The 60948-nt window shown below is 46.1% G+C and overlaps 1 pseudogene; it reads right to left on the reverse strand.

Moving 5' to 3' along the window:
• Window positions 1–45370: 45370 nt before the first annotated feature.
• Window positions 45371–47307, reverse strand: LOC148535463 (uncharacterized; annotated as a pseudogene).
• Between the last annotated feature and the right edge of the window lie 13641 nt (window positions 47308–60948).

Below are 60948 nucleotides of genomic sequence, written 5' to 3' on the forward strand. Positions count from 1 at the left end.
TCAGTCATCCAGTACCATCAACAGGTCATGTTTTGTGGATTTCTTTAATCATGCACAGGTGAGTTAATAGAGTTTGCCGGATCAGTAATTATCCATCCTGCTTCCAAAGACAGAAATCCTCAAAACATGACCTTTTGGGAAAATTTGATGGTTGAGGTTGAGAACCCCTGCTGTACACATTACAAAGTTGTCTCCTGCAAGTACTATTCTTGCTAAGTTGTCTCCTGCAAGTACTATTCTTGCTAAGTTGTCTCCTGCAAGTACTTTTCTTGCTAAGTTGTCTCCTGCAAGTACTATTCTTGCAAAAAGTTAGTTTTTAAAAAGTAAACATTTTGGCAATAGTTATGGGAAAACAATAAATAACATTGTCAGCTTCTATTTCCTCTTGCTGAGCCACATCAGCATTGCCTGCTGTGAATTTCAGTCAATTTGGATTAACTGTATGAAGAGTTCCTCATAAAGAAGTGTGTTTGATGTCATAGGCTTCCTGTATCAGTTTCATTATTATGTGCCGCTGCTGTAAACATGATTATCAACAGATAGGTTATAGGTTGACCTCACCACCGTAGAGAGCTGTGTTGGGCCCTGTTACTTTCAGGGGGGGAGGGCATAGCCCCTCTATCAAGCTTGGACCCTGGTAATTAGTACCCCCCTTTCCTCAGCATCCCTGGTTATAACCCTACCTTCTTCAAAATGTGAGTTGGGCAAGATACAGTCAAGCAAACATATAGGGCTCTATTCATGATGTTAATTATCAGGTTGTTAATTTGCAGCCTGGACCTCCTTCCTATAGGGAAAGAGCGGGTTGCGATACACAAGCGGGAGCAATCGCCATCTGAAAATATTGTTTTTTCGGAGCTTGATGAATACTGTCCCCATACTAGTGTATGGGAACAGCAGGCCATTCCGCCAGAGGAAGGTAAGCAGGAGATATCTGTGATACTAGTGTATGGGGACAGCAGGCCATTCCGCCAGAGGAAGGTAAGTAGGAGATATCTGTGATACTAGTGTATGGGGACAGCGGGCCATTCCGCCAGAGGAAGGTAAGCAGGAGATATCTGTGATACTTGTGTATGGGGACAGAGGGCCATTCCGCCAGAGGAAGGTAAGTAGGAGATATCTGTGATACTAGTGTATGGGGAAAGCATGCCATTCCGCCAGGGGAAGGTAAGCAGGAGATATCTGTGATATTAGTGTATGAGGACAGCGGGCCATTCCGCCAGGGGAAGGTAAGCAGGAGAGATCTGTGATATTAGTGTATAGGGACAGCGGACCATTCCGCCAGACGAACGTAAGTAGGAGATATCTTTGATATCTCCTGCTTTGCCTTCTTGATGAATGGCCCGAAAACTTAATTTTTACAATTTTTTAACAATTAAGTGATGATGAATAGGCCCCTAAGAATTAATATATGCATGTAAATTGCAATGAAAGAAACATGGGGTTGCCTATTCTGGAAGTCCCAATAAGCCCCCTCTCTGGCAAAAATGGTTGTTTTGCTATTTATCAAAGGCTGTAGCCAAGTATCACCAGTGCAAAGTGCAGCGATAAATGCCTCATTATCCTTTGCATGGGGGAGCTAGTTATCATCTATGTAACAATGATAGCGTGGGACAGTAAAAGAAAATGACTAAAGTAACACATTTTCTCTCTTTTTAGGTAGATCTTTATTATTTTTTTATTCTTAACTGAAATGGCCACTTGATGTCCAAGCTGAGTCACACATGGGGCACCTGGAAATGTACCACTTTGCAGGTTATTGGTAAATTTCTTGCTGATGCCAGCGAGTGTCATTCAGCTGTCCTGGCACAGTATAAAGGCCAAAAATAGTTTTCTATCTATGTGAAACTGTCCTATAACAGTAGGGGAAATGTTGGTCGATGTTGGGTCGATTTTGTGTTTCAGGGTCTAAATCACTTTACTAACAGATGATTTTTTTTAAACAATGCCAAAAAATCATCTCTAAGTGAAAGTGTGATTTAGACCCTGAAACAAAAAATTTACCAAAAATTTACCCAAATTGATTTTCAGTAAATATACCCCTAAATCATGCAAAAAATATGGTGGTTGCTCATATCAGCTTAATGACATAGCACAGGTGCTTGTAAAGGGCGGGGTTTACACTGAACACAGAAAAAAGGGATTTGCCCTCCAGCACACTGTAGCAAAATCAACAAAAAATACTTAAATCCTACATGATAATAGAGATTCAGAGGTATTAGTTACACACATTTGCAAATATATGAATAAGCACCAGGCCAATTGTCCAGGGTCCTCTATACTGGCATCCCTAACATTAAGGGGTTCACGTCCAAGAAGCAAGGTACCCCCAAAAAACTCCAGCCAAGGACCATCCCCAGGGCATCACACGAAAAGGGGAAAAAAGGTGATAGTGAAGTGTAAAGGATAGATGTGTAAGGATAAATCAATAAGTGTTAATGAAATGTGAAAAAATTAAAACATAAATAATAAACAATTAAAAAGTGATAAAAATATTCTATGTGAATTAAGTGGTGATGCCCTGAAAAAGGTCCAGGCAGAACAACTCCGGGGGCCCCACTCCCAAACGCTCACCCAAAATAAATATTGCTACATAATAGTAGCACCCACTCTGGGTCATATAATTACAAATTGGTGTACTGCACGATAACAGCACATGTATAAGCTGAGAGCTAACTCACCTTGGAGGTACCCCAAAAATCTCCACATGGCACTATAAGGATCAGCACCTCCTCCTAATGCTGGCTCCCTTCATGCCTCTCAAGACTGCAAAAAATATGGTGGTTGCTCATATCAGCTTAATGACATAGCACAGGTACTTGTAAAGGGCGGGGTTTACACTGAACACAGAAAAAAGGGATTTGCCCTCCAGCACACTGTAGCAAAATCAACAAAAAATACTTAAATCCGAACATGATAATAGAGATTCAGAGGTATTAGTTACATACATTTGCAAATCTATGAATAAGCGCCAGGCCAATCATCAAGGCTCCTCTATACTGGCGTCCCTAACATTAAGGGGTACCAGAGCTTTTCTGATCCATACACATCAATTTGCCAGGTTTCTATTTTTGAATTTATTCTTCATAATTGTATTCCCCTGATGAAGTCCTAATGGACGAGACGCGTTGGGTTATGAAGTAAATTCATCAGTCAGAGAGAAAAAATCTGAGTTTTGGATTCTTGTCCTATAAAGGGAATAACAGGATTATGCCTGTCAAAATTGATTATGTAAGCATTTTTAGGTAATAATTTTACATGTTGGATTGACAGAGAAATTTTAATAATAAAAAAGCATTTGTTTAAACATTTCTAATGGTTGGCCATTGTGCCATGTTTTGGGTGTTCTCTGGTGAGCGGGTCTTTTTCAGATAAATTGTTTCGGACCATAAGGAATCTACTATCAACATCTTTTGGATTTTTTGAATCTTGGTATTAAACAGGAATAGACTGAACAGGATTGACTGTAAAAAGAATCTCCACTTTGATGACAATTTAATTGACTCTGAATCTCGAATATAAAAGAACTTTTGTTTAGCATGTAATGAAAGACATTTGATATTTTTGCGCCCTCTAGATTCTTGTTTTTGTCTCTATATTATATATATATATATATATATAATTTTAGAGATGAGCGGGTCTGGTTCTCGGGTTTTTTCCCGCCTGACTCGGATCTCAAAACGAGGCAAAACATCATCCTCTTGCTGTCGGATTCTCATGGGTTTAGGATTATATAAAGGTCCCCGCGATCGGCGCCATTTTCACTCCGGCTGTGGAGAGAGAGGCTAGCAGACGTGTAGTCACTGTCAGTCACTCAGTGTGTGTGTGTCCAGTCCGGGTCTTGGACTGAATGCTGCTCTTGTGTTGTCCATAAAGGGCCTTAGGCTGCAGTATATAAACGGGGGCTTCCTTCTGTGGGTGCTGCAGCTGCTGTGTCACTTGTCCTGTCAATTAACTGTGGCTGCTGCTGTGTTGTTGTCCTGTCGATCAGGCTAGGGCTGTAGTCCATAAAGGGGTGCTGTGTTCTCCAGGGGGGATTCTCTGTTAATTAGGGGTGCTCTTCCCCAGTGTAAATTAGGTGCTTTTTTTTTCTTGCTTTTTTTTGTGTATGTGCGTTAGCTGCGCTATTATTGTCCAGTGACACTTCCACAGTTTATCATCCACGTATTTTGTGGCTCTGCAGGTGGTCTGTCTGCACTCAGCAGGGGTGCTTTGTTGTCCATAAAGGAGTGGTGCTCTCTGTGAAATAAAATTAATATTATCAATCCACAAAAAATTTAACAAAAGAGGATTTTTTTGTGTGTGTGCGCTTTAGAACTTGATCCTAGATTGATATTTCCGAATATTTTTTTTTAGAATCAAAATATTAAAATAAATAAATTAAAAACTAATCAATCCTTCCGTCCTTTCCCTGTCTTCACTCCATACACATATTCCAACTCCGTTGGGCCTCTGACCTAGTTAAGGAAAACATTCTTGGTTTTTAAACTTCAAAGGGGTCGTATAGTATATATTAAACTGCCATGCTGTCTACCACTGCAATGCCACTCTGTGCCATGTTGTAAGCTGAACTGCCACATGTTAGTGCTACCCACTGCTGTCGCTTAGCTTAGTCAGCCAGCTAGCTGGATGCAACCTTTTGGCCCTAATCTAAATTAAATAAATATTGTGAGCTGGGAGGTGGTCAAAATTGCCTGGAAATAACTGGAAATAAAGGTTACTGAGGTTAATAATACTGTAGGAACAAAAATAGTCCCAAATTATGTGATTTTTGCTGTTTTTATGATTCTTTTGAGAAAAAATACAGATCCCAAACCAAAACATGCAAAGGGGTGGTTTTGGTAAAACCAAATCCAAAACACGGGGGTCTGCGCACATCCCTAATATATATAACTCGACAATGGCGGCACTCACGATTTTGATAAATGAGGACAACAGTCCAATCTTGGTATTCAACGTTTCGGTATAATTTCAACCTTCGTCAGGAATACAAAATGTAACAATGCCTTACCTTAAATAGAACACTAATCACCACGTACATGCATGCTGAAACCGGGACAGGAATGAGGTCAGCAACCCGCACATCATAGCGGAAGTGACGCTGACCTGTTTTCTGTAATTTTCTTTAACTTGTTGATCCTAGTGCATATTTGTATTTTAGGCACGGTGTTTTATCATGTTTCTACGATTTTTGCAATTTAATGACAAACCTTGTATTTTGTTATATTTGATGATGTTATAATGCTGTTATTCTGGGTTGGATCATCTCCAAGCATCTGATATATATGTTTATATGTTATGTATACCCGAAGCTGTTTTTAACTGGTGATGTTTTTTTGTTGTCTTGTCACTATAGTTACCAGACTGAGGACGTTGGCGTCACTTCCGCTGTGATGTGCGGGTTGCTGACGTCATTCCTGTCCCGATTTCAGCATGCACGTACGTGGTGATTAGTGTTCTATTTAAGGTAAGACATTGTTACATTTTGTATTCCTGACGAAGGTTGAAATTATACCGAAACGTTCAATACCTAGATTGGACTGTTGTCCTCATTTATCAAAACCGTGAGTGCCGCCATTGTTGAGTTATACATTGCACTATTTGTGGAAGGCACCCGGTAAGCTTGAAACATTTTGTGGCGAGTGCAAATCACTGGATTTGTATAATATATATATATATATATATATATATATACATATATATACACACATACAGGCATACATACTGTATAATATATAAATATTTATTAGAGATGGGTGAGTTTGGTTCTATTGTGTTCTTATTCTTATTGGCTATCCAAAACATGTGACAGCTGGGTAGCCAATATGATGTCGTTTTTGAGATCCGAACATATCTGAGTAAAACCAAACAGCGCATCTCTAATATAATATGATAGAGATAGATAAGATAAGATATATATATATATATATATATATATCTTATCTATATATATATATATATATCCCCACTCTAAATCATGTGTTTTCCCCTGGCAGTGGCCGTTTTAAATTGCCTCTGGGCCCCCACAAGCCTTAATCTGGCCCTGCCGAGGTCACAGAGCAGGAGCCCAGCGATCAGATAACCAGAGTTACAGAGGAGCTCACCGGATCACCTGAACATATGTAAGTGTAAGCTGGGCGAAGGGAGAGGGAGAGCCGGTGACACGTACACAGACACAGTCTCACTGTATTTTTTGCAATAAAAATACCCAAGAAGTGCAGGGAGTGAATTCCCAGGGGAAGAGCTTTCTCGTGAGCTCTATCCCTGTGTGCACATTTTAATACAGGTATGTGATATTTCCTAAATTTGCAATGTGAATGTAGGGGAAAATATCACAATACAACCACATTTTAAATGTGAATTGTGGCAAATAGGCCCCTTAGTGGAAAAATGAAACTAAAGGTTGCAAATTTGTACCTGAATAATTCAAGTTGAGAGCAATTTATTTGCATGCAGATAATATACTGGCGCTTGTACATGTAGCACACAAATAGCGGGCAGCTTTATTTTGACATTACAAGTCAGCGCTGCAGTGCTGTTATCACACATGGGGTATGAACAAAGTGGACAGCAATCTGGCTATGAATAGTCACAGTAAGCATCCACAGATATATTCCCATCAGACAATGCACAACGAATGAATGTCCAAAGGGCTCTATGCATAAAGCTATAAACTCTAAAAGGTAACATGTTTCTTGTAGAATGATTTCTTAACGTTCCGTGTGATGTGATTGGTCTGATTCTACAGCTGGTGTTAATTATTAGCTGCAGATTCAGAAAATCAATACCAGTTTGCAATAACAACTTCCTGAAATTCAGCTGAAATTCACCAGAATTAATTTCCCCATCTTCAGCTAGTACAGCCGTGGCCAAAAGTTTTGATAATGACACAAGTATTGGTTATCACAAAGTTTGCTGCTTCAGTGTTTTTAGACCTTTTTGTCAGAGGTTACTATGGTATACTGAAGTAAAATTACAGGTATTTCATAAGTGTCAAAGGCTTTTATTGACAATTACATAAAATTTATGCAAAAAGTCAATATTTGCAGTGTTGACCCTTCTTTTTAAAGACCTCTGCAATTCGCCCTGGCATGCTGTCAATCAACTTCTGGGCCACATACTGACTGATGGCCGCCCATTCTTGCCTAATCAATGCTTGGAGTTTATCAGAATTTGTGGGTTTTTGTTTGTCCACCCTCCTCTTGAGGATTGACCACAAGTTCTCAATGGGATTAAGGTCTGGGGAGTTTCCTGGCCATGGACCAAAAATGTCAATGTTTTGTTCCCCGCGCCACTTAGTTACTTTTGACTTATGGCAAGGTGCTCCATCATGCTGGAAAAGGCAATGTTCATCACCAAACTGTTCTTGGATGGTTGGGAGAAGTTGCTTTTGGAGAATGTTTTGGTACCATTCTTTATTCATGGCTGCGTTCTTAGGCAAAATTGTGAGTGAGCCCACTCCCTTGGGTGAGAAGCAACCCCACACATGAATGGTCTCAGGATGCTTTACTGTTGGCATGACCGTATAAAATAGCACACACTAAATAGCGTGTTCTGCGTGTCTCCTGACGCGCGTTTTGCATCTAGTGCTTACTCACAGGATCCTATGAGTAAGCACTAGATGCGAAACACGCCTCAAGAGACACACGCACTTAGCGTGCGCTATTTTTATATTTATGTGTTGAAACAACTGTGACTTTGTAAAATATTATTATTATTATTATCATCGTTTATTTATATGGTGCCACAAGTGTTCCCCAGCGCCTTACAAAGTACATAACCAAAAAGTGACTTACAGTAAAATACAATACAATGAAGGACAAGGACATGGATAATATACATTGATACATAGGTGGCCATAACACCCACATAAGCAGCAAAGCATAGGCACCAAGTGTTAGGTATCCACGTGGTGAGTAAGAAGTAGATGAACATAAAGTAAGGAGAAGCACAAGAGGGTAGAGGGCCCTGCTCGCAAGAGCTTACATTCTCAAGGGGAGGGGCAGACAGATGGGCATGATACAGATGGGGAAGACAGGGAGGAGGGAGCATGTAGTAGCAAGTTAGGATGAGAGCTGGAAAGCATTGATGAAGTAGTGGGTCTTGAGAGCCCGTTTGAAGGATTGTAGAGAGGTGGAGAGTCTGATGGGGAGAGGGAGAGAGTTCCAGAGGTGGGGAGCGGCACGGGCAAAGTCTTGGAGGCGGGAGTGGGAGGAAGTAATCAGTTGGCATGAGAGGCGGTGTGCATTTGTTGAACGAAGAGGGCGGACAGGAAAGTGAAGGGAGATGAGGTCAAAGTTGTAAATGGGAGAGGAGTGTGTGAGGGCTTTGTAAGCGAGTGTGAGAACCTTGAATTGGGCTCTGAAGGGGAAGGGGAGCCAGTGGAGGGCTTGTAGGAGAGGGGAGGCAGATGTAGAGCATTTGGAGAGGAAGATAAGCCGTGCAGCAGCATTAAGGACAGACTGGAGAGGAGCGAGATGGGATTTGGGGAGGCCAGATAGGAGGTTACAGTAATCCAATCTTGAGATGACCAGTGAGTGTATTAAGGTCTTAGTAGCATCCTGGGTGAGAAAGGGTCTGATCCTGGAAATATTTTTAAGATGGAAATGACAGGACTGTGAGAGGTTCTGGATATGTGGTTTAAAGGAGAGGGAGGAGTCCAGGATAACTCCAAGACAGCGCACTTTGGGGCTAGAGGAGATAGTTGTGCCATCAATTGATAAAGAAATAGTGGGAGGTAAGGTTATGTGGGAGGGTGGGAAGATGATCATCTCAGTCTTAGACATATTAAGTTTAAGAAATTGCTGGGACATCCAGTAAGATATAGCAGAAAGACAGTTGGAGATACGAGTGAGGAGAGGGGAGAGATGTCAGGGGAGGAAAGGTAGATCTGAGTGTCGTCAGCATAGAGATGATAATGGAGGTCAAAAGAGCTGATGAACTCACCTAGAGAAGATGTATAGAGGGAGAAAAGGAGTGGTCCAAGAACAGAACCTTGGGGAACACCTACTGTTAGAGGATGTGGGGGGGAAGATAGGCAATGAGAGGAGACCGAGAAGGATCGATCAGAGAGGTAGGAGGATAGCCAGGAGAGGGCAGTGTCACGTAGACCAAGGGAGTGAAGGATTTGCAGCAGGAGAGGGTGGTCCACAGTGTCAAAAGCAGCAGAAAGGTCAAGGAGAAGGAGTAGAGAGTAGTGGCCTTTGGATTTGGCAGCAAGGAGGTCGTTGTTGACTTTAGTGAGGGCAGTTTATGTGGAGTGGAGAGAACGGAAGCCAGACTGAAAAAGGTCAAGGAGGGAGTGGGAGGAAAGAAAGCTGGTAAGGCGGTTGTAAACAATACGCTCAAGGAGTTAGGATGCAAAAGGGAGTTGGCGAGAGTGCTAGGATCAAGAGTAGGTTTTTAAGAATGGGGGAGACAAGGGCATGTTTGATTGAAGAAGGGACAGTGCCAGATGAGAGGGAGAGATTGAGGTGGCCAAGATGGAAACAGGCACAGGGAGAGAGGTAGCGGAGGAGACGTGAAGGAATAGAGTCAAGGGGGGAGGTGGAAGGGGGGAGGACTGGATAAGGGCCATGACTTCCTCTCCAGATACAGGGGAGAAGGATGTTAGTGTAAGTAAAATGGAAGGGGAGGGATGACCCGGGAAAGGAGGTGTAGTGCTGGGGGACTGGTGGGATATGATATCCTGACGTATGGAGTCAATTTTAGATGTGAAGTCAGAAGCAGTCAAAATATCACTGTATATATGAAGGGTGTCTGTTACACATAGGGATGCTGTCAGCAGGCACGCGTGTCTGCAAGATTTAGGAGCGTATGAGACACATCAGGGCCGGACTGGCCATCGGGCACTTCTAGCATATGCCAGAAGGGCCGATGGCCTAAGGACCAGCACGAGAAGGGAGAAATGAAGAGTACCATGGCCACCACCCCACAGCTCCAAAATTAGTGTAATATCACGGAGACAGAAGGGGTGGAGGCATGGATGGGCCGGCGGCTGCTATGCCAGGGAAAGACGGGGGAGTGCCGTGAGGCCAGCCCCCATGACCCGCGGCACGCCCCCCTGAATTTAACCATGCCCCCCTTCACATGCAAGTGCAGGGCAGATTGCCAGGGCTGAAATACAGCCCCAGTCCGTCCCTGAGACACACTGTTTCAATTTATTTGTATCAGGGATGCCAATAGATACAGTGACTTGAGACATTTATATTATAATGGTTATAGGAGGCCAATATAGTCTGTTATATTTTACAACATCATAAGGACTAGTGCATATCCTATTTTTGTCTCCATCAATATGTGGAATAAGTGTTTAATATAAAACCACACTTGTGTCTGCGACAGCTACATAGACATTAACTCGTAGCAGACTAGGAACATTTTATCTTAGTGATAGTGAGATCTCACTTTGGAACTGTTATAAATATACAAGGTGTGCTGAACATCCGATTACCCCGTGCGATACAATAGCTAGTATAGGAATTGTTTTTTCCAGTACATGTGTAGATTTACCATATATATGAGATCCCTCATTGATGTTATAGATACACAGTACACCGCATACTTAGTACGTGGGGATAATATAGGGGTGATTTTGTTTGTATTATCCGGTATTAGAGATTTCCACACAATATTCAGCCTCTGAATTAATACGATATTAAGATACATTGAAAATGCAAATTTAGAAACTTCCTCTATGAAGGTGGGACAATAGTACCCTGGGGAGATACATAATATTGTATCTTACTTATTAAATAAAGAGGAATTGTGATATGTCCCATGTACTGCAGACACCCAGTCAATTAACTTAAATTAGCTCAGAATGAACCAATTGGTTACAGTATATGATGATGAGTATATGTATATAAAAAATTATAGTGAATATCACATAACACATATCAGAGTAACAGTGGTCACACGATTTTATTCAATGTACTGTTTTTTCCTTTATATTTCATGAGTTGATAATATTTTAGATAGGACAAATAAAAGTTATATTGTACTATAGCAGCAGGTTTCCCCGATTCAGTTGACATACTTATTGCCATCTTGTATAGTCTTGATCCGTGAGTGCCCCACAAAGGAATTACTTTTTCTCTTTTTTTGTGTTTATACTGTTAATCTTATTCCAGGGTGCACCTCCTGTAGTCTAATGATTATTTTATCATTGACAGTTTTATAATGAGGAAGGATCCAGAACATATTAGCTTAGATATCTCAGTGCGGGTTAACTTGTTTCTGTAAATATAGAGGGTGCAAGAGGTGCGCTTGCTATGGGGCCCGACGGCTTAGGGGGCCCATCGCCCGCCCGCCCAGCAACCAACCCACTGCATCGTGCAGACTTTTTTTTACATTCTTTTTATTTTCTGTGACCCTTTATTAAAACTTAACGACTTACGTGCAGCAGCGGATGGGCATGATGTGGGTATGGGGGAGGGTCACCGGGACTGTATGGTCACTTACTGATTACTGTGCTTCCGCAAGCCGCGCCACTGAAGAGCTACTGACTGATCTCGCAAGGTGATGATATCATCATCTCGCGAGTCTCTCTCTTCACTGAGCTCCAGGCGGGGACTGGGAGGGATGTGCTGTAGTGCAGCAGCAGTCAGGGGCAAGTCTCAAGTCATCAGAGCAGAGTTTGAGAGAAGACTCTGTGAGTGACACTGTGGTGCAGCAAAAATGAAAAGTGATTTAGAATTTCTTGATATACTGAACCACACAAGTGTCCCATCCCCTCCCTCATACCTTATACACATCCCAGTAGTTCTCCTGTGCTCTGGAAGTGAAAGCTGCCTGGAGGAGGATACACTGCTGTAGCTCCTCCCCTTCCTATCTCTACGGTGACCACTCTGCAGGAGGACTGAGCCACATAGCCCCTCCCGCTATTAGATCTGCTTACTTCCCTCTCCGTCTGTAGCTCCGCGGCCTACTGGCCTAACTCAGAAGAGTAGCAATTGCAGACTCCCCGCCTGGCCAGTCTGAGATGAGGTGCTGGTCATAAATAGATCTACTATAAGGAGGGTGAGAGAATATTTGATATAAATGAGGGGGTGGTGTGGTGAGAGCTTTGTATGTGACAGCGCTGAACTGGATTCTGGAGGGCACAGTGAGTCTGTGTAAGAATTTTATAAAGCGTTGCAGCAGAGGAGCATTGAGAGAGGAAGATTAGTCTTTTATAGTGCTTGAAGAGAGGAGATATGGGTGATGGGGAAAGCCAGATGGGAGAGCGTTATAGTAACCAAGGCGGCGGATGATGAGAGAATGGATAAGAGCTCTGGTAGCTTCTTGGGTAAGACTAATTGCCGACTCCATGAATTTGCTGCTCTCACTGGGTTCTGGAACTGGTGATAGTCACTAAAATTGTAGCTGCTTAAGTTGTGAACATACAGGATGTGGTCTTCATTTTATTTTTTCTTACTATGGAGCCTAGGCCACGTGGTGACTGGTCCGGTGTACTCTATATCTGTACAGATCATAGTAATAAATTAGCTAGCATGACTGGACATGTTACTCAACACAAACCAGCTTTAAAGCCTTATTATTAAAAGTTCAGTAAATTATTATTGTCATTACTAAAATATAGAAAGAACATTTGGCAGATGACATTTAACCATGGTGAAAATTCATTTTCACAGCGGCATTGAGGATACAATCAGTGTTGCACTTTTGGTTTACCATTCGGATTGTAAATTCTCATTTTGCAGAATTCATGCAGTAAGTAATAGAGCTGAGATGAGGATGATCATATTAGACTGTTGTGTACAGTAGTGTGGTTCGGATAGGACTTGAGGTCAAACCCCACCAGCAAAACTTCATAGCCAAATGCAGAATGAGACAAATATTTCCTGTCACAGTTGTGATGATTCAGCTCATAACTACAACTTAGAAATTATGTCATTGCAGTCATTGACATATAACTTTTGTTCCATCACATTGGATGATAGAAACTGTACATCAGTGAACCAGCACAGTAACTAATTTACAAGGACTGTAGACCTGCGTTTCCGTCCAGAGCCGCCAAGTGGTGAGGATGGCCAGTTAACAACCATCGTTGGTGGAGAGCCAATGATCCTCCATCATAGGCCCGTACTCAATTTGAGGCGAGAAGTCCAGATCCGCAAAACTTTTTCGCCTGTTTTGCTTTTACCCTGTATTCAATTTGAAAGACTTTCCGCCAATGCAATGTAATAGGCGAAAAAGTTTCGCCTATGAATAGCAGGCGGAAAAAAGTGCAGAATCGGGGTTTTGGGGTGCAACGTTGCGGGAACCCCCCTGCAGCCTTCAGTCAGTCCCCCAAAGGTAAACTGTGTAAAAAAAAAACACTTAAGGACACCCCAAAAAATTACTTTGAAAAAGGGGGCGAAAAAAAATGTTGGGGTACAAACTTAAAAACTAGCTAACTTGACTCTGGAGCGGTCCCAAAGTATGCCCCAAGTGTTTTTTTGATTGCAGGTGCTTGCGGAAGGTGAATTTTTCACGATTTTTTTCAACTTCACTTTAGCAACTTTAAAATATGCTGACCCCCATTTTCAAGTACCCCAAATTTGCTGGGATAACTTATTTTCTGGAAAAAGTACTCCTAAATACTATTCTGCATCACGTATAGAAAAATGCTATTTAGCAGCTATTGAGCCCGTTTAAAAACACCAAATACCTTCAGCAAGCCAAATCGGGGGGTACCATAGGGAATCCCCATGTCAGAGCATCTTTTGGGGGGTATCAGACTGATTTCCCCAAATCTGGCAGTACTGTCCGCCTGTTCGCCGGGTCCCGTTTCCGCGTACTTTCAAATTGAATACAGGGTAAAGCCGGCACAGCTGCGATACTTTTCCGCCTACAAAACAGGCGAAGTAGGGGAAAAGTCCAGGCTACGAAAAAGCATCGCGGCTCGGCTCAAATTTAATACGGCTCATAGATGGCTGCCTGTCAGAGATGGTGCAGGTTTTTTTTTTTTCCCTGGCGCAGGATGCAAGGTTAGCTCAGCACCCAGAATCACTAAACTCCATCAAGTGCACCTGTGGCTGAGCCCTGCTCCCTCCTCTCCAAACCTGATTATCCCTCAGCCCACCACACCCAACAGCAGAGATTACCATCGATGAGTGCAAAAGATTGATTGTTCACCATTGATGGTTTCATGCTATCGATGGTAGGATGGTGCCTTCAGTGTTCAACAAGTGGTCTGTCGACCCTGGTACTAGGAGGGATATGACCTCATATTGTTGTAGAGTTATCAGACAGACAATCGGGTTTTGATGGTTTTCCCATTAATGGTGGAAGGTCAATGGTTTTCAACCATTAATACTTTTGGATCAATGGCGTATTATTGTTACCTCCTGGCTGATGAAATGTGTAATAGATTTGCTTCTAATGTCATCTCATTAACAGAAAAGGGACAAAATAGTAATACAGAGCACGAGAAATGTGAGATTACTGTGTAGGGTCCACACCTGTGCTTCGTTAAGCAAGGAGTTTGTGCTCCTCCAGGGGTCAGAGCTCAAAAAGATTGGTACCTTGAGACATTCAATTCAGCATACAGGGTCCAGGTGTGGGGAGGAAGAACACCAGTGTAGAAGGTTCTTACTGATGTAGATGCAGGATTGAGTAGCTCATGAGGGAGAAGAAGCTGCTGTTCGATGCAAAAGGGAGAGATGGTGGAAGGTGCCACAAGTTATAGATATCAAAGCTGGTGCCAAGGCACGGGGTGTAAGTTAGAGGTGCGTCAGCCAAGGAGCATACAGACATACATCAATTGCAGGAGTACTGTGTCCCAGTAGGTGTAGGGGGAAAAAATGTGTCCAAAAACCACACTCCTGGGGCCTCATGTAATAGCCTGTGAGATGTAGGCACGGGTGCAATTCTGACGAGTCTGCCCCATATACAGTATTTAAAACAGCAATTTAAAAGGCAAAATCAGGTTCGAGCCAGTGTCTGTACCTCACAGGCCATTACATAAGGGCCCTGGGCTGCTCAATCAGATTCTCCCAGGAGACTGGGAGAAACTGCACCACAGTGGCCAGTTCAAAATCAAGGTATTCAGGGCCTTATTCAGACATGTACAAACTGTAGACCCGATTTTTTTTGCGACTCCAATGTTTTTAGATCTGTGCACGCACACAGACCGTACATGTGCATGGTCAGACCTGGGGCCGTCAGTCGCAGCGCCCCTAACGCTGCAGCATGATTGATATGCTGTTGGCATTTGGGGGCAGCGACACTGAGCATTCCAGAAAACGGGGGAGGATCTGCCCATTTTTCAGGGTGTGCCAAAGCCAGTGGCTGTGTCCATGGACTTAGTTTAAAAGGCCCCGGCAGAGTGGTTTCCCCAGACATCCTGAGTAACCAGACTGTTAAGAAATAAGGAGGAATGGGAAAGAACTCTGTTTTGTGAGCACTCTTAAAAATGGAAATATGTTAAAACGTAACTGTTACACCAAACAGTCCAAAACATATACGAAGAATTAACATGAAAGAAATAATAACCTTTATCCTAATTAGGGGTGTGCACCAGCCATTTTCGGGTTTTGTGTTTTGGTTTTGGATCTGGATCTTTCTTCGTGTTTTGGATCTGGATTGGTTTTGCCAAAACCACCCTTCGGTGTTTTGGGTTCTGGGTTTTGTGTTTTGGATCTGTATTTTTTTTTTAAAAAGCATAAAAACAGCTAAAATCACAGAATGTATTGATTTTTCTGCTCCTATGCTATTATTAATTTCAAAAACCTTAATTTCCACTCATTTCCAGTCTATTCTGAACACCACACCTCACAATAGTGTTTTTATGTCCAAAAGGTTGCACCGAGGTAGATGGATGACTATGCTAAGCGACACGAGTGGGCGGCACAAACACGTGGCCCATCTAGGAGTGACACTGCAGTGGCAGACAGGATGGCAGTTTGAAAACTAGGCTGCAAACAGTACATAATGCAAAGAAAAAAAAGAGGTGCAAGATGGAATTGTCCTTGGGCCCTCCCACCCACCCTTATGTTGTATAAACAGGCCATGCACACTTTTACAAACAAATCATTTCAGCGCCAGGGTCTGCCACACGACTGTGGCTGAAATGATTGGTTCGTTTGGGCCCCCACAAAACAAGCTGGCAATTAATCTGGCCCTGCACAAACTGGCTCTACGGAGGCAAGATGTCGTCCTCATCCTCCTCATTCACCGATTCCTCACCCTCTTCAGTGTTGTGTACATCCTCATCCTCACAGAGTATTAATTCATCCCTGCTGGAATCCATCACCACAGGTCCCTCTGTACGTTCTGGAGGCTGGTCTCCCTGGAAGAGTTGATAATTCATTTTTATGAACATCATCTTCTCCACATTTTGTGGAAGCAACCTCCTACGCCTTTCGCTGACAAGGTTCCCGGCTGCACTAAACACTCTTTCAGAGTACACACTGGAGGGGGGCAACTCAGGTAAAATAGAGCCAGTTTGTACAGGGACCTCCAAATTGCTTCTTTTTCCTGCCAGTACATGTACGGACTGTCTGACATGCCTACTTGGATGCTGTCACCGATGTAATCCTTTAACAGACAGACGCACGCTTGTTGCTGCTGCTTTGAGGATGCAGGCGCGGCTACAGCCCACACAATTCACAAAGACAGAAAAAAAAAGAATTTTTTATTGCTTGTGGAGCGCACTTTGAGGGTTACACCACCCTTTAACAGACAGACGCACGCTTGTCGCTGCTGCTTTGAGGATGCAGGTGCGGCTACAGCCCACACAATTCACAAAGACAGAAAAAAAAAGAATTTTTTATTGCTTGTGGAGCGCACTTTGAGGGTTACACCACCCTTTAACAGACAGACGCACGCTTGTCGCTGCTGCTTTGAGGATGCAGGTGGAATCTAGACGGGATTTGGAACCGGGGACACACTACCTCCATCAATTGTCTAAATCCCACTGCACTAATGGCGGATACCGGACGCACGTCTAACACCAACATAGCAGTCAAGGCCTCAGTTATACGTTTTGCTTCAGGATGACTGCTGTTGTACTTCATCCTCCTCGCTAGGGACTGTTGGAGGGTCAATTGTTTAGTAAAAGTAGTGGTGTTCCTACTTCCTCTCTGGGATGATGAACAACTCCCAGTAGCAGCAACAGCACTAGGAGGAAGTGGTGCTTGATCTTTCCCTATTTTATTTTTATCGGAGAAAGTTTGGTCCTCCATTTATGTTATATTGATATATACGTGCGGCTAAAGCGCACACAAACACAGAAAATATTTTTTTATTTTTGTTGGACACTAGTGCACTTTGTGGGTTACACCACCCTTTAAGAAATGAGCCAGCCGGCCCTTTACTTATGGAACACAGGCACACGCTTGGCGCTGCTCCTTTGTTGATGCACATGCAGCCACAGTGCACACAATTCACAAACACAGAAATTTTTTTTATTTTGTTTGGAGAGCACTTTGGGGGTTACAGCACCCTGTAATGGTCAAGCCAGCCGGCCCTTTGCTTATGACACAGGCGCACGCTTGGCGCTACTTTGTTGATGCACATGCGGCTACTGTGCACACAATTCACAAACACAAAAAAATATATATTTTTATTTTGTTTGGAGTGCCCTTTGGAGGTTACAGCACCCTTTAACGGACAAGCCAGCCGACCCTTTACTTATGGGACACAGGCGCACGCTTGGCGCTGCTCCTTTGTTGATGCACGTGCAGCCACAGTGCACACAATTCACAAACACAGAAAATATTTTTTTATTTTGTTTGGAGTGCACTTTGGGGGTTACAGTACCCTTTAACGGTCAAGCCAGTTGGCCCTTTGCTTATGACACAGGCGCATGCTTGGCACTACTTTGTTGATGCACGTGCGGCTACTGTGCACACAATTCACAAACACAGAAAATATTTTTTTATTTGGTTTGGAGTGTACTTTGGGGGTTACAGCACCCTTTAATGGTCAAGCCAGCCGGCCCTTTACTTATGACACAGGCGCACGCTTGGCACTATTTTGTTGATGCACGTGCGGCTACTGCGCACACAATTCACAAACACAGAAAAAATATTTATTTTTTTTGCTCTTGGGTGGAGCACCCCTGATGGACAGAGCACCCCCTGGACAACACTACAGCACCCCTTTAGGACTGGGACACTGCACAGGACTTTGGAGTGGACACAGCCCCTATGGACAACTGATTGCACAACACAGTCCAGCCAGCCTCTATGGACTTTGGAGGAGTGGACACAGCCCCTATGGACAACAGCAGCACAACACAACGCAGGCAGTCCCTATGGACTTTGGAGGAGTGGACACAGCCCCTATGGACAATAGCAGCACAGCGCACCACAGCACAACACTACACTACACAGCCCAGCCAGCCCTAACTCCCACCCTCCCTCTTCACTGTCCCCAGCCAAGTGAGAAAATGGCGCCGACGTGGGTAGAATCCAAAACCCGCGAGACCCGGAAGGCGGGATGATGACGTTTTGCCTCGATTTCAGATCCGAGTCAGGCGGGAAAAGTCGAGCCTGACTCGGATCGGCCTCGGATCGGGGGGGCTCGGGCGGGTTCGGATTTCAGAAATCCGAACCCGCTCACCCCTAGTCCTAATATGGACAAATGTGAAACTCAGGGAGGTAGGAGGTGCAGGTGCCTCCTAAACCTCACTCATATTGGCGAACTATTAAATAAGATCAGTTTCCAATACAAAGCTAAAAGCAGCATAATTTTGAGAACATCAAGTTACAGTATATACTCATTGAATAATATGTGGGCAATTAGGTCACTTGTATCAAGAAAAGAAAGTACGATGGTGACGCAGTTGATCCGATGGCTGCGGACATAGGATCGGAGTAGAGAGCCCGGCAGAGGGAGTCTTATTATGACTTTTGCATATTTTTCACAGCAGCTGTGCGAATAGCGTCCATCTCTGAATCAGCCCCTCCTTCATAACGTGTGTGTTAAACATTACATGACTGTGGGTGCAGTGTTTTACTTGGGCCACATGCAGATACATCATTATTATGTGGGTGTCCAAAGTTCTTTGGACAGAATGAAAATAAATATTTCCTTGTATTGTTGGCTGATTTCTTTTATCATTTGTAGCTGCTTATTTCCGGTGTTCCTTTTTGCATACACTGGGCAGTCTACCAGGTTATTGCAATGCTTCCTGTTGCACAATGGTAGGTGTGTTTTCCATATCAGCTTGGATTAGTTTGCATTTGCCGTAATCCGATATGAAATAAAAAGACTGACCCAGTAAAATTACAGTTTGAATTAAACCCCTTTACAAATAGCTATTTCTAAAAAAGTGGAATATGTTACACCTGCTGCTAATTTCCTTTGATAAGTGTCAGGAGACACCTAAACCTGTCAGGAGCAAAGCTGTAATTCTCCACTACAGAGCAGAGGCTACATTTAACCAACCAGCGTGCAAGTGGCACAACCTGTGATGCTCTGCCTCAGCGGCAGACGTGAGAGGTGGGCGCCTCTGTGCAGAAGATGGCGGCTGAGTCATTAGCCTATTTTTGCAAATGACTCAGGGCCTGATTCAGACCCACTCGCAAGCGGCTGTCCGCTCGCAAGTGGGTCGATGTTGTGCACTGCGCATGCGCACGACGGCGGGAGCTCCGTCGTGTGCATGCGCCAGACGCGACGAGCGAAGGACTTTCCTTCGCTCGTTGTGTTTGATCAAAGGGGGCGTGCTGTCGATGTTGATTGACAGCACGCCCCCTTTGGTGGGCGTGCCTCCCTGACGGGGGCGTTCCCAAGGGAACGCCTACCGTCAGAAGCCGGCCCACTGACATCACTAGTGATGTCAGTGGGAGTGATTTTGGCTCTGATAGAGCCAAAATCACTCCGGGCCTTGCGGTTGAAAAACTCAACCGCAGGCTCCGGCTCGCAGTGGCGATGGTCGCGATGGTCAAGACCATCGCGGCCATCAAACTGCACGCTCGTATAGGCTGTGGGTGGTGACCCACAGCTATACGAGCGTCCAGGAGGACGCTCCATAATTATGGAGGGCGGCCCTCATTCAGAGCGTGCGCTCTGCTCAGAGCGTACGGCTCTGAATGAGGGCCTCAGTCCGCTGCGTACAAGATCGCAGCAGTGACGGGCATTACGTGCATCTCTTAATTAGGCCCCATATCCTTAATTCCCAGAAACAAGTATACAGTACTTTGAATATCAGCTGAGCAAAGACAGAACTGTACTTAAATACACATTGAGCCTCATTCAATTTACTATATGGTTTATCTGAATCTTAATTAAGAGCTCCTTCACTTTGGAATTACACCTACAATTTCAAACTCTTTCAAGATTTACTAAATGTCCTTGAAAACTTGGATTGGATCATGTCATTCTCAAGTACAGCTTACATCTAGGCATATTCAATACACTTATACTGGATCCATCTTTATTGTACAGTACCTTGCATTATGTGCTGTAGAGCACCTAACTTTCAGCAAACAATCTTGGTTAGGTTTTCTGAAACGTTGTGAAGATACCAAAAAACATAGGAGATTATCTTTGTCTAATACTAACACAAAGAGAAACAACATATGTAAGTTATATGTTCTGGATAGTCAGCAGAAATCTCAGTATCTCTGCACCTTACTTGCACCATCTGCTGCAATTCAAGCATGACCAGCTCCTGTTACCATCTCTTCTTTATATTAATGGACTCACTGCTGTCATCTAGATGTGAAACTTGGAACCCAGATGTCACAGTGCATGGAAAAAGACAATTTTTGGTAGAAATGTGCGGTTCAGTTCTCCAGAAATCCAATATTCGGGGTTTGGATTGCAAAAAAATCAGTAAATCACATGAGTTTAGCTGTTTTTAAAAACTTTTTAGCAAAATCCAGATTCAAAACCAAAACACTTGAGGGTGGTTTTGCAATACCACACCAAGAAGATTAATCCAGATTCAAAACCAAAACATAGGGGCAAGCGCACATCTCTAATGTTTTTTGTAATCTCTATGAGACAAAACTTATTTGAGACAACTTTATTTGTCAGGTTTGAAAACGTATTTTTTTTTTCCCTTCCTGACATTACAGGTGCTTCTTGGGAAATACACCCACTTATGTATCTTTTTGTGTAGTAATCACCAAAATCTAATTTTTTCGAAGTGTGGGAGAGCTACATTTCTACTCTCCCTACACAGACTCAACAATTACTTGTTCAATGTTTCTCATTTACTTCATGGTATTTAATGAGGCTAATTGACAATGATCCCCCCCATTGTTTGTTAGAATGTTTATTTTGCTCACACGACATGTTCTCCGTTCTTTCATTCATACTTATTGCAATTGTATTTGATGTTTAAAGAATATCTTATATTGGATTGACCTATTGTATTTATGTCCACTTTATATTGTATATTCTTTTTTGATTTTTCAAATATGCTACAGAATCAATAAAAAAATATTTTTGAAAAAAAAAAACATAATGTAAAATACCTGCAGAGATTACTATTAGAAATCCATCCCCCAAACGCCCAAAGACCTGTAGCCTGTGTATTAAACAGATGCCAGGGTAATCTGATGGGACAAACAGGCAACCCTTAAGTCTAAACACTTGCAAAATTGATTGCCCAACAAGCGTCTATTTTCCCAGAAATGAACAATTATCTGTGACTTTTAGCTGGAAATCTGGATTAGTTGGAAGTACTATAGATTTTATGGCTTGATGTACAAAGAGTGAAAGAACACCCAAGGAGAGTAATGTCAGACTTGCTAGTTCCCTTATTTAGATATTACCAAATTAGGGGAGGGGGGTAAATTTTACAGCCCTTCCTGTTCCATTACTTTCTTAAAATATGCCGTGTATATTTATGTTCATAGAATGAGGGGATAGCAATGTATGTTGTGTTAATGTAGAAATAGTTGCAAAAACCTATTTCAGGAACAAGTAATACTGTAAAACCAACTCTTTGTGGTGACCAGTAATTCTGTATTATGAATTGGTAGAAGGAGATTATTTTTAATTCACAGAGAGAAGTTCACTTTATTGGAGTTTGCACCGAAAGATCGCCTGGCCTACAAAAGACATCATGACCACAGTGATATTTGGTTATAGAGATGGTTTTATGGTGGGAGGTGAAACCATCGATCTTACAAATTTCACTTTACCAGACTTTCCTTTAAGCAAAATTGTTATATATGAAGGTGCTTCTCTTTCAGATTGGTATAGTGTTCTTCAGTGTCCAAGTAGAGGACAATAAAATCAGTGGCTCAACTCCCGGAAGGAACTGAAGCATTCATCTTTAGGCTCCAGATGTATATATTTATGATACGATACATAGACTCAGAGCACATTTTTCTCACTGTCTCCTCAGCTTCCCTCTATGATTAAAATACTGTGGCCTGAAAGGGAACCTACACGGAGGTCCTGCCCAAAGGTCAGTAGGTCTTGGTTACTAAATCATGGCTGTCTTGCATGAACATCGCTAGTGAATGATTAAAAAAATATTATTTATATATATATATATATATATATATATATATATATATTAGAAAGAAAACATAGAAAGGGGGCGCCACATCGTGCTTAAAAGTATAACAATATTTTATTGCAATCTTTAAAAATGACAATGCTCGTACAAGAACAAGCGGTCAGAGCCACCGCTAGCGTAAACAGCACAATAATAAGCAGAGGCAGTCACCCGGTCTGTAACCTGGACGTCTCCAAGGACTTCTCTGGGAACTGGTTCCTCTGCACAATCTAAAACGCCAAGCCACGCCACTACATGTTTCGTCATAAGACTTCATCATTTAAAGATTGCAATAAAATATTGTTATACTTTTAAGCACGATGTGGTGCCCCCTTTCTATGTTTTCTTTCTAGTGTTGTTCCCGGCTGGATTCGGGGGTTCTTATATTGGGGAAGACGCCGATCCATTTCATATACAGGATCTCTGCTTCACAATCCCACTTTCATATGTGGTTACAAGACACTGTTTGTGCAATCACTTGTGGGACTCATTCCCTGGACATTGGTATTGTTCCAAACTCTGAATTAAGCGCACTAATTATTATATATATATATATATATATATATATATATATTTCCATAACAGTATGCTAAATAGTTTTATAACAAAACTTTTCTCCTTTACCCGCTTCTATCGTAGATGTCTAGAGCAGGGGTGCACAACCTTTTCTAGTCTGAGGGCCACATTTGGAGATGTCGCTCATTGAAGAGACCACGAATAACATTTTTTTTTTTTTTTTTAAATGAAAAACTTTACTTGCCAAAACATTAAAAATATATACAATTTACTAATGGTAGAGGACTTGCAGCTCACTTAATAGGTCAGTAGGAAGATAGAAGTCTGTGCAATGCGGCAAAGCAGGATGTGCTGCTACAAAGGGTGTGGCCATCCCCAGGGCCAAAACTGGGACATTTGTCACACGGGACAAGGCAGTAATTTGCCCACCTCCTCCCAGAAATGTCTGAACATTTCTGTTATACCATAGAGCAATGTATCATAACTTTAATAATGATGAGGTGTGGAGATCCATTATATAAAGCATTGTATCTGTCGGAATCAGTATGACATACCGCCAGACGTGAGCCTGGCTGATGTAATACCGACGCCGGAAGACAGAACAGTGAAGATCACAAGGTAAGCAATTCTACTCTCCTTAACCTTCCCCCCCCCCTAACCCTAACCCTCCCTTAGGGTGTGCCTAACACCACCTCCCCCCTAGTGCCTAACCCTAACCTTCCCATTTCAACTGCCGGCTTCCTGACCGCATACCGTATCTGTCTGTCCATCAGATAGAACTACTAGAGCAGTGAGTAGAAAAATGCTTAGTAGCAATCTCGTGATATACTGTAAAGTATATGCAGCCACGGAATCGATATGATTCACCGCCGGCCAGCCCGACAGAGGAGGAAATCACGATCGTCCCCAGGTAAGTATAAACTAACCTAATTTTACCCCCTAACCCCTCTTTAGGGTGCCTAACCCTAACCTCCCCGCCCACTGTGCCTAACCCTAATCCCCCCTCTAAGTGTCTAAACCTAACAGCCCCTTCCCCGCCGCCTAAACCTAAGTCCCCGGGGGAGTGACTAACCCTAACCTCCCCCCGGGGGTGCCTAACCCTAACCCTCCCTCCCCCTAGCCTAACCTCCCGGGGGGAGCCTAACCTTAACTCCCCCCCCCCCCCCCGGGAGCCCTAAACCTAACCCTTGCGCTGTGGTTGTCCGCGCCCGGCATCCATTTGATCGGGATGCCGGCGCCGCTCTCCTTGCGTCGGTAAAATGACAGGCGTCTAGATTTAGACGCCTGTCATTTAACCCTCGCAGTGATTAAGTAGTCTGGAAGTCGGGATTCCGTCCTCCGGCTTCATAAATGTATACTGCAGCCAATTCTCTACAGGAATTGTCAGGCTGCCTGTCACAGACAGGAGTCACACCACCATGAGGAATTCCCATATCTCTTCCCAATGTCAAGTGCAGAAAATAAAAATGGTATTGAAAAAATGTTCATAAGGGAGAAAAAAAAAAAAATACACCACCAACATGTTGTGCATGACTGATCTAGAACCAGCCATTAGTGTTATACTGGATCTTCCGCCCTTCCCTGATACGGAAATCCAAGTGTTATGCCCACCGTTTTCATATGCCCTCTCTCCGCTCTACTGGGCGTACATGGGGACCAGCAAATGAGCTCCGATGTCCCACTGTGTCTTCAGTCCCACAACTGGAAGCCCAAATAGGGCTTCTATGTGTAAGCAGTAATTCCCACACATGCTCAGAAGAGAAAATTGAAGGTCTGGTCACTGGTTGGACCCACAAGACAAGCCCCTGTAACAGCTACTGTTCTGCCAACCACTTCACCTGTTTGCACAATCTGTAACTGCTAAGATTTGTATTTTATATGCTCTCTCCATTTAGCAACTCTCCTTTCCCCCCATAAAAATACATAATAGCGAAATCTTGCTTATTTGTTTTAGTCTTTGTTTTGTTGTTGTTTTTTAACTATTGTTTAATGCTTTGCAAGAGTTTATTTTTATCTCTTTTGTACTTTTAGTTTAATTCTGTCGAACAACATAAAGTAGAAATAATGCTTAAATTCATTGTAGGTTCATTCTGGGTTCATTCAGGCAAATCACAGCACACAAGACAACCCCCAAACAAGATAGACATTTGTTGTTTCTGCAAATACGGAGATATGACAATCTTATTTTGTAATAGTGTCATCCCAGTGTCATGTGTTTCTGCACTGATAAGATACCTTAACATTTATGGAGAAATTGCCGCCCACAAATGCAGTAACTGCTATGTCCTTGTATCCTCATCCTCTGATTGCTACAGAAGCAGTAACTCCTGATAGATGTTCTTCCTCCTGAAAGTGCTGATCTGTGTGAAAACAACAGTAACCGGAAGGGAGAATGACTCCGAGGCACAGTACGGAATATGACATAGCATTTTCCTGCTACAGTCATCGTTCATTCATCAGCAGTTAACCTAGACTTTTAAATAAGAGCATTCTGGTCATGTGGACACAGGAAAATCAAATGACTGAAACAAAGGGCTAGTACATTAAAAAGAAAAATAAATAGGAATGAAGGTATTGGAACTAGGAAAAAACATCAAAGAAACCAATAATGGATCAAACGATGCATGAAGATTTTGGATATATAAAAATCATTCATTATAAAAAATTTGGAGCTTATGCACAGGGAACCGGTAAACAAGTATTATTATTAATAATAATAATAAACTAAAATACTTCTTCCACAAGTATCAGACACAGATATCCCAAAGGGATTACATTAGATGATTGCACAATCTGTAACTGCTAAGATTTGTATTTTATATGCTCTCTCCATTTAGCAACTCTCCTTTCCCCACATAAAAAGCAGATAGTACATTACAAAATTATATCAATATGTGGTGACAAGGAATGTTACTTGTTGGGGATTTCTGCAATATTTCATAAATAGGGTCTGCAAAGAATTAAGGGGACTGTCAAAGTCTGCTCGATTTGGCACAATTGTAGGTGCATACTTTATACATCCACACCATCGCTGCCTCACGGCCATGGTCAGACTGTCCATTTAGCACTTCTGGCAAATGCCAGAAGAGCCGATGGCCAGATGAGCCGGTCCGGTGTTAAACTCTGGCCGAGCAGCTCCACCTCCCAGCACTCTGCTCGGCCGGAATACCGAAATACTCGCGTCATGTCCCCGTGAGACACAATAATGCTCCCTTTGTGGACTGGCCATGCCCCTTTTGCAGACATGCCAGGGCTAATCAACAGCCCCAGTCCATGCCTGCCCATGTCCCTTGTGAGGGGCGTATCTATAATGGGTGCACACGGGCCCCAGGGTAATTATACTTACCTCTCCGCCGATTCCCGAAGTGCCGCTCCACAGCGCCGGACCGGTGCTGTAGAGCAGCAAACACTCGCTGGGAAAATAGCGGCGGACATTTTCTCAGCGATCTGTGCATGTGCAGAAAAGATGTCCCCAGGAAAGTAGGCGCGGGTGCCATTTTCCCGGAGACCCGCGCATGCGCTGTAGATTCTGGCATGAAGCCAGAATCTACAGCGCTCAGTGCCGCTGAGCCACCATCAGAGAGGAGGGGGCCCAAACAGAGGCTGCACACGAGCCCCCTCCTCTCTTAAAACGCCCCTGGCCCTTGCTTCTGGCTAGCAGGGTGCCAATCTATCGCTGCTGCAGTGCGCCCGCCGGTGGCATAACTACACCCCGGTGCTATAAACACATTTGAGTCCAAGTTCACAATTGTACAAAGTGTTAAATAGCCCAAAGAAAAAAAAAAAGTTGCAAGATCCTGCAGCATTTGCACTAGGTGTACTTCAGGCATACATCACAGGCCCAGATCCTGACACGTTCTGTCAGTGCAGCTGCACAGGGGCGCCGGGTCTGGCTGAAGAAAATCCCCGCCCTCCGACCAGCTGCGGCAGGTATAATTTTATGGTTAGGGGGAGGACGCAGGGAAGGAGTGGGCAGAGGGGAAGCACAGGATGGCGCTGGATGCAGAGACACCTAGCGCCGGCCCTGATACATCTAATATATCAAAGTTTTACAGCATCTGTTTGATTGTGAGATCAGCATTTTCTACCAGACTAGAATGTCTTTATAAAAACCTCTTGCATACATTTGGTACAATTCATCTTCTCATGTATGAGTACAAATAAAATAAGAGTTTCTAATAAATGCACGAGCAATGCAACTAGCACTATCAACTACAGACAGGAATCAGAAGGGGCTAGCGACCAGCTCCAGTTTGATATTTAACATTTCATATTGCATATACAGTGGCAAACGCAGGATTTCTAGAGGGGGGTTTCCAAATGCTTGATTTTAGAGTGAGTGTGGCGAGTCCATGAAGAGGGTATAATTAGCACTTATCCAGCTTTATTATGTTACATACAAAGTAAATTGTGTGTCATAATTCCAGCATATACAGGACCAGCGATCACAGTAAGCCATTAGCAGACCCTCCAACATGACCCATTCCATTAGGTACAAAATGCTCTGCTCCTGGACTTCCCTCTTAATTTATGATTGCAGACACCTGTGCTGAAACACCTGTCTCAGCAGTTAACTGGTTCAACACAGGTGACTGCAATCATAAATTAGGTGGGAAATCCAGGAGCAGAGCATTTTGTACCTGATGGGAGGGGTCATGTTGGAGGGTAGGCATTAGATGCGGCAGTAGGTCCATCCTGCCTGAGCTGAATGTTTTTTTTCAGATGTGGGTACCCTGCCTGAGCACTGGAGCAAGTCCTGGAGTGTGGGGGAGCAGCAGAAGAACTTAGCACTGCCCTGGACATATATATACATATCGGTCTACTTATGCACTGGATAGTGTATTACTATACAGTATTAATAATTAACCCTATAGATGGTCTATAGCAGTACACCACTAACAGTGCATGTTTTCCACATCTCCTAATTGGTGCACAGGTATATATATTACTGGCTGACATTTTAAAAGATCCACAGGTGGTGCCAATTATTTAATTTGTGATACTGAGAAGAACATGCAGCGCTAGTAACATTCTATTATATTACTATTTCTATTGTGGTCTTGGTGTGTGCTGGGGAGCGGGGTTTCCAGGCAGACGGAAACCCCCTGCGTTTGCCTATGATATATATATCACCTAACAGCACATTTATTGTAAAACAGAGTAATTGCTTCACAATACCAGACATTAATAAGAACAAACAAACTATCACACCTACACACACACACACACAGAAATGTTGGTATGTATGTGGAGGAGGGGGGGGAGGTTATTCTTGTGTATAGAGGCCATTCTAAAGCACCCTTGTTGTTCAATCAGGCGTTACTTGCATTACAAAATCTTGAGCTGTGAATCCGAGAAGGGGGTTTTATGGTAACCAAGGGGGGGGGGGGGCTGGATGGGAGGCTTGTCTGCTTTTCTGGGGAGCTGGGAGCAGCATCAGATTTTCGTGAGGCTCCCGGCCAAATCGGAAGGGTAGGCAAGTATGAATTACAGACTCAGTAACAGCACTGTACTGTAAATAAAAGCTGAGCCATCAGGGACGCCAAGAGAAGGTGGAGTGGGTACTGATTACCCAGGCACGGGCTTGCCTCCCCCCCATCTCAGTCCTGTCAGTGGCAGCAGCACCCAGCACACAGTGCCTGAGATGGCTACTGCTGGGGAGAGTGATTGCACTGATAACGCCCCTTCCCCCCACTGCACCTACCCCTGGCACAACAGCGCCCCACTGTGGAGCATGCAAATGCTCTTTTGGGTTTTTTTCTTGTATTGAGGTGTAGCCACGTCTCCTTACATCAGACCACTCCCCTTACCAGTAACCAGACTGGCCAGGCTCTCTACAGCCCTGACTTGTGCCAGTGTGTAAAACTAACTACTGTATACACTACACTGACCTATATTTTTTAAATAAATCTTGTCAGATAACAAGACTGCCCCCAGAACAATTCACGTGTATCCTTGTGAGCCTGTAACAAACTCACAGACAGCATTGTGGAACCATAGAAGTGTGCATGCAGGAGAGTCTGTGATATCAGAGTCACACGTTGTGGCAATGATCTGATGTATGAGCGGGGGCAGTTGGCTAATTTCAGCCTCTCTCACATTATAGTTAAGCAGCGATCAAATAAATGATGCAAGTATTCCTGTAACTGCATTACAAATCCAATATGCAGTTACACCCTCCCTGGTGCCTAACCCTCCGTCTAGTGCTTAAACCTAACCGTCCCCTTCGGCAGTCTAACCATAGCCCTCCTCCAAGTGCTTAACCCCTAACCTTAAAATTGTTTAAAACAAAAAATGCATGTGTCGAACCTTTTTGTGTGTGTCGACCATTTGAACCTGTCAACCTTTTTTACCTGTCGACATTTTGCACTGTCGACCTTTCGTATTCACTGTCGACCATCTGGTGTCGACCTTTTGTCTATCAATCCTTCACCTGGATACCGCAGGTAATAACTAGGCTCCACTTTGCTAGAATATTTTCAGCCAATGGGATAAAACTGTAGTTCCCAGAGTAAACCCACAGAAACGCAGATAGAAAACTCAAACCCCACAGGGATTAGGCCCTTGTCTGGGCTGAACAGCGACCACAGTGGTGTGAGGCCCTGGCTCTGGTCCTCCTGTACCTGCAGACATGCATCCCATGGACAGCTGTCTGAAATTAAATATGGGGAAGTGTGGAGGGGTGGCTGAAGCCTTTGTATAAAAGCCAGCTGTGGTGCAGGAGTGGTCAGGGACTTACCTTATGCCATATGCTCACCTTCAGGCCTCTGATGATGCTCTGATCGACAGTCCTGGAACACAGGTTGGATGCAAAGCCATGCAATAGCACAATACAGGACTAGGTAATACACTGACCAGCCGCAGACTCGGCAGCTCTCCTGACACATAGGGCTCTCATGCTGCGTAGGAGATCACAGTTGCCATTTTATGCACGCTCATGTAACAGCGTTTAAACGGTCAAATACGCCTACGTTTTTCTGACCACACCCGTTACCTCCCCCAAACGCTGACAACCTGTCACATTGCGATGGGATTGGCTTCCGGTTGGCTTTTACGCATGCGCAATGGCACACAATTGCTCGATCTGCGTGAAAATCGCAGTAACGTCCATCTCTGAGTCAGGCCCTCAGTTCTTCTGCAGCCTACAAGTGAGCAGTCTACTAAAACGTAAAACAGGTTTACTTTCAACTTCAAGGCTTCTCAAGAAGGTTGAGCTCCTTTGAGCAGTGCTACAGCATTTCAGCATATTTCACTATCTTCACTTATTGTACAATAGCACCACCCAGTGATCGTTTTCTGGAACCATAACCAGTGCACAGCTGTACTTGCATTTCGTCAATCTATTGTACAAGACTGCCACCTAGTGGTAATCGCTCAGAACTTTGCAACTAGTACTGCATAAAATGTGCTCACAGCATCTGACAGGAAATGGAACCATTGCTTTGACTCTTATTGCCAAAGTAGACTTTCTATTTACTTTGAATTCTGTCTTGCCGTCACTTAACATCTGACTGCATGGGTCTGTCTGTTTTGACCATTTTTTCGTATTCCATACTGCAGTTTTGGATTTCATGTGTATTTGATATACAGTGGATACACCCCTGTCAGTAACCTTCCTGTAAAACTACCTATAGATTGTCTGCAACTGTGTTGCCCTAGATAACAAGGTTGGCCACCAAGATCTTTGTTATAACTGCAAAATCTACAAATTTTTGCCGATATCTTCACTCTGCCCCCAACACACTTCACCATGATGAAAGCCTTGACCAGGACCAAGAGAAGCACTCTGACTGAAATGACCCATCATTGAGCCCATCAAGGCAAGCAGGGTTCTTCCGCGACATCCTCTCAGGGAGAACCAGATCACGACATTGATGAATTAGTCTATACCCAAAGGTACAGTATATCCTCGCCCTACATAAGCTCTCATAATGGAACTTAGGAGCTCCCTCATGCAGACAGGAGGTGACAGAAGGCATCTCTGCCCTTATCACACATACGTCAACCCTGGCATAACTCTCTTCCCAAATGCAATGGTTTCTGGGTGAAACTGGGAGTGATCTGGGAGTATATAAATAGGGAACTTAAGTTCATTAAAGAAAAAAAAAAGAAGAATGGAGGAGACATAACCTTTGTATCCAGAATGTTTCCAAACCAATCCCTACTAAAAAATGGTCCCACAAGACTCTTTGCTCCACACCTAAGGATTTAGATCCCTATGGAGAGTTACCCTGAAATTTATATTCCTCGAAGTCAAGGAGAAATTCATCTACAAGCAGAAAATCATATTGTCTTTGATGGAACGAGACTCCACCCTCAGCAAGCGCTAAGAGACAGGACTTTTGAGAAGCCACCTTAATTTTCCATGATCAGGGCTTCCAATATTGACATGGCAGGATTCCCCCTTCTATTTGGTGGCTGAGATTGGCGGTAGGCAGCATAGAGGTATATTTACTAAAGTGCTGGTTTTTACTAAAAGTGGAGATGTTGTCCATAGCAACCAGATTCTACTTAACATTTATCTAGCACCTTCTAGAAGATAATAGCTAGAAACTGATTGGTTGCTATGGGCAACATCTCCAATTCTAAAAACCTGCACTATAGTAAATATACCCCATAATGTTTTGAAGCTGGAGGAAGGGCAGAACCTACTTAGAAGACTCAACAGTCTTCCTCTGTCTGTCATGGAGCATGTGGAGAGTTCTGCTGAATTTAAATTAAAACTGGTTACTTTACTTTCTCCATTAAGTTGAAAACTTTGATGTGGGGATGCTTGGGGAAAATAAGGGCCCTTTCTGGCCTCATTCACATTCTTTATTCTAGTTACTCTAATTGGAATACAGTTATATTTCTTAGCTTTTATAGTGGGACATTTTACATAATTCTTAATGCCATATAGCACAACGCCCAACTTTTAACTAATTGTAGTGGGTACCAGTTATGAGGATTTCACCAGCCTGCATGGACATGGTGACCATAACTGTGGATCCTTGAAAGGCCTCTGTATTGCTAGGTTTACATATTTGTTTGCATAGTGCTACCACAGAGGACACTGACTGTCTATAATGGGATGCGGTCAGAATGCAGACACCGGAACCCCGACTGCCAGAATCCTGAAGGTAAGGACTGGGGTTAGGGGGAGGGTTAGAGTAAAGGGTTAGGCACTAGGGGGAGGGTTAGGGTTATGCTGCAGGGGGGGGTAGGCGGGAAGTTAGGTTTAGACACAGAGGAGGGTGCCTCTGGAGCGTAGCAGTCAGCTGCAACAAAGGACAAGCCTTCCCTGAATAGCTGCGTGCCTATCAGAGGAGGCAGTCAGTGTCAGACACGGGAGCAGACAGGGGAGCTACAGCCGAACAAAGGAATAGCCACAGGTTGGCCCCCACCGCTCTACAGAATAGTGAGAGCTGCATCAAAATATATCCAGACAGACGTCTACCAGGGACTTTATTTTATACTATGTATAGGTGTGTGTGTGTGTGTGTGTGTGTGTGTGTGTGTGTGTGTGTGTGTGTGTGTGTGTGTGTCCGTCCAACCCGTGCAATCTGTAATGGTTAGCCAAGCCTCTGTGGTGGCAGGCCACACCACCTGGTGGCTGACCACACCCCTTAATACAACTGTACATGACGCAATGTGTGCAGCAAAGATGAGCAAGGACGTCTCTATAGCATATACATTTAATACTGAAATTTAGGGTTGGGTGAGGACAAACCCCAATCTGACCACATTGATGCAGAGTTGCACATAAACCCTATGGATAATGATCTGTACTGCACGTGCCGATCACTGCCTGATGGTTGTCACAGTCCACCCTCAGTATGATTGACATGCTACGGCCATTTGAGGTCAGAGATGGTGCAGCACTGCCTGCGTTTCCAGAAAACGGAGGAGTGTCAGGCCCTTTTTCTGTGAGTGCTGAGGTCAGTGTCCGCGTCTTCCAACACAGATTTACTGGCCACGCAATCAGGTAAGAGGTGGCCATTGTGGCTAAGCTTGGGTTTATTCAGATGATTGATGCTGCAAACATTACAACTGGTGGTTGCAATGTTGATCTAACCCTGCGTCTTTGGATGCAGGTATCGGATCTGAGATGCTGGTAAGAGGAGTCTTTTTTTCCTTCAGACGTCTCCTGCAGGCATTAGAATATTTTTGCACAGCATCTGCGTCCACAGCCCGCCCTTACCCAAATGTCAAGGCCCAAAGCCCTGTTTAATAACAACTTGACAAGGCGCAAGCTGATCAGCTGCATTGGACTATCACCAGCATAAGGGGGAAGTCTCAACCTTGCAGAGCACCAGCTTGGTGCGGAATGAGACTACAGCATAAAAAGGAGTCAGGACAGGCAACTGTGTGTTCCTCCATATCTGTTAATGGGCCACTTCAATGTAATTGCACAGGGCTTTTTATGGTCACCATGAAACCACATTCCCTCTGAGCCCGGTTCAGGAGGTGGACACTAATCCAGTCACAGCTGCAACCAAGGGCGTTTCTAGAGAGGAGGGGGCCCATGTGCAGTCTCCGACACGGGCCCCCTCCTCTCCGTCCGGCCGCGCACTGAGCGGTGCGCGGCCAGCGCCGCACTTATAGACTCTGGGCACTAGATTGTGCCCGGAGCCTATAGCGCATACACAGGTCACCGGGAAATGGCTTCCAGTCGTTTTTACAGACGCACATAATGGAGCCGACGTGGGACTCCGGAGAGGTAAGTTTTATGGGTGCAGGGTGTGCAGTGCGGGCTCCGCACACCCTGCACCCATTATAATTACGCCCCTGGCTGCAACTTTGTATGCAGCGGTAGCTTACTAAGAAGTTATGCTAATGCCGCTGTAAAACATACAGAAACACCACCTGGCTGCATCTTTGATCTGCCACTTGGGTACAAAGACACACATATCGAACTTCGGAGCAACCTCATTGCTGCGTAGAATGTCCGTCGGAAGTAAGCCTTCAGGGCTAGTACAAACATGCAGTCGCTTCCAGTGGTACGCCCAACAACACACTCGTGACACACCCACATTCAACTAGCCATCCCCATTATCTCCCATACATGCACACTGGCTACCAATAGCCATGCTTGCCTACCGTTGTTGTCTCTTCCCCGGGAGATGCCCGGGGAGAAGCAGCTGGGTTGCGATGGAGGCGGGGCCTGACGGGTCACATCATTAAGCCCCACCCCTTTGCAGTAAATTACTGCAATTGGCACTAATTTAAATAGGGGGCGTGGTTAAATGACGAGATTCATGTAGCATTGCGATCGCCGCGGAAATTCTGCCCATTCTGCCCACTTCACTAGGAGATGGGCAGAATGTGGGAAAAATATGAGATATGGTAAGAACTTACCCTTGTTATCTCTATTTCTACGAAGTCCATAGGGTTCCACAGGATACCTTGGGGTATAGGTGTGACGTCAGTCGCAGGGCACCATAGAGTTAAGCTTTCAGCCTCCCAGGATGCACTAGGTCCCCCTCCTATACCCCGCCCCCGGGCCAAGGCACCTCAGTTAGTTACCAAGCCATAGGCCGGAGGAGGAGAAGGAAGAGAGAGAACAAAGATCTGGACACATACAAGAATCACATTCTCACCAGAGGGAGACGGAAAACCGGTGACCAGAGCAAAGCCTATCTGCAGCACAGGTGCGACAGGGCGGGAGTCCTGTGGAACCCTATGGACTTCGTAGAAATAGAGATAACAAGGGTAAGTTCTTACCATATCTCATATTTTCTACTTCAGGGTCCATAGGGTATCCACAGGATACCTTGGGGATGTCCCAAAGCAGTATCCTTTAAGGGTGGGGACGCTCCTGTGCAGAAAGGAGAATCCGCCGCCCGAAGGAAGCATCCTGAGAGGCGAAGGTGTCAAACCTGTAATACCTCACGAAGGTATGGACAGAAGACCACGTAGCAGCCTTGCAGATCTGAACTGCCGAGGCACCACGTCGAGCTGCCCACGAAGGACCCACAGACCTAGTGGAATGAGCCTTCAGAGAAGGAGGGACCGGTAGGCCTTCATGAAGATAAGCTTCAGAAATAGCCATACGGATCCAGGCTGCCAAAGTTTGCTTTGAAGCAGGCCAACCCTTTTTACAGAAGCCATAGAGGACAACAAAGCGTCCGACTTCCTAAACAAAGAAGTGCGGTCAACATAAGTCCTTAAGGCCCGCACAACATCCAAAGAGGCCTCACCCACGGAAAGACCCGGTGAGTTAAAGGCCGGAACAACTATTTCCTCGTTAACATGAAACTGGGAAACAACTTTGGGAAGAAACTCGGGCCGAGTGCGGAGCACTGCCCTGTTCCCATGAAAAACCAAGAAAGGGGGTCTACAAGAAAGAGCCCCTAACTCAGAAACACGTCTGGCTGAAGCAACGGCCAGAAGGAAAACAGTCTTAGCTGTTAGCCATTTAATATCCACTGAGCCCAGTGGTTCAAACGGCGGTCCTTGGAGAGCCCTCAGGCCCACAGCCAAATCCCAAGGCGCCACAGGTGGAACAAAGGGCGGCTGAATACGGAGAACACCTTGCATAAAGGTGCGCACATCCGGGATTGTAGCAATCCTACGGTGAAACCAGACAGATAGGGCCGAAACCTGTACCTTCAAAGAAGCAAGGCGAAGCCCATGATCTAGTCCCGCTTGCAGGAAGGCGAGAATCCGAGACAGACGAAACTCCCGCGGTGCATAACCTCTCGGTCAACACCACTGGAAGAACGTATGCCACACGCGATGGTATATCCTCGCGGAAGACGGTTTCCGAGCTCGTAACATGGTACGCACCACAGAGCTGGAAAACCCCCAGGACCTCAGCATGGCCGTCTCAACAGCCACGCCGCCAAAGACAGCCGAGTCAGGTCCGGGTGAAGACAAGGACCCTGAGACAGAAGGTCCGGTCGTAGCGGCAACCGCAGAGGACTGTCCACGGACAGACCCTGAAGGTATGAGAACCAGTGCCGTCTGGGCCACGCGGGAGCTATCAACAGGAGCGTCCCTCCTTCCTGTTTGAATTTCCGGATTACCCGTGGAAGAAGGGAGACCGGAGGGAACAGGTATGCGAACCTGAACGTCCACCGGACGGACAGAGCATCCACCAGAGACGCCCCTTCGTCTCTTGTGCGAGACCCGTACACCGGCAACTTGTTGTTGTGCCGGGACGCCATGAGGTCGATTTCTGGAAGACCCCACCTGTCCACCAGTAGTTGAAAAACGTCCGGGTGCAGGGACCATTCCCCTGGATGAACGTCCTGGCGACTTAGAAAGTCCGCCTCCCAATTTAGCACTCCCGGGATGAAGACCGCTGATATGGCCGGAAGATTGCGCTCCGCCCAAACCAGGATCCGAGAGACCTCTACGAGAGCCGCCCGACTGCGAGTTCCTCCTTGCCTGTTTATGTAGGCCACGGTGGTAGCATTGTCCGACTGGACCTGCACCGGGTGACCCTGGAGAAACCGCTGTGCCTGCAGGAGAGCATTGAAGACCGCACGGAGTTCCAAGATATTTATTGGAAGCTCCGCTTCTGTCGGTGTCCACCTGCCCTGGAACAAGTGTGGACCCGAAACTGCTCCCCAGCCCCGAAGACTGGCGTCCGTTGTCAACAGGACCCAATTTGGAACCCAGAACGGACGTCCCTTGTTGAGGTGGGTCGTCTTTAACCACCACGCAAGGGACAGGCGAACCTCCGGGGTGAGCACAATCGTCTGGAACTTCAGAGACTGAGGCAGCCCGTTCCACTTGGACAGGATCAGGTGCTGCAGAGGTCTGGAGTGAAACTGGGCGTATTCCACCATGTCGAACACCGACACCATGGAGCCCAGTAACCTCATCGCCGAGTGTAAGGACACCCGGCGGCTGTGCAGACAACTGCGCACCCTTGACTGTAAAGCAGAGATCTTGTCCTCCGTCACGAAGATCCTTTGCTGTCCCGAGTCCAATAAGGCTCCAAGATGCAGAATCCTCCGAGACGGGATTAGAGTGGACTTCTGCCAGTTGATTAGCCAGCCGTGCCGTTGCAGCAGTGCAATGGTCAGGTCCAAGTGGTGTAACAGGAGCTCTGGAGATCCTGCCACCAATAACAGGTCGTCCAAGTACGGCAACATGCGGACTCCTTGCAGCCGCAGAGAAGCCGCCATGACCGCCATAGCGTCCTGTATGTCCAATGACACCATGTAGTCCCCAGGTTCCAGCGCCAGAATGATGGACCGTAGGGTCTCCATCCGAAACTTCGGGACCCGCAAAGACTTGTTGAGTGCTTTGAGGTTGAGAATCGGACGATATGACCCATTGGGTTTCTGTACCAAAAATAGATTTGAATAGAAACCCTGGCCCCTCTGGGAGAATGGAACAGGCACTATAACTCCAGCCTGGAGCATAGTGTGCAATACCTTCCGCAGCTCCGTAGCCTTGTTCCGGTCTGATGGTAGACCCGTGGTGAAGAATCGAGCCGGGGGTCTGTGCCGGAACCCAAGTGTCTGTCGTAGTGAACGACCAACACCGGGAGAACTGCAGCAGGCGGCCTCCCACCCTGGGATCCCCCAAGGGGAGACCCGGACCGTCAGGCCGCAGGCTTGTCATCTGGCTTGGGGGCCGGACGTCTGGTACTCCATGCCTGTTTCCGGGGCTTGACCGATTTCTTAGGGCCAGCCTGTCGAGGAAACGACTGTGGTTTGGGCCTGCCCTGGGCCCTAGATGACCGAAAGGACGATGGTCCAGAACCAGAAGGAGCAGCGGCCGACGGGAGACAAGCAGATTTGGCTGCCGCCAGCGTGGCCACAATCTTATCCAGATCCGGACCGAAGAGAACTTCTCCGGTAAACGGCAACGCTTCCAGACCTTTCTTGGATCTGCGTCCGCCTTCCAGGATCGCAGCCACAAGGTGCGACGAGCAGCTACCGCTGCTGAAGAAATTCTAGACACCAGAGTACTAATGTCTAGAGCCGCCTCGTTGATGTAGGTGGCCGAATCACGGAGATTGCCAATCAACTCCGCCTGTTCGGCCGGACAGTCGGATTCAAAAGAAGCCTCTAATGAATCCGCCCAGCGCTCCATCGCTCTGGCAACCCAGCAAATGGCCATAGCCGGCCGTGCTGCCCCCCCTGCAAGGGAATAAGCGGACTTCAGGCAGATTTCTACCTTGCGGTCCGTAGCATCCTTAAGGGAGGACATGGATGGCATCCGCAATGTGGCACTACGGACAAGACGGGTCACGTGAGAATCCACCTGTGGAGGGGATTCACACTTAGCAAAATAATTATCCGCGAACGGATAAGCCACCGCCAGGCGTCTCTGCGGCTGGTATCTTTTGCCAGGTTGTTTCCACGCCTCCTCTAAATGGTCCACCAACTGACCCGAAAGAGGAAAGACTGTGGCATCGCCCTTCACATCTTTGAAAAAGGCATACTTAGATTTAGCCGCTGGGGGAACTTCGTCCTCAATCATCACCAAGGCTGTGCGGACCGCCCGAATAAGTCCAGGAATATATACTTTGGACTTAGCATCAGCGTCCTTAGTATGGAAAGGTTCCTGATCGTAAGGATCCAGAATCTCCCCATCATCAGACGTCCCTTCGTCATCCTCATAAGGAGCGGACAGAGACGCCACCGACCTTTTATGAGGCCGCATCACAGACTCCCCTTGCAACACATCCGACAAGTGCTGTACAGAACTCGTCAGGGAGTTAACCCACGCTGGCTCCTGAGAACCCGGGAGCGGGGAAATAGGGAGACTGTGGGGTACCACCAATTGTCGTGGGAACCCCTGCATGGGTGACGACACCACAGACTGCTGGGACAAACCCATCGGAGTAAACGCGGGCTGCGGAGCTAACTGGCCCACTAAAGCTGTTAACGCCTGAGCGAAACAAGCCCAGGGCGGCTCCTGTACCGGTGCTGTAACCGTAATAGGCCGCGCCATGGACAAACACTGCCGGCAAAGGCCCTCCGCGCTACCCTCCCCCTCCGCTAACGGTACTTTGCACGTGGTACACTGTAGCCGGAGGGGAAAATCACTTTCAGACATGATGGCACCACGTATGTGACCTCTCTCACCAATTAAGTATTAAATAGGCGAGAGACCACCCTGCAGCACCGCACCGCAAGGGCTTTAGCAGAAAGAACAGGGACAGTAATAAAGCTGACAGTTTAGAGAAGAAAAGTTACAGGCAGCGCTAGCACAGTCACATACAATGCAGAGAAATAACAATTCCTGCACTAACAGCGCTGATCACTCAACTACACAGACACAGGGCCTGGTAGGACACAGCGCTGCATACACAGACCTGAGCCACAGCGGAGGAGAGGTATGCGGGGGGACCCAGACCACGATGCTTCCTTCCAGACTTCCAGCAGCGTTCACCATGCGTTGCAGAGAAGATGGCCGCCGAGGAGCAGAGAGAAGCTGGCCTGGGGGAGGAGCGCTGACACAGGACCAGTCAGCACAGTGCAGAGAGGGCTGTGTGCAGCGGGGGAGGCGCCGGCTGTGAGACAGGGAAGGCGCGCTCCCCTGGCATGCATTTAACCCCTGGGACGCCGCAGCGCTACCGCTCTGCTGCGGTCCGCTGTCCCAGGGGGTAGTGGAAGCGCAGGTTGGTCGCCTGGCTCCACGCTGCAGCCAGTCCCCAGGGAGCCCCCTGCCTGGGGACTTAGGACCATGTGATCAGCGGGGACCCACCGCGGGACCCCGCTGCTTACCTCTGTCCCCCTTGAATCCGGCCATGGTCCGGAGCATCTGGGGTCACCGCTAGCTGTGACCCCAGACGCCCACCAGCATCCCCGGATCAGTACCGGCGTTCTGGTACCGGCGGGGTGTAGGGAAGACAGCATGGACGTCAGGACTGACTGTCCATGCTGTTCATCCAGATGTGCAGCCACAGCTGCATGAAGAAAAAGCTTCAGGGGCTCTTCTAGCCCCCACTCCAACAGGTGCACCCGACTCCGGCCGGGCACCAAACTAAACTAAGGTGCCTTGGCCCGGGGGCGGGGTATAGGAGGGGGACCTAGTGCATCCTGGGAGGCTGAAAGCTTAACTCTATGGTGCCCTGCGACTGACGTCACACCTATACCCCAAGGTATCCTGTGGATACCCTATGGACCCTGAAGTAGAAAGTGCCTACACTTCCGGGGGTGCGGAGGGTTACTCGAAAAATCGGGAGCCTCCCGCAAATTCCGGGAGGGTAGGCATGTATGACAATAACTCTGCATCCAAATACTCACTATGATCGCCGCTGGTAACCTCTCGTGGCACATGCACCGTGTGACTCAGACACATGCACCGTGTGACTCAGACACATGCACCGTGTGACTCAGACACATGCGCAGTACAAAAAATATCGACCAACTGTGCAAACATCGGAATAACATCCACCTTTCAGTGAGGCCAACTCTGTGCTCAATAACTTTCATTGGGATGGTCTGCCTGTCAGAGCCGGATTAACAACAGGGCAACTGGGGTGATGGCCTAGGAACCCCACACACACTGGGGACCCCCACCTAGATCACCAACCTGGGAGCACTGTGGCATATGTAAACTAGGGTTTCTGTGTGGCATAATGTGAACTGCAGAGGGTTTGACACATGGTATTGGGAGTATTTACACATTATACTTTTAATAATATTGCCAGCATATCTTATTGACAGTTTTATTGGTAGGGGCCCCACACACACCTTAATCTGGCCCTGCTGCCTGTGGTGAACAGAGGGCCCCAGCCCGGTGTTTTCTCCTGTGCAGCATACTGTCTGTTTGTCAATGGAACATAATGCAAATGACATGTTTGTGCATCACAGCTGCTGTGGCTATGTGTAACATGTAAATCCTATTGTGTGCAATACTTCCTGTTTTTAAATAGCTGCTTTGTCCCAGTGAGTGAATCCTTTCTCTAAATCTGAATGGTACTTCATGGATATACATGACATATGTTTACACGTGAAAGTACTGCATGACAAGAGGTATATTGATTATGCATTATGGTTTATGATGCCTTGTTACCCAATGAGAAAGTCCAAAATGTTCTACTCCCATACTCCACTCCCCCACCCTCCCTCTCAGGTCCACACAGGAAGCCAGGATCAGCTCACAGCCCTGTTACATCACAAATGCCTACTTGGGGTTCATGTGGATAATTTTATTGCACCTGGAAAGCTGACGCCTCTTGTGAACATGATGGAGTAGGCATTGTTCGACATTGTGGCCTCAAAACAATAGGAGCCATAGGTCCTGATTCACTACGGATTGCTATTGAAGCTGCGATTACGTACGCAGGTCTGCTGCTAAAATATGCTAATGACTGCAATCGCAAAGCTATTGTAGAAATGCCCCCAAAGCCAGCATAGAGACACCCACTACCACTATCTCACATCCGTAATACCTTGCAATCCTGCATATACATCGGTAAAATTGAGTAACATCGGCCCCTCACGCATAATAACAGCCTGACCTTACTCAGACATTGATAACCTCGTCGCACGCAGTAAGTACACAAGCTGCGTATGCCATTCGTAGTGGCTAATTTATGCACGCCCATGCAACGGCGTTCAAACGGACAACCACCCCTCTGTCACCACCCCCAAATGATGATGTCCCGTTCCTACATCTGCAATGGCTTTGGATCTGTGTGAGTGATCTCAGGGCCTGATTCAGGGCCGTCCTTCTTGATTTTTAGAGCGGCCTCCTGGCCACTCGTATAGCTGTGGGTGACCACCCACAGCTATAGCGAGTGGCCAGGAAGATGGTCGCGATGGTCAAGACCATCGCGACCATCGGGCTTGCGACGAGACCCTTGTGGTAGGGTCTCGTTGCCGCAAGCCCTGGAGTGCTTTCGTCTCAAACTGAGCCGAAAGCACTCCGACTGACATCACTTGGGATGTCAGTGGGGCCGGCCCCAGACGGTAGGCGTTCCCATGGGAACGCCTCCATCTGGGCAGCCACGCCCCCGAAACGCCCACCAAAGGGGGCGTGCTGTCACTCAACATCGACAGCACGCACCCTTTGGTACGAGACCTGGAGCGACGGTTTGCCTGTCGCGATCCGTGTCTCGCGCATGCGCATGACGGAGCAAGCTCCATCGTGCGCATGCGCACTGGGCCACCATCGACCCGCTTGCGAGCGCTCACGAGCGGGTCTGAATCCGGCACCCAGTGCGATTGCAATGCTAACTCGCACACTGCGGTGCATAAGCCTGCGCAATACGTACCATCAACCGATCTGCGTACACGGTTGCAATTGCGAACCATTAATAATCAGGCCCATAGAGAAGACAGGCCCACTAAACTGTTCTGTAGCCAGTCCCTTCATTAAAAGCACCCAGTTCTAGGACTTACGGTCTTGTAACTCACACCCAAGGGTGTCAACTCATCCTGGGAAAATAACAGGTTTTAAAAAGGGCAAACGCAGTACTTTACTAATTTCGTGACATGGGGTAACTTGGGAGGTGGAATTTTTGGTTCCTACAAGGTAGCTCCAGCAACAGTGAGCACCATCTCCTTTGGGAGAAGCCCACGGATTGGTGAATCTAGTGTACCCACAGGTACAGGATCAGCATGTCACCGGCCCCAGTGGCCAGGATTCATAGAAACTCCTTCCTTAGAAGTTTGAAGTCACCCAGGGGCATCTTTCTCAACGGGACCCTATTCAGAAGTCTCCCTCACAATGGAACCGTTTCCCCAGTTCCGGTGGGTAAGCATGACTCGGTAAACGGATTGCTACTTCTATAACTGAAGGGCTCACTGTTTTAGGGGGTGTGGGGGCTCTCAGAGTGTGGTTAATACTACTGGCATTTCTGTAGATTTTGTATATAGCTTGTACCGTTTTTACATGACTGTAGTGTTTGCTGTGTAAAATAAAATATCTTATTTTACCTTCACTATTGTGTGTTTTCTGTGTGCTCCAAAGTATTCTTAAAGGAACCGTGCGAGAGCTATAACCGCTTCCTTTCTCAAAGAGGTGATGGAAAACAGTCGAGAATAATGCACAAATAAACCCAGTATCCTTTCATTTGGTGGTAGTGGTGGGATCGCACAGCCAAAAAGGTGGGAGAGCCAGGGGTTCGTATCATGGTATGGCCAGGGTCTGAAAACACAATAGCCAGTATTCGCTCACTTTGGAGGGACCCAGAGACCATAATTCCTAGCAGAAGGTGCCCAAAGGCAGTGAAAGAGGAACATGTGTGAGAACATTAAGGTTTGGTGAAATTCTGCTTAAGTGTTGGCTTTGCCAAGCTGACGTACCCTGCAAGCGAGGGAACGGAGGAGTGTGCCATGTCCCAGAAACAGACGCTGCAGTGAGGGAGTCCAGCAAATGACCCAGACCAGATCCCTACTGTCACAGCCCAGAAAATTGGCCCTAATAAAAAGGGGTAGAAGTGCCCAGGCAGCTTTGCAATTGCGATCCTTGCTGCAGGAGGAATCACGAGATGCATTGCTCAATGCAGCATCTGATAATCTGCGTAGCATAGGCCAGCTGCGGTGACCCATGGGGTCTCGAAACCGGTCGCCACAGTTTAGAGGAAGAGGCCAGGAAATCTCCATCAGCCGACGAAGATCCTGGCTTCATCCCTCCTCCGCAACGGCGGCGACACGCCTCTGCTTCGGGAAACGGAGGGCATCGCCGCCCCCTCCCCACCCACAAACGGCAGCAGACTGTCAATCACTGACAGTCTGCTGCCACTTTGTGAGCAAGTTAACAGGACCCATTCTGCACACTCGCAGAATGCGTCCTGCCCCTGCAGAGATTCCCAAACATCGGGAATCTGCGTTCAGCAGTGCACTAGTGTGTGTATTGGAAATGGGTTCTTTGTCCGGGAGAGTAGTGTCTTCTACAATGCTTTGAGGATGCCGGGAATGTAGCAGCAGCGCAGGGATGGTTGGATTCTCGAATGGTGGCTGGACCAGTGTCACCGAATGGAGGCTGATGAGCACCGCCTGCAACAGTTTCTGCCCACTGGAACATTTGCGGAAGTAGCCACAATGAAACTACAGGCTCTCACAGACTCAACAGTTCCTATACTCTATGACCAATATGTAGTACCCAGGTGTAGTATGAAATGGTTACTGTAGCTAAACTGTTTTACCTGGTGAACTGGATTCTCATACAGATTCTTTCCATTTTTCAGAGAGGTAAGGAAGATCAATCCAGACAAAGGGTCATTCAAACAGTCTGCTCTGCAGAGAGCCGATTTATTAGAAATAACTGCAGTTTTGTGAATTTGAGAACTAGCTTCCAAACCCAAGCTGCTTCCCAAAATATTCAGTTACCAATAATCTGGTTCATATCACAACACTCAGCAATATAATATGCAAATACAGTAATACATTCAATTCAAATATGGTAGGGCAATTAACTTCAGATATGTATTCACTTCTCTGTCAATACTGTAAACATTCAATAATTAATTACTTTGCATTCTGTATAGGAAACAGCTACGATCATGAACAATATACTTCAGTGTCATATAAAATCAAGTGCAAAATAACATTTCTCTATAAAAACTACGATCTCAAAAGATTGGCAATAAACTACCGTGTTTCTCATTAGTGCGCCCAGGAATAGTGTCTCTAATCTTCACTGATCAGCACGTTGGAGCTCATTATAAGAATACCCGGGTATTAAATTGTACTTGAAATGGTTACAGTCTTTGCAGAAAATCCACTTCCTATAAGATCAGTCTCTATAATTGTGCAGTCCTTCTCCTGGCATGTAATACAATGCAAAGGATACCTGTCCAGATGCCAGCACGTGACTATCAGCATGTAGCATGTGACCTGCACACACAGCCTCTCCTCTCCTTGGTGCTGTAGTAAGATCAGTAAAACTGAGATCTTTCAAGTTCTCTTGTCTTTACATAGAGGGGGGTCTCCTCCTCACAGGCACTGTTACCCCGATCAGCTGCTGACCTCCACTCTCTGTGCCCTCAATCAAGACTCAGTGCAGCACACACACACTCCTGGTAGTTGCTTCTCTCCAACAGCTCACACTACACAGCTCCTGCCACGCTCCAACATGGCTGCTTCTGCTCTGCCTTCTCTAGTTTCACTTTCCATCCTGGGCTTAGCAGTGCTGCTGCTGCTCATAGTTAGCTGCTCCTGGGTCCTAGAGTCAATTCTCAGCAACACTCACTGTGCAAAAGAAAGGACTGCCAGGCTAAGCAGTTTCTCTGGGGGTGCCACATACTTCCCCGCTAAAAGGTTGCGTGTCCTCACGCAAGAAATTAACTTTCAAGGTCCCTCATAAAACAGTCTCTAGCACATTACCGTGGGAGCAATGCAAGATCAGAATAACGCAGTTACCAACAATATCATGTCCGCTACATAGTAAAAGAGAAAACAATTTAAAAAATCACATTTCAGTAAACTTTAGCTACCAACACAGCATATCAATGTAAAACTGTTATTACAATCAGGTGTTAGAAAGTTACCCCTGTCGACCACCCTACTGTCTACAGTATATAGACGGATCACCTTTGTTCCTTTTTCCTTGCTTTCTCGTTGCCTGTTGCAGAAGTAAGACAAACTCTTCACCGCTTATTGAGGCGTACTCATAGTCTGGGGGATGCTGCTCTGGAAAAAGCCATTTCACTGCCCCTTTAGTTTCGCTCAGAGATTTCACAGGATCAAGAGGATCAGATGCTGACTTCTCTAAATCCGTTGCATTGGGTTTAGGGGGAACCCCCAAGTCTTCCGTTGTAGCTGTGTGGATCACTTCCTCTGTGTCCTTTTCCTGGTCAGCTGCACTTGAATTGGCCTGATCAAAGTTGACCATATTAGAACCGATGTCCTCCATTTTGGCTTTGCCCTCACATGCTGGCTCTGGAGGAAATTGTGGTCTGGTCATATCCTGCAGGTTCTGCTGCACTTTCTCACTTCGTTCCTCCACAGTTCGCTTATCTATTCGTCCCAATGATTCACTTTCTTCTGGGACTTCAGGATATGGTTGTGTGCGTCCATATGGTCTCTCTGAGGAGTGTGGTGGGTAGTGACTCATCAAATAAGGCTGTGGTTGATGTACACTTTCTGCCATGTTTTCTGCTTCTGCACACTCATCTCCACTTACACTGTATTGGCAGTTTTGCTGGTAGTCACGTGGAGGTCTTCTGCGATATGGATAGCACCAGTAATGCTTGTGATTTTCTGCATATCTGCTGCCTTTAACTGGAGCACCATCAGGACCAGTGATGTTTGTTGCCTGTACACCTTTTTGTCCATTGATGACATCAAATTCTACAAATTCTCCGTCTTCTAGGCTGCGATGGTATTTTCTTGGGTTGTTCTTTTGAATTTCCGTATAATGAACAAAAATATCATTCTTCGTGTCATCACGTTTTATGAATCCATAGCCACGTTGCACATGGAACCATACGACTTTGCCTGAAACTCTTCTCCCTATGGCTGATGTAACATTGCCTGCAGGTGGTGTGATCACAATTTCTATTTGGTTTTGTAATATTGGGCCTAGACTCACATCCTGGGGTTGACCTTCTTCCATCAGTCAACATATGGGTCGTCCTTGTGAATCAAAGCGATCGGTTGCTCTCCTCCTCTCTGTTCTCCACTTTGGTTCGGTAGAGCCAAGCATCCCAGGTAACAATAAGTTGCGAATCTCTCTCTGCATCTCTGCCATCCCTACTGTCAAATTTTCTATTTGCCTTCTAAGAGCCTGTAAAGGATCTGTGGTTGATGTCTGCACACCCTGCAACACGTTGTCTTTCCCCTTCAGCGTTTGCTCGGGGGTCGAGTAATTTGCTCCACTTAGGCATGGACGTTCGTGAAACCCTGGCAAATTCAGAAAGTTCATTTCCCGATTTCCACCAGTGCCTATCACTTTGATTGCTGTCTCCTTGAAGTCTAGGAAGGAGTGGTTCGGGATTTTCATCCTCAGCATCCGCAACTGGGTTCGGGGTTCCCTCCCCATTGGCCCCTTCAACAAGCTGAGTTACTAGAGCTTCATCTGTATTTCTGACTTCTTCTGCATCTAAGGCTTGTATTGCACGTAAAGCTTCTTGCAGGTTTAGAGCGTAATCGCAAAGAGTTTCTCCCGGTCGCTGTTTGCAAGCATAGAATTTAAATTTTAGTGCAGATAATATCCGAGTCTCAAATGTGGTTGCCAATCTTTTCAGCACTTGACCCACGTTCTGCCTCTCATCCAATGGCCACGACGTAACTTTTCGAAGGGCAGATCCTTTGAGTTGGCCTATTAAGATATCAACTTGTTGTTGGTCGCTCAAATTGATACAGCCGAAACATCGAGTTCATCTTGTTTTTGAATTCACTGAAGGTATTTCCTTCTGTGCCATGAACATCTCCACTGTAAGTTGGGAGCCATGGGGCTCCGAAGTAGTATGGTAGTGTAATTGGGTTAATTTGTGCCATTGCCGGGTTTGCTGGTCCTGCTTCGCTGCTGGACGGCTCTGCTGGTGCAGGTTGTTCTGTCGACATCTTTCCCTTAGGTTCCCAATCTCCTTACTTTAGACTCTGTATCCTGTTTATAGTGACGCCAAATGTAGTACCCAGGTGTAGTATGAAATGGTGACTGTAGCTAAACTGTTTTACCTGGTGAACTGGATTCTCATACAGATTCTTTCCACTTTTCAGAGAGGTAAGGAAGATCAATCCAGACAAACGGTCATTCAAACAGTCTGCTCTGCGGAGAGCCGATTTATTAGAAATAACTGCAGTTTTGTGAATTTGAGAACTGGCTTCCAAACCCAAGCTGCTTCCCAAAATATTCAGTTACCAATAATCTGGTTCATATCACAACACTCAGCAATATAATATGCAAATACAGTAATACATTCAATTCAAATATGGTAGGGCAATTAACTTCAGATATGTATTCACTTCTCTGTCAATACTGTAAACATTCAATAATTAATTACTTTGCATTCTGTTTAGGAAACAGCTACGATCATGAACAATATACTTCAGTGTCATATAAAATCAAGTGCAAAATAACATTTCTCTATAAAAACTACGATCTCAAAAGATTGGCAATAAACTACCGTGTTTCTCATTAGTTCGCCCAGGAATAGTGTCCCTAATCTTCACTGATCAGCACGTTGGAGCTCATTATAAGAATACCCGGGTATTAAATTGTACTTGAAATGGTTACAGTCTTTGCAGAAAATCCACTTCCTATAAGATCAGTCTCTATAATTGTGCAGTCCTTCTCCTGGCATGTAATACAATGCAAAGGATACCTGTCCAGATGCCAGCACGTGACTATCAGCATGTAGCATGTGACCTGCACACACAGCCTCTCCTCTCCTTGGTGCTGTAGTAAGATCAGTAAAACTGAGATCTTTCAAGTTCTCTTGTCTTTACATAGAGGGGGGTCTCCTCCTCACAGGCACTGTTACCCCGATCAGCTGCTGATCTCCACTCTCTGTGCCCTCAATCAAGACTCAGTGCAGCACACACACACTCCTGGTAGTTGCTTCTCTCCAACAGCTCACACTACACAGCTCCTGCCACGCTCCAACATGGCTTCTTCTGCTCTGCCTTCTCTAGTTTCACTTTCCATCCTGGGCTTAGCAGTGCTGCTGCTGCTCATAGTTAGCTGCTCCTGGGTCCTAGAGTCAATTCTCAGCAACACTCACTGTGCACAAGAAAGGACTGCCAGGCTAAGCAGTTTCTCTGGGGGTGCCACAAATATACGAAAGCAGCTGCCCAGTGTGCTATATTGAGTAAGGCTGCAGAGGATGTGTCCAGCATACATATGGTTACCTCACTGACACAAGAAGGAACATCAGAGACTAAGGCAGTGATTCCCAACCTCGGTCCTCAAGGCACACTAACAGTCCTGGATTTGGTGATATCCAGGCTTGAGCACAGATGGTTAAATCAAAATAACTGAGGTACTAATTAAGTCACCTGTGCTCCAGTCTGTCTAGCCTCAAAACCTGGACTGTTAGTGTGCCTTGAGGACCATGGTTGGGAACCCCTGGACTAAGGGGTATATGTAATAGGCTGCAGACCTCAAGCATCGGCGAGTCCTGTGTAAGACTGTCTGATGTTTTAAATTAGCGGTCAGTTAAAAAGACAAGATCAACCTGGTTTTGCCTTTAAATGACTGCTACTTTAAACATATGCTCATAAAGGACGCTATCAAATTAGCCCCAAAGTGCCGCCCGACACTGGCACTTATCGTGGGTTTTTTTACGGGACCTTATGTGTCCCGAAAAATAACCCACGAAAAGTGCTATTTTTTTTTCACTCCCGCAATGGCTAGAACACATAGGCTCATGAGCTCATCATGAATCCTATGTGTTTTCGTCCAAAATAATAGGATATGGGGTAAAAAAAAAACATCAGCGAAAAACGGAAGAATCCCCATTTTTCACCCCCCAAAATAATGATCGGATCTAATTAGATACCCCTCAAAGCAGAATCTGGTAGAGGATGTTTGCTCCCACTACAAAGTGTCTGTGAATATGCCGGCTCCTAATGCTGTAGTCCCATGCGTTTCTGACAGCCAGGTGCAGCTCAGAGCTACTGTAGCCAGCACCCGGACTACACAACAAGCTGCAGGTGGCTAACTGGGAGAGAAGATACACTATGGGCCCCAGACCAACTGGTGGATGATCAGACACACCGATGGCAATGTGTTCTCCTATCCAAGGGAAGAGAGTCAGCATTTCCTAGCACCACACAACTGTGATAACAGGAGGCACCACCAAGGGGTCTTGATGGAGATACCAGTAATCTAGCCCCACAGTAATGTATCACCAGACCCTCAGCTGGTTGGACTGGGGGGAGGAGAGTGAACAAGGGAACAAGACAGAGAATGCCCCAGGTGAGGTCCAGCTGTTATTGTCTGAGAGGGTGGTTGAAGTGGTTTTTTAGCGGCTTTTGAGGGTGGGAGCATTGGGAGAATTGCAGATACTCCCTGCAGCCCACTTCATTCCTGATATTAATGGCAGGAGACCCCAAGCCAATGCCTACCCCTGATAGGTCCCCTAATGCGAGCCTGCTGCTGCAGATCATGATCCCCTGATGTGCCAGAGGCGAAGGGAGTGAGGTCCCCGAAAGGGGGGGGGGATACGAACCTCCAATGATGTGTGCACTGCCCATCACTGAACTGGGTGGTTGAACCCAGTGTCTCAGACTCTGGAGGGGGTTGTAAGAAAACTGAACTGCTGAACGCAGAACCAGAACAAGGGCGTGTGGGCCCAGATGGCAAATTGGTCCAGTTGGGCGAGGTGAGGACTCTACCTATGTCAATATGGTAGCATAACCTGGGTCACTGAGATACAGCGACAGTATAATATTTCCAGCCTGTTCTCTGCATCTCAGTATATATTTGCAGGAGGAACAGATCATTAAAGAAGCATGCGCATCTAGTAGTGGTGGGGGGGAATGGAACTTTGGGCCTGATTCACTACTGTACGCAACTGCGATTACGCACGCAATCGGGCGATTGTTTCGTTCTGCACATGCATCGCAGTGTGTGTGCAAACTAGCCATTGCGATTGGGACTGCGATCGCAGTGACTATGCAGACCCTTTGCAGAGTGATTGACAGGAAGTGCCACTTGTGGGTGGTGACAGGGGGGTTGTTCGGGTGAACGCAGACGTGCCAGTGCGCTTCAACGCTGTTGCAGGGGTGTGCATAAATTAGCCACTGCAAATGGACTACGCAGCCTGAGGCCTGATAGTGTGCGTGGTTGTTAGCAATTTCTGAGCAAGGTCAAAGCAGTGTGTGTGTGAGGCTGTGATGCTACTCGATTGTACCGATTGTTTCGCAGTCTTGCTAAACATTACGGATGTGTGGTAAGTAAAGTGGGCGTCCTTATGTTATGCTGCCAGGGCAATGCAAATGCAATGGATTAGCATACTATCGCAGTTGAACCGTGTGCGTAATCGCTATTGGACTCGCAGTTGCATACGGTAGTGAATCAGGCCCTTTGTACATTATAATGCAAATTAAGTGTGTGCGCATCACAACTGCTTATATTGATGAATTTGAACCTGTTGTTTTAGTGTGTGTACTATTTAAATCCTGTTCTGTGTTATAGTTCCTCTTTTATATAGCTGCTATGTCAGTATCAGTGGAATGATCTCTCTAAACCTGACTGTTACTTACAGGATGGACATAGGTTTACACGTTAAAGTACTGCATGACCAGAGTACATTGATTATATATTCTGGTTTATGATGCCGTTTTATCCAATGTGAGTATGTACAGCTACTGTAGGTATACTATCCTGTGTCCATGCATCCAGGTGACTTTTCTGGGTTGCTAGCACCCACCAAAGGAAGTGCCTGAAATAGGGTATTCCGCTATTTAACAAGCCCCAAAGGCATCAATAGCCTTTGCCAGCTACCTCCAGTGATAGCCATTTAAGAAGTATTGCTGCCGCAATCCTCTTATCCTATTGCCATGGTGCAGGAACACGTGGTTGGGAGGGAGATCACAGGTGAGCGGTGATGTGAGCAGAGCTACAGGGGGGTTGGGCTTAATTGGTGCATAAACCAAATTTTAAAAAAATAAAATCAAAGTTTGGGCTGAGGGTGTTATTATAACATGTCGATGTATTATAATATATAAAGCTATAAAAAAAAACAGAAAACTAGTGTAGAAAACTGCAGTAAATTCACACACCCACCCACAGAAAATCAGAATCCATACTAAATTTATAAGAAAAGCAGGATCCACATAAAATACAGTACATTGAAAAAGCTGAATCCACACTTAAGTCCCACACCCAAAAAAGCAGGATGCATACCAAATATAGTTTTGGCTGATTTTTTGGTGTCACTGCAGCTCCCCCAGTATCACTCCAGCTCCCACCAACCCCCCGTGTGTCACTGCAGCTCCAAACTTACTTACCTTATTGGCCTTCTGACTGCTGCTCTTCCTCTCTTTGCGGCTCATCTGCTCTGTTGCCCTGCAGCGGCGCGACGTCGTGATGTCACGCATACTGCGCAGAATAGAAAAAACTTTATTGCACCATCGGGTGATGAGAAAAAAGGACCCCAGCTCTTCTTTAAGCCTGTGCCCTACTTTCTGCAGTGGCGCAGGTACTGGACAGACTTGTATCCCTGTAGCCGGGTAGGGATGGCCATCAACCATAGATGATCATGTTGAATGCTGTTTACAATCGATGGGGGAGAACCAGATGGTTTCCCTTCCTTGATGGCACAGCATAAACAAATATTTTTATCTTTTTTTACATTGTGTCTAGACACGGAGCATAGCTGCGCCCCAACACCCGTGAAGCCCCACCCCCTGGGTCTGATTGGTCAACGGGCCAGTCAGTCAAAGAACAGGGATGACCATCGGTTTGGGAAACCATCGATGGTCATCCATTGTATAGTTGGTAACCATGGATGGCCATCCCTATCGTCGGGTCTGTTGACAGGCAGATCTAGGAGGGAGCGGTTAGCCCCCCTGGACCCTTTGCAACCAAGCACACTGCAGCATGTACTGGTCTGGGGAAGAAGGACGTGGTCGCTGAAAATATACTTACTGGCTCACAGTGAACTTTAACAAATTGGTTATGTCAACAGAAGATTTTCAATTGCCGTGTTAAGCTGTGAAATAAAATCTCTTCTAGCACTACATAATAATAGCAAGTTCTCTAAGGAATTCTATGAATCATTATCTCCTTTTCAGGAGATCTCTGGAGGTTAGAAAAAAAGCTCATTTCTCTAAGCAGGTCATGTGATTGGGAGGAGGAATGTGTGGATGTCACAATGCACACTCCATGCTCACTACATCATGTCACATGTGACTATGGTTGCCATGGCAGCCATGTAACACCTGAAACAATGCAGAATGATCCGAAGAAACAAGCTGAGGAAAATGGTAATTACCAACATTCTTCTTATATTATATCCTGCCACAGTGAACAAGGTTTTAGAAAAATACATAAACAAACATGGAATTGCTGCTTTAAGCTAACCTTGATGCCCACCCTAGTGTCATTCAAGCAATGTGTATAGTAGTTCTGCAAACCAAAATACAGTATACAGTATGGAACAATCCATATATCACATAGACTTTTTTTTTTAAACATAATAATGGGGTACATTTATAAAACAGTTTCATTGAAATATTGTGCAAAAACAGATAACATGAAAATGAATGGACAAAAAAATATTCATTATGGATAGGGATGTGCGCCGACCCGGTGTTTTGGTTTTGGATCTGTATTTCCTTCTAGATTTGGTATTGCAAACCACCCTCAAGTGTTTTGGATCTGGATTTTTTACATAAAAAGTTTTAAAAACAGCTAAAATCATGTAATTTATGCAATCCAAAACCTGAAATTCAGATTGAATATCCGAATTCCGAACCGCAAAAAAAGATCAGAACCACGACCCAGATTTAACTGGATCTCCTCAGGAGATCAGAACCGCGACTCGGATTTACCCGGATTCACAAAATTCGGGTGGATTCGGATTTCTGGAGAACCAAACCGCACATTTCTAATTATGGACATTACTGACAGTATATGTAAATATCGCTAAAAGGGTATATTGTGCCTTTTTTGTTGGAACTGTGCAACTTGCTTTCTAAGTATGGCACTTGTGAATGGTTTACAGTAATATGTAAAAGTATATCGACCAACCACTTTTGAATCGGAAAAAAGTCCACACACCATTGGTGGTTCGAGAAGAGGCAATAAAGTGCTATCCACCAATTAGCATGCTACTTTGGCCGCACTCTTCATGGCTGTGCCCAAGAAGCATGCAGAGGGTGTGTCTGGCAGCAAAAATGTGTTCAAAACACAATCAGAGGGGCCAGGCAGGATGCCACCAGTCACTTCTATGTAGTGTGCAGCCCTGAATCCAACCCTGCAGTGCACTATGCAGGACAGTAACATGGTGGCAGGGCCGGCTGCAGGGGTCTGAGCACCCTGTGTCGGCCCGGTAAACAGTGCGACCAAAATTTGGAGGTGTGGCCTCATTACTATAGGCCACACCCCTTAAGTGACGTTATTTGGAGGCGTGCCTGCATGGCACGCCTGCAAATAATATCAGGCTGGGGGTAAAGCCCAGCCCCCTGTCACTGGCTGGGCTTCTGCCTGCACTCTCCAGTCAGTGAATGAATGCCGCGCGCATCCATTCACACTCCGGGTGTCCGGCACCGCCACGGCGGTAGGGGTCCCCAACCTCCCAATTTGACCACCTGCAGGCCACTTCGGCCCACGGGTGGAACAGCGGGATGTCTGTCCCTCTGAAATCTGGATTTTGGGGAGGGGTGCGCCCTCTATGGGTGGCGCCCCTGTGCGACCGCACTGGTCGAACACCCCTAGAGCCGGCCCTGCATGGTGGGGGGGTTAAGTGGGGCATGTGCCCTGGGTGACAGAAGGAGGGGGTTTTTTTTCTAGCCTCAGCTGCAATGCTGCAGAGCAGGGAGGGGGTGGGGTCAGCCTACAGTTGTCCCCATGCAGCCTATTCAGCAATAGGCTGTATGGCTCCTATCTCACCTGTCTCTCTGCATGGCCCCGCCTCTTCCTCACTGACAACAGCAGTCTTGGGGGGGACTTGTCTGACAGGCAGCTTCTTTCTGCTTCTAGTGCACTGTTGTGCTGTATGGCTGCAAGATGAGAGGAGCAGATTCAGCAGATGAGATCCCCAACAGGTAAATCAGGGTAATGGGCAGGGTGGGGGATTGGGTATAGTTTATGGTAGGTAATACTAAGAATAAGTGGGGGTAAGGGGTTAATAATTGAATGGGGTTAATTAGGATCAAGGGTTTTTTATGATACTGGGGGATGTAATTAGGAGTTTAATGCAGTCTATTACATTGAGGGGTCACTAATGCTGTGTGTATTATATGGGACTCTGTGGTATATGGGGAAGTCACTAATGCCATTATTGGCTAGGTGCATGTATATCACACAGTTACTGGTAACTCACAGCTTAGATGTCTGAATATGGTATATTACGTTTCGTGTTCATATCCCTTGCTGTGTATTTAATAAAGTAGGATTAAGTAATGGTTATTATCATTAACAAGTCGCAAGCATGTAATTAGGCCATATTATTCATAAGGCTTACTAGGCTGAAGTCTAGGGACCCCCCAGGCCTAGGAGCCCTGCAGGGAGAAGTTGCAAGGCACACTCGTAGTCAGCTGAGATATGTTTTGAGACAATTGTGGGGGGGGAGAGAGTGGACCATTTGCACACCAGCGTCAGGGTTATCACACCTCCATGAGAGGACACATGACTGCCGCCATCACAGCTGATACCTGGAGGAAGTTCTCTCTCCTCTAGACCTCAGCACATACAGAGACAGGAGATTCTGCAGGACTTGCAGGGACTCTGGCCGCCCACTAGAGAACCTCCACACACTCCCTGGGTACTTCCACACACTCCCTGGGCTTTGGGAATGTGTGTAATAGTACTTAAATAGTTAATAATATTATACCGTGCCGGCAGACTTCAGTTCCCAGCAAGCCTGCCCTTGCATGATGGCACTTGTGGAGCAACACATTAAGGGCTCACTGGCACCTGTGTAGACCTAATTGTAACTGCAGTGCACGCACATCCCACCTAACATGCACATCGCACCCCCAGCTTCCACTGTGTACACCATGCACCACAGCCACAAGACAAAAGAGGACTTAGGGGCCTATTCATTAAACCTAAAAATTCTCTGGAGATAATTAGCTTTAGAACTCTCATGGAGTTCTAGCTAATTATAGGTGGAATTCATCATTCCACCTCTCCATAAGTATCTATTCCAAAAAGCTGTCATTTTTGCGATGACAGCTTTTCGGGAAATAGATACTTTTCCCCGCCTACACTACCTTATCGCATCTGGAAACAGTGCTGTGCATGCGCTGTTACATCTTTAAAACCAGCGCATGTGCAGCACTGCCTACAGATGCGTTAAGTTGTGTACCCCCCCACCCCCCTCCGCTCACCTCCCCCCCCCCCCCGACTTACCTGTCCGCGCAGCAGCCTCCGGCTCCGTCCTGCTGGTCTGTCATGTGGTTTCCCAGCAGACAACATGACAGATTAGAAAGAAAAAGAAAATTTTTTTTTCTTTTTCTAAACTTTCTTGTGCTCTGCTGGGGAGCACACATGTCCGACCAGCCTCCGGAGCCTGAGGACGGAGCAGAGCGCCGGTGGGGCTCGTCGGGGGACCTGCACACGCGGATACAGGTAAGTTTCACCTGCTATTCGCCACCTCACAGTGGCGAATAGTAACTGCATCAAATTCCGAAAATTGATAATTTTCGGAATTTGATGAATACCACAATTTCCACATCCTCATACTAATGTACTAATGTATGGGGAGTGTGGAAATTAACGCAGGGGAACTTAGCAAGGAGATATCTGTGATATTTCCTGTGCTAAGTGGCTACATGAATACCGAAATAACGTTATTTAAGGAAAATGTCCTTAAAAACGTTATTTTAGTGTTGATGAATAGGCCCCTAAGAAGCAAGTATAATGGGATGGGATACGCCCGCAGTCACACACAGAACATAGGCATGCTGCATATCATTGTAATCAGCAGAAGCTGCTTGTGGGATTTATTCGCATCGCTGTGTGAATAAGACGCATTCAAAGGTAAAAAGACGCACGAAAAGAGGCTCTGCGCTACCGAGTCACACTGAGCTCCCGCGTGTGTGGCGCGACTTGTAACGCACGGAGGATAGATGTATGTGGGCACATCTGTATGATACACATGTGTACCAAATTCTTTGTCATAAAGATGTGGCCCCAATACATTATGCCACGCCCCAATATATTTATGACACTTGTCTGTGCTCCAATATATGTCAGTAGCCATTACCCCCCATATACATACACACACCCTGCCAGCACTCATTAAACTCCCACACACACATACACTAAACCTATCAGCATTCCTTAAAACCACCCCCACACACACACACTAAACCAACCTGTCTGGGACTGAAAGAGACATTCTTTTTTTTTGTGGATTTAGCGGCGCCCTCCAGTGGCCGGCACCTCTAGGCAGCCGCCTAAAGCTGCCTAATGGGTGCACCAGCCCTGACTATATAAACTATAATTGTTGTCAGCGCCTGAAGTTTTTTTAATAAAGCATGACGCATTTGTTCATACATTTGTGGTGGTACGCCGGGTGTTGGTATGGGCACAGATACAGTTAGTTAGGTGTAGATGATGCCTTACAGCTGAGATGGCAGCTCCTGAGGATCTCCTGAGGAGCTCCTGAGGATCTTCTTTTTGGGAATGCGATTGAAATGCCGGCGGCTGTGTAAGTTCAAATCCCAACAGCGCTAGCCCGGCACGGAGGAAATCGCGACAGCGGAGGTAGGTAATCTAACCCTCCCCTCTCCCCCCCCTTAACCCTAACCCTCCTTTAGGGGTGCCTAACCCTAACCTTCCCCCATTAGTGCCACACCTAACCTCCCCCTCCCCTAAACCTAACCCTCCAGAGGGGGTGCCTAACCCTAACCTCCCCCCCTAGTGCCTAAACCTAACCCCTCCTTCCCTTAGCCCAGTGGTTCTCAAACTGTGTGCCTACGCACCCTGGGGTGCCTCAGGTTGGTGGTCTAGCACAAACTAAAATTATTTATGGTCAATGTAATGTAAATATGTGGACAAACAGAAGCGCAAACCTGTCCCCACTACATAACTGAGCCTAAGGATGACAGGTCAGCACAATGCACTTTACTACATTTATTCTGAATTTCTCAATAACAAACATTTGGCCTAGGGGTGCCGTGAAAACAATCCTGATACTCTAGGGCGCCGTGATTCAAAAAAGTTTGGGAACCACTACTCTAGCCTAACCCTAAGTTCCCCCGGAGGATCCCTAAACCTAACCCCCCCATCCCCGGCTACATTGCTACTAACCTCCAGCACTGGATGATCGGTTCGACGTCCTGTCGGGGTCCCGGCATCGGGATTAACATAGGCGTCTGTATTTCAACACCTATGTTAAATCCCCTGGATTGTAGTGTCGAGATTGAGACTGTCGGCCATGCGGCTGCCGGTCTCCTGACTACATCCCCTTCTCTGGCAATGATTCCACAAGCTTTATGCACCTCAGGCTGTAGCAGAGGAGCTAGCCCCATGCACACCGTAACATTTCCTCACATGACAACTTTGATAAATAGAATGTCAGTTGCTCATATCCATTTATTGGTCCATAACAGGGGGCTTGTAAGGGAAGGGCCAATCTAGACAAGAAAAAACACAGAATTCCCCAGCACACTGCAAAGGACCTAAAGATGTGTCCACATACATCTATACTCCATGCACTACAAGTTGCGTTACACAACGCATGAGCGCCGCCGTGACTCGGTAGCATGTGATTTTTACCTTCAATAGCCTCTTATTCACAGAACAATGCAAATAGGATGCACAAGCAGCTCCTGCTGATTAAAATGTTATGCGGCATTCTTATATTTTGTGTGCGACTGCGGTTGTATCTGCAAGCTGAATGCTACGTTACAGTGTCAGCAGCTGTGAAACTGTAACGTAGCATTTTGCATGCGGATACAGCCGCAGTCGCACACAGAATATAGGCATGCCGCAAATCATTTTAATCAGCAGGAGCTGCTTGTGCGTTCTATTCACATTGTTTTTGCGAATAAGATGAAATTGAAGGAAAAAAAGTTGCATGAAAAGTAGTCATGGCGCAACTAGAAGAGCTGTTTAACGCACAAGGAGGCTAGATGTATGTGGGCACATCTGTTCATAAGCATAGCCAGGGCCGGATTAAAGGGGGAGGCAACAGGGGCGATCGTCCCTGGGCCCCCACACCCAGCCATCGGGGTTAAAGTGAACCGGAGGTGACGGAACCAGTTCCGCCTCCTCCGGACACCTAACCCCGGTGTTGCGAGGAGACACCAGGCACTCGCTGAGATTGTAACCAGCGGCGCCCGGCTCCCTACCCTCAGCGGCAGCCTGAGCCAGAGACTAGAGCTCACCCGTGCGCTCCGGCTTCCGGCTCAGGCAGTGAACTATGGGAGAGACGTCATGCGTCTCTCCCATAGTGCAGAGGAGCAGCGCCAGCCGAGCGGATCAGAAGGCAGCGGGAGCGGGGCTGAAGGTAAGTATGATTTTTTTTCTCTTTAGCGCAAGTGGCTTTTCCACTGCTGGGGGGGACTTTACTACTGGGGGCATTACTACTGGGAGCATTACTCGGGGGGGGCATTACTACTGGGGTCATTACTACTGGTGCCACTACCACAGGGGGCATTACTACTGGTGCCACTACCACAGGGGGCACAACTACAGGGGTATTACTTCAGAGGGCATCACTATTGGGCACACACAGGGGGCATGACTACTGGGGCACAACTACAGGGGTATTACTACTGGGGGTATTTATACATTGGGCATTACTATTGGGAACACTACTACTGGGGGTATAACTACAGGAGGCATTGCATAGGGGGCACTGCATAAGGGGCAACACTCCTGGGGGCACTACTCCTGTGTGCACTGCATAAAGGGCACGTAATAGGGGCCCCCACATGTTTGTTGCCCAGGGGCCCCCACAAACCTTAATCCGGCCCTGAGCATAGCAATGCAGAGATCTCCGTTACATAGTATGTGTGTAAACATATGGTAAGTCACAAGAAGGGGTCTCTGTTTTGGTGGTCCTAACGCTACATGATAACAGCACCCACTTTGGGTCATACATTTATGTATTTTATTATGCTACATGATAAAAGCACATACATTGATATATTTCTAAATTGAGAGCTAACTCAACCTCTAACATGGCATTACAAGGATCAGCATCCAAATACTGACTACCAAAACAGAGAGATGCCTTGGTGCCTTACCATATGTTTGCAAATATATGTAACAGAGTTTTTTGCATTGCTATAATTATGTAAAAGGAGAACCTGATTTGCTGCTCCTTTGCAGTGTGCTGGGGAATTCTGTATTTTTTCTTAAATCCAAAACATTTATTAGAGGATGTAAGATAAGGGAGGGTCATTGTTTGACAAAAATAATGATCACCATACATAGGACAGTAAATTGAGGCACAAAAGGGATATAGTAAATATAACAGCAGTTTGCAATACGGTGACAATTAGGCATTAACTATCTTGATGCTCCAGGCATCACTATTGGGCACACAATAGTGCACTGGCCAGGGCGCTGGAGATCAGCCATTCTGAGGAAGGGCAGGGCACCTGCTGAGCTGAGCGTGAAACACAGAGATCAGTGCTTCCAGAAAAGGGGCATGGTGTGGACGATGCGGAGCTTGTGGCTTCGCCCAGACCATGCCCCAGCAAGGACGCGCTGATCTCTGTTTAAGGCATAATGTGAATAAGGGACACTACTATGGCATAATGTGAACTATGGATATTACTGTGGCATAATATGAAATGTGGGGATAATGTTTAGCATAATGTGAAAAAATAGTCCAAACTGTGGCATGACGCAAATTAATGGGTACTAAAGTGGGCATAACGTGCATTGTAGTCATTATTTTGTAACAATGTGAATAAGGGGCACTACTGTGGTGTAACATGAATAAAAGGCACTACTGTGTGAAGTAATGTAAATTGTGGGCACTACTGTGGTTTATTTTTAATTGGTGGAATTAATTTAGTGGGTTGGAATATATCTAGCCCTCCATGTCCCAGTTTGATACTGCCCATAATGTTTATTTTTATTTCCCTTTCATTTGCCCCTACATGCTGGACACGTCCCATACCTGGCACACTTGGGGGGTGGGGGCGCAGTAGCACACACATGCTCCGGGCGCCATGGCTAAACGATACACCCCTGCAGCTAGCTCAACATCCACAGGAGTAAGCGTAGGTTCTATACTATAATTTTTTTTTTGTGTGTCTGAATGTGGAAGGGCTGGGATGCCCACTTATAGACGCTATAGTACCACTTGGTGTGTCTTTAGATGCCACCATCGAAACTTGCACCAGCCCAATGGCAGGTGCAGACTTACCCTCTGAGTATGGTCTCCAATGTGAGCGATTAATCGTCTGAGGTGGCAACCAGTTCAGCGATACACCTGCGACACTCTCATAACACTGCCTTAAGATGGACCATCTCCGTGCGTCTGAATAGCCACCTTCCTG

Source organism: Taudactylus pleione, unplaced genomic scaffold, assembly GCF_031769625.1.
Source record: "Taudactylus pleione unplaced genomic scaffold, aTauple2 ptg000051l, whole genome shotgun sequence".
NCBI lineage: Eukaryota > Metazoa > Chordata > Amphibia > Anura > Myobatrachidae > Taudactylus > Taudactylus pleione.